This window comes from Eptesicus fuscus, chromosome 10 (assembly GCF_027574615.1).
Source record: "Eptesicus fuscus isolate TK198812 chromosome 10, DD_ASM_mEF_20220401, whole genome shotgun sequence".
NCBI classification, from domain to species: domain Eukaryota; kingdom Metazoa; phylum Chordata; class Mammalia; order Chiroptera; family Vespertilionidae; genus Eptesicus; species Eptesicus fuscus.
In genome coordinates, this window is record NC_072482.1 from 171,777 (window position 1) to 232,724 (window position 60,948).

Sequence of the window (60,948 nt, forward strand, 5' to 3'; positions counted from 1 at the left end):
TCAAAAAACTGAAAATGGAACTCCCATTTGACCCAGTAATCCCACTCCTGGGAATATATCCGAAGAAACTAGAAACACCAATCAGAAAGGATATATGCACCCCTATGTTCATAGCAGCACAATTCACCATAGCTAAGATTTGGAAACAGCCTAGGTGCCCGTCAGCAGATGACTGGATCAGAAAACTGTGGTACATCTACACAATGGAATACTATGCTGCCATAAAAAAGAAGGAATTCTCATCATTTGCAGCAACCTGGATGGAATTGGAGAACATTATGCTAAGTGAAATAAGCCAGTCAATGAAAGAAAAATACCACATGATCCCACTCATTTAGGGATAGTAAAGATCAGTATAAAGTGATGAACAAAAAGATAGATACAGAGACAGTAAAGCATCAAACAGACTTTCAAATTACAGGGGGAAAGTTAGGGAGAGGTGGGGGAGTTATGAAATCAAACGAAGGACTTGTATGCATGCATATAAGCATAAACAATGGATGCAAAACTCTGGGGGGAAGGGCATGTGTGGGTGTGGGGTGGGGGGGGTAATGGTAAGATATGTACACATATAATACCTCAATAAAAAATATTAAAAAAAAAAAAAAAAAAAAAAAAATGATAACATGTATATAATTTAATTTTGCATTGGCATTGTTTTAATATTAGAGCTTTGTTATTGATATTTAAATTTTACTTTTATTATTAGTAGCCTAAAAAACAGATATCAGTAAATTACATGGAGAGATTCAAGCTATTAATGATGCAGATTCTGCTCTGTTGCCTCCTAGAGAAGTGGCACAGAATATTTTTGATAAAATTCTAAGCCTTATGGATTGCAGTCATTTATCTGGTCTCTGTCAATTATTGTTATCCTTGCTCTCGTTATTCTCTGTTTAATTCCAGTCTACTTCCAAACCATTGGATCCAGCATCCGGTCCCTACAAATAGGACTACATGAACTTCTCTTAAAAGACAGAGAAGGGGGATCTGTGGGGAATGGGCTGTAAGCTGACACGGTCCTTGCACCTGTAGGGGCTAGCAAGGCTGGCACCTACCCGCACAGATTTCCCAGGCCTGTTTGGATGGCAACTAATCAGTATAACGAGAGCAGCCCCTGCCTACAGAGCTTTCCCAGGGTTTGTTTATATGACTGCTATCAGTAGGATAAGAGCTACTTTCATGGCTTACCAAGAAATATGTATCCAGCTAGTGAGATTTATTGTAACAAGAAACCTGTCCTTCAACTTATCCCTCCAGTAGTGATTTTAGAGAAACAAAGAATGTTTTCCTTGTGAGTGATTCCCTGCTTAGTGTCTTATATATAAAAAGCACTATATTACTAATAAAAGTTGCCAGAGCTCCCCGAGAGTTCTGGACCTCCCGAATCCCGCTGTCCTGTCTTTCTTTCTCTTCTCAAATCCCACCTCCCTACCTCAGCCCGGTTCAATCGTCAGGCTAGACCGGACACCTTTGGACTATGCATGGCTGCCGTTGGCCTCAGAGCTGCTACCAAGGGTTGGGTTTGCAGGTTCACCTTTTGTTGAAGGCGGGCCTCCTGATCCGATTCTGCCTGCTCCTCATGGGCATTAAAAACTTTAAATGCCATATTCACTAGATCCTGGACAGGAGTCTGAGGGCCATCCTCTGCCTTTTTTAACTTTTTTCGAATATCTGGGGCCGACTGTGAAATGAAGTGAGTGGCTAAAACTGTTGCTCCAGCCAGGGACCCTGGGTCCAGACGAGTATATAAGGTCAGAGCCTCAGTCAGCCTGTTAAGGAAGACCGCGGGGTTCTCATCTGGTCCCTGAGTAACTTCCCTCAGCTTGTCAAAATTAACTACCTTTTGGGAGACGGCCTGTAGGCTGGCTATCAGGCATTGGAGCATCTGGTTGCGACATCGGCGCCCATCCTGCCCTTTGGGGGTATCTAGTTGGTACTCCCAGCTTGGTTCCAGATGAGGAATGGCCTGGGCCCCCACCAGCATAGAGGCATCTGTAAGGTGGATCTGATCTGGGTGGTCTGTCGCCGCTCCTAAGACTCTTTCCCTTTCATTTGATGTTAGGGTAGAAGAAAGAATGACATGGATGTCATGCCAGGTGAGGTCATAGGCCTGAGAAAGGTATCGGAATTCCTTGACGAACGCGGTGGGGTTGGTGGAAAAGGACCCCAGCCGCTTCTCAATCTGGGAGAGATCCGACAGAGAGAAGGGAACATGGACCCTGACCACTCCCTCAGCCCCTGCAACTTCCCGGAGGGGGCAGAGGAGAGGAGGAGCCCAGGAGCGGGTGTGCCTGCTGACTGGGGAAGCAGGCGGGGGTGGGGGAAGAGGAAGGTCAGCAGGTAAGGGAGAAGGCTCTGGGGGAGGGGGCGGCAGAGGGAGGTCGGGGAGTGAGGATGGGGGAAGGGAGGGAACGGATGGCAGGGCAGAAGGAGCTATGGGAGGCGGGCGAGTCGGAGGGGAGGAAAGATTCTAAGGGGGTTTAGATAAGGCGGAAAGTGGAGGGGTGTCGGTAGGCAGAGGGGGTTTCTCACGAGCTAGGAGAACCTGGGCTGTGGAACAGAAGGAGCAGAGGGAGGGATGGGAGCGCAGATAGAAAAAGGCCTGGACATATGGGACCTCGGGCCACTTCCCAGCTCGTTGGCAGAAATTACTGAGGTCAGTTAGGATGTTGAAGTCGAAAGTCCCATTCTCAGGCCATTTTGATCCATGGTCCAATTCATAATGAGGCCATGCCATGTTACAGAAGTAAATGAGGCTTTTCTGGGACAGACCTAGCTTAGCCAGATTGGTGAGGAGACACCCTAGAGGTGTCTTAGGATCCGATTTGGATTTCTGGTGCCCATACTGAAACCTAGGGTCAGTAGCGGAGGCCCAAGGACCGGCGTCCCAATCGTTGAGCCAAGGCTACGAACAGGGAACCCGAGGGACAGCAGGGGACGTCTCCCCTACCCACTGGGGTCCGGAGTGAGGCCAAAAGGCCGGACAACCGAGGAGAGCAGGAATGTCTCCACTGCCTCCCCAGGTTCAGAACCCCTCCTGGAGGGGCCCGGAGGGCTATGCCTGAAAGGCAATCTCTGACTTGGGCCGCGGTTTATGGACAGAGACGCCAGAAGAACCACCGCCAGGAATCAATACGGGCTGGGACTTACCGCTGATGCTGCTGAGCTGCGGGGGGGAACATGAGGGTCCCAAGCCACGAGGAGACAAGAGGGGGGCACCCCGGACCGTGAACAGTCAAATGGGATGCTCTCACCCTCCCAGGTGTCGGCACCAGATGAGAGATTTGCAACACAGGAGAAGAAACACAGAGAGTCCAGCCAATTAAAAGGGGGAGGTTTTAATCTTGTGCTCCTGGGAAAAATTCACTGGTCCGAGGGTGGGCCAGGGAAATTCACGCCAAAAGGGGGCATAGGTACTTCTTTTACACAGCTGTTTAGTGGGGGGAGGGCAGAGGGCATGAGAGGTGTGGAATTTCCGCCTTGGGCCAGGGGTCTAGGAAGGCTCCAGTTATCTCTGTCACCATCTACCTTGCAGATGCATGCATTGGCTCTGGACTTCCCCCCTGCCTCAACCTAACTAAAGACCATGCATTTGATGGTCTTTCCAAGTTAAATTTCAAGGGTTTGACCAAGGGATAACTCTGAAGCATTTCACAGGCCCTGAAATGTTTTCAAAAAGTTGTTCTCTCTTCTTAAAGGAAATATTTTTAATTAAGCCAATCTAATATACTTGAGATCACATGGAAAGCTTTATCAAATAAAAATTAATAACTATATTGCCAAAACCGGTTTGGCTCAGTGGATAGAGGATCAGCCTGCAGACTGAAAGGTCCCAGGTTCAATTCCGGTCAAGGGCATGTACCTTGGTTGCGGGCACATCCCCAGTGGGAGGTGTGCAGGAGGCAGTTGATCGATGTTTCTCTCTCATTGATGCTTCTAACTCTCTATCAGTCTCCCTTCCTCTCTGTAAAGAATCAATGAAATATATGTTTTAAAAAATTAATAACTATATTTTACTTATATACATATATTTTAAATGTTATGAAGATTTTGACCTCTAAGAAGGGCAAAACAAAGTAACAATATATTTCTTAAATACAGCCAAATTTTTCAGCAACAGAAATTTAAAAGACAAAAAACCTCTAGCTGCCAGCATTTTATTTTATTTATTTATTTTTTTACCATGTAGGAGGTTTTATCAATGAGAAGACTGCTTTGTCTTCCCAGATGACAAACGCTCTGCTTTGCTTTATGAGGCAGATAGCAACCCCAAACCATGGACAGGTTGGGACCTGCGCAGACCTCAATGCCGCCTGCATTTTAAACAGGCTGGAGGTGTTAGCGTTTGTGCTTTGTGAATCACATGTACAAGTTTACTAAATTTGCTTGCTTTGCCTTTTTAATAAAGATGCCTAGTTAAATTACTTAATAAATTAGCTTTTTAAAAATAAAATCAAGGTCTCATAAAAATCAAGTTATATGAGAAGCAAATATTTTTATAAGAAATTGAATCTTAATAAAGTCTTCTAAGAAAATTACTGAAACCTCCCATAATCCCTCTGTATATGCAAATAAGCCAAAGGGGATACTCTTTAAAAATAATATTCAAAGCTTAATAAAAAGGAGAAATCTGAAAATTTTGAAATCTCTTCCACTAATATTTACAGGGTAAACTAAATATTGTTGTTAAAGTACTAATCTGACAATAAATAGTAGTCACCATAACTGTAAGGGGAGTTGTTTAATGGGACTACATGGCCTGGCAGTATTAGTAAGCATCCAAAAAGCAACCATGTTTGTTACATTAGTTGTTTGGTGTAAAAAAGGATAAAAACTTTTAAGAGAAACTCTAAAAGCTGGCCTGAAAATTATTCTTAAAGGAAATAAAAAGAGTTCTCTATCATATGTCTGAAGAAATACAATTAAAAGTCAATATGTTATGCCTCAAAAAGAGAAGTAAATAATTTGTATTTTTTTAGTGCACCAGCTTTTTATTTTATATTATTTTATTTATTTTAAAATAAATCTTTATTGTTCATATTATTACAGATGTTCCTCTTTCCCCCCCCCCATAGCTCCCCTCTAACCGATTCCCCCCCACTCCATGCCCTTACCCCCACCCCGCCACTGTCCTCATCCATAGGTGTAAGATTTTCCTCCAATCTCTTTCTGCACCCCTCACACCCTCTTCCACCCCACCGAGAACTGTCAGTCCACTCCCTTTCTATGCCCCTGATTCTATTATATTCACCACTTCATTCTGTTCATCAGATTTTTATTCACTTGATTTTTAGATTCACTTGTTGATAGATATGTATTTGTTGTTCATAATTTTTATCTTTACCTTTTTCTTCTTCTTCCTCTTCTTAAAGAATACCTTCCAGCATTTCATATAATACTGGTTTGGTGGTAATGAACTCCTTTAGCTTTTTCTTGTCTGTGAAGCTCTTTATCTGACCTTCAATTCTAAATGATAGCTTCGCTGGGTAGAGTAATCTTGGTTGTAGGTTCTTGTTATTCATCACTCTGAATATTTCTTGCCACTTCCTTCTGGTCTGCATAGTTTCTGTTGAGAAATCAGCTGACAGCCATATGGATACTCCCTTGTAGGTAACTAACTGTTTTTCTTTTGCTGCTTTTAATATTCTCTCTTTGTCTTTTGCCCTTGGCATTTTAATTATGATGTGTCTTGGTGTGATCCTCTTTGGATTCCTCTTGTTTGGGGTTCTCTGTGTGTCCTGGACTTATAAGTCTATTTCTTTCACCAGGTAGGGAAAGTTTTCTGTCATTATTTCTTCTAATAGGTTTTCAATATCGTGCTCTCTCTCTTCTTCTGGCACCCCCATAATTTGGATGTTGGTACACTTGAAGTTGTCCCAGAGGCTCCTTACACTATCTTCATATTTTTGGATTCTTTTTCCTTTTTGTTTTTCTGGTTGGGTGTTTTTTGTTTCCTCATATTTCAAATCTTTGGTTTCATTCTTGGGGTCCTTTGGTCTACTGTTGAGTTTCTGTATATTATTCTTTATTTCAGACAGTGTATGCTTAATTTCTGACTGGTCCTTTTCCATTTCTTTTTTTGGTTTTTGGTTTTTTTTTCATTCTCATGAAGATCTTTAAAGGTCTCACTAAGTTCTTTGGAGGTTTCTAGAAGATTCTTGAGTAACCTTATAACTGTGTTTTTTGTTTTTTTGTTTTGTTTTGTTTTGTTTTAAAATACATTTTATTGATTTTTTACAGAGAGGAAGAGAGAGGGATAGAGAGTTAGAAACATTGATGAGAGAGAAACATCGATCAGCTGCCTCTTGCACACCCCCTACTGGGGATGTGCCCACAACCAAGGTACATGCCCTTGACCGGAATCGAACCTGGGACCCTTGAGTTCGCAGGCTGACGCTCTATCCACTGAGCAAAACTGGTTTCGGCTATAACTGTGGTTTTGAACTCCACATCCAGTAGTTTGCTTTCCTCCATTTCTTTCATTCATGAAATGTTTCTTTGTCTCCACATTTTGGCTGCTTCCCTGTGTTGGTGGAGTGGCTTTGTGTGGTAGATGACCTATAGGGCCCAGTGGTTCATCCTCCCCAATCAGATGAGGTGGATGCTCTTGGTGCACCCCTTTGTGGGCTGAGTGCATAGTATTCTTGTAGTTAAGCCTTGATTGCTGTTGGTACACTGGGAGGAATTGACTTTCAGGCCAATTGGCTGTGAGGACCTGCTGTGCTGGAGACACCCTTATGGGGCAGGACTTGCTTCAGTGGGGCTTTGGTGCTCACTGAGTCAGCTCCTTGAGTGTGTCACTTATGGATGTGAGGAGTTGAAATCTGATGTCGTCTCACACTGATCACTAGGTACACTGGCTCCTTGATCTCCAATGAGGTGCAGGTCAGCTACTGTCTGAGGCCACCCAGTAGGAGCTACAGCAAGATCTGCAGATTTCTCCTCTTTGCTTGGAGGTTGGAAATTTTGAAGCTGACCTAGCTGCAGTTTGTTAGGTTAAGCTGCGATAGGGCAGGCCATTCATATGCAAAAGCTGCTGTGCACAGTTTGGGTGCGTTTGTAAATTGGGTGGGGCGGGGTCTCAGGGAATCACTAAGGCGTTGCAAACAGCGATGGCTGCCAGTCAGCCCTCTCTGTGTCTCTGCGTTTCCGCATCCCAGTGTCCCACACCCCAGCACAGTAAACAATGATTCCTGAGCGCACCTCTGCAAAAGAGCCATCCTCACTTTCTGACCGTATGGCAGACAGTCCTGCTTCTCCTCATAGGAGTCTGGGTTCCCAGAGTCTCGCCAGAAACTGGAGTTCAGAGCAGTCAGGAGCTTGTGTCTCCCTTCAGATTGAAAAAAATCAGTGCACCCAATGGCCAGCCCAATTTGCATGCCTCTGTACCTCTGCTTTTCTGCACCTGTGCACATCCTACCCGGTCTCAATGATCTTTTCTCTTTCCTTCTAGTTGTAGAACTTCTCCTCAGCCAGCTTTCCCGTGATCCTGGGTGATAGAAGTTTTGTCTTTTAGGTGAAGTTTTGGTGTGGTTGTGAGAGGCAGCACATACACATGTATACCTTATGCCGCCATCTTGGTTTTCCAATCATTTGTATTTTTGCCTCCCCGACAAAGCTTATGTAAAGTTACTGAACGACTAATAGCAGAAATTTAATTAATGTCATTTACTGTCCATAACCATGGACAAGTAAAGTTAAAAAATAAACCTTATTTCAGATTGACTTAAATTGGCTAATTGATATAAGTGAATATTCAAGAAAACTTAATTGTACTGGGCAGGAAACTGTTCATGGAACATTAACTAAATTTTACTAATAGTTCAAACATTGCTTAACATGCAATGAATCCAGAGCAGCCATATTTCTGTACAGAAAAATAAAAATTCATCAAGACTGCATTGTAAAATTTCCAAAAGCCTTCTAATATTTAAATAAAAAGGGGGGATAGTAGAATAATCCCCTGTAAGTAAATTACATCAAGAAATTTTTTTACTTTGAAAATTAATTTTCACTTGTAATGCTGATAGCAAGACACCCATGAAGACACACATGGTGTCAAAATAAGCCAAAGGAAAATCATTTGGGAAAAAATGAAAGGATGCCAAGTCTAATTTATAGAAAAAAATCCTTTATCAACCTTTGGTCGAGAATATGTTTGTGTATTTCCAGAAAATTGCTCCAATCCCCTGTGGATTTCTGCAACAATGAATCTGAGAGAGAAACTGACCAGATTGCTCCAGCCACAGAATAGCAGTGGCCTCCAAACAACATGCCCGAGGCAAGAGGAGAAACAGCCCAGAGATGGAGACAGCGAAGACACCTTGCCATACTAGCAGTCAGCAGCTGTGCATCACTGCAGGTTGCCCAGGACCAAACCAGAGAAAGTCAGACCTGCATTGCCACCATTTTTCCTCCATTCAGAACTAGCATATCATTGCTGGCATCTACCCATAAAAAACTGCTGGATATTGAAATTGTGACTCAAAGAACTGTTGGCCCAGAAAGAAACTGACTGCAGACTGATTCATTTAATGCTTGACAGCAATTTAAAGGGACTTGATAGAACTCTATCCTTTCTATTGAATTTAAAAATCTTAAAACATACATTCTTGTTAAATTTATAAAATCAAAAAGGGTGAGATGCCAGGAGCCAATTCCAGCATGTCAGTAGGGCTGAATCATCCGGAAATGGCTGAGGGCATTTCCCCAAACATGAAAAGGATGCATAAATTGACTGCTTGCTGCCAATCAGCTAAGGGCATCTTAATCTACATCAGGGGTCCTCAAACTTTTTAAACAGAGGCCAGTTCACTGTCCCTCAGACCGTTGGAGGGCCAGACTATAGTTTAAAAAAAAACTATGAACAAATTCCTATGCATACTGCACATATCTTATTTTGAAGTAAAATAACAAAACGGCAAAAACAACCACATGTGGCCCATGGGCCTTAGTTTGAGGATGCCTGATCTACATGTTACTGCCTCCTACTGGCCAAACACCTGAACAGCCGGAGGTAATTCACCAATCTGACAATGGATTCTGTGTGCCAAACCCTGGCCTTTGAAATCTATATCTATATCTATATCTATATCTATATCTATATCTATATCTATATCTATATCTGTATCTGTATCTGTATCTGTATCTGTATCTATATCTATATCTATATATCTATATATCTATATATCTATATACCTATATATCTATATATCTATATATCTATATATCTGTATATCTATATATCTATATATCTATCTATACACACACACACACACACACACACACACACACACACACACACACATATATATATACTAGAGGCCCAGTGCACGAAATTCGTGCACGAAGCGGGGGTGTCCCTCAGCCCAGCCTGCACCCTCTCCAATCTGGGACCCCTCGAGGGATGTCCGACTGCCCATTTAGGCCCGATCCCACCACCGGATTGGGCCTAAACGGGCAGTCGGACATCCCTCTCACAATCCAGAACTGCTGGCTTCCAACTGCTCACCTGCCTGCCTTCCTGATTGCCCCTAACCGCTTCTGCCTGCCAGCCTGATCACCCCCTAACCACTCTGCTGCCAGCCTGATTGATGCCTAACTGCTCCCCTGCCAGCCTGTTTGCCCCCAACTTCCCTCCTCTGCCAGCCTGGTCCCTCCCAACTGCCCTCCCCTCCAGGGTTGATCACCTCCAACTGCCCTTCCTTGCAGGCCTGGTGCCTCCCAACTGCCCTCTCCTGCTGGCCATCTTGTGGTGGCCATCTTGTGGCCACATGGGGGCAGGATATTTGACCACATGGGGGCAGCTATATTGTGTGTTGCAGTGATGGTCAATCTGAATATTATTCTTTTATTAGATAGAATAGAGGCCTGGTGCATGGGTGGGGGCCAGCTGGTTTGCCCTGAAGGGTGTCCCGGATCAGGGTGTTGTTTCCCTTGGGGCGTGGGGTGGCCTGAGTGAGGGGCCTGCGGTGGTTTGCAGGCCAGCCATGCCCCTGGCGACCCAAGCAGAGGCCCTGGTATCTGGAATTTATTTACCTTCTACAATTGAAACTTTGTAGCCTGGAGCGGAGCCAAGCCTCCTGCTCAATCCCTGGCCGAAGCCATTTCTCTTGGGATTTATGTATCTTCTATAATTGAAATTTTGTAGCCTGGAGCAGAGGCATAGGCCAGCCAGGGCTGCAGAAGCTTTGCTTCCTCCATTGCCAGGGAAAACCCAAGCCTCCCGCTCTTTCCAGCTCAGTGGCTGCTGCCATTTCTGTTTGGATTTGTTTACCTTCTATAATTGAAACTTTGTAGCCTTCAGTGGAGGCTTAGGCCTGCAACGGCAGGCGGAAAGCTTGGCTTCCTTTGTTACCAGGGAAACCCAAGCCTCCCTCCTGCTCTCTGTGGCTGTAGCCATCTTGGTTGGGTTTATTTGCATATTTGCTCCTGATTGGCTGGTGGGCATGGCTTGTGGGTGTAGTGGAGTTAGGGCCAATTTGCATATTACTCTTTTATTAGGTAGGATATATCTTGCCTTAGGACAATTTGTATTAATAAAAAGCAAGGGGTCCTGAGACAAGGAAGAACTTAGTTCCTTTAGCTAAGTCTTCTCTGGCTCCCCATAATGCCTTCCAAAATTATGTTTCGTCTCTGGACTCTTATTTAATTTACACACAGTGCTTCTCCAGATTCCTGAACCCTTCAAGATGCTGGATCAAGACCACCGGCATTAGCCTTTGGGGTAGGAGAATCTTCCCTAAGCCCTGCTTCTTAAACTTTAAATTCAGAGGTTATGTCTGTCACCTGAGAGGCTCTGACCCAGAGTTAAAACAAGGAAAAACTATAATTTTTTCTGAAATAAATTATGTCATGGAAAAGGAGAGTCGATACTGATAAGTTAGGGCTCAGGCTCATTTTCATTTATCATGACTCTTATCACTGATAGGAAAATAATAATGTTTTAACATTTTAAGAGATGACTATTTCAATCAGGTAAATCCAGATCTATTTTCTGTAGTTTTTCTACCCAAAGAATATTAAGAGGAACAAGGTAGAAAGAAAAGAGGCTAGCTTCTGTCGACATAGAAATGAGCAGAGATGAAAGCTGAGGAAAATTCTTCCATTTGCTACGCTTTATTCTTTAGTATTGAACAAAGATATTAAAGAGATTCCTTTTATTTACCAGCAATTAAACTCCACTGAGCTCACCTGAGTTTAACTTCATTCAGTGAAGTTAAGGCCAGCACTTGTGAAATACCAGTGCCAGCAATCCTTGCTCAGTTTAATCTTAAACTGTTACCAGTAACCTCTTGATAATTTGAAATAAAATATGTCTGGTATGTAGGAAGAAAAGAAAGCTAATCTCTTGTCTTTCCTGGCCACTGAAGACTGAAGCTGCCCAGGCCCTGACAGGGCCCCACAGACTTACTAGTACATCACCAGTTAGGTCTGATCAAAGAATTGAATCGATGCCCCTCCCCTGGGAACTGACCTTTAGGCCACCTCACAAGGACAGTCCCTTTGGCTTAGACCACATTCCACTCGCTAAGACCATTATCTTTCCCCTCAGGACCTTCCTAGGATCCGGACCCGCCCAGAGAATTCCCCGCCCAGAAAAAGCCGCCTGGAGTCCTTTAAAACCGCTGCTTCCCATCCCTGGGGGCTAGCACCATTTGGGGCTCAGCCCATTGGGTGTGCGGATGACATAATACATTTATAACCCCTCACCACTTTGGCTTCATACATTCCTCCTTCAGAGACCCTAACACTTCCAGCCTTTTCATTTGTTACTAAAATTACCACTTTGCTTTACTATTTATCTATGTGCCCCTTTTTCTTTCTTATTTTTGTGTTCCTGTTTCTATTTCCCTTCTTGAGTATTCCTCCTCCAGTGTCCTTTCTTCCTGTAATATGTATGTCCCTTTTTTTCATCCTTTTTCACTGCCTGAATTCTTCCTCTTTTTGTTCCTTCCCCCACTTGCATTCTTTGACCTGCATTTTTTCTGGGGCTTTCTTAGTCCCTTTCACTTTGTCTTTTTAACTCATTCAGAAATAGCCATCTTTAGAACAACCTGCTTTCTCCCTATTTTCTTCCATAATAATTTAAGTCTTTTAATACCAAAACCATATACTTTTCCCAAACTTAATTAGAAACCTTAATTTTTCTGACAACTAAAAGCAAATAATGAGCATTCTTTAGATTGGAAAATTTATGAACACATTTTATAACTTTCAGAAACAGGCTCTTTTTCATTGGCAAATACACTTACGTTTTTCAAGAGGCATCATAGAGATAACATGAATCGTTCCTTTAATGTGCTTAAAGGTGAGCTTTAGTGTCCTTGGCCAGGTGTAAGAGGCTGGAGAAGGGGGGGTGACCATTTGGCTTGACATTAAACTCCAGTGTCTTGAGTTTAAAAGTACCATTTCCCCCCTCACATTGATGTGGGTGGTCCTGTGGTTCCACCCACAGCCTGTAACGGGGTTTGGGGTGGCATCAATTCCCCTACTTTTCATGGGACTGCAGCAGCTCCTGGACTTCCAGGAGGAAGATTTAAAGTGTTTAAAAAAACTTATCTTTTAAAAAATAGGAGCAGAAGCATGGATAAACTGACAACCAATGAATATATGCATATGTGCATAGCCCATGGACACAGGCAATGGTGTGGTGAAGGCCTAGGAGAGACAGGGGCAGGGTGGAGGTGGGGCAAAGAGGTGGAAATGGGGAACATCTGTAATAGAGTCAACAATAAAGCCTGGCTGGTGTGCCCCGTGGTTGAGCATCGACCTATGAACCAGGAAGTCACAGTTTGATTCCTGGTCAGGGCACATGCCTGGGTTTCAGGCTCGATCCCCAGTCAGGGACGTGCAGGCAGCCAATCGATGATTCTCTCTCCTCATCGATGTTTCTCTCTCTCTCTCTCTCTCTCTCTCTCTCTCTCTCTCTCTCCCTCTCCCTCCTTCCCTCCTCCCTCTCTCTTTCCCTTCCCTCCCCCCTCTCTCTCTCCCCCTATTTCTTCCTCTCTGAAATAAATTAAAATATATTAAAGCAAACAAAAAACAATAAAAAAAATTTCTTCAATTACCTTTGCCTTGCTTACACTTCTAATTACAAGGCATGTTCTGACAAAGGATTTACGCCAATGCTGACAGGCAGGCTGCCCCACACTGATCATGAAAAGTGACAAGATGAATTTGAGAGAGAATAAAGAAGAGAAATCAATTCTCAGTCCCACGTTGGGTGCCAGAATGTTACCAATGGGGTCTGGGCCTGGATAGGTCTGCCTGTAGCCTGCCAGTAGTGTGTGGGTTCTTGACTTCATGCAGAGAAGATTTCACAAAACGAATCCAGGTGATTTTTGAGGATATGTTCATTAAAGCTGGGACTGTGAACAAGGAAGAGCATAAGGTAGGAGAAGCAACAGGAGAGAGAAAGTCAGAGAAAAGGGGACCTTGGAGTCAGGTGAGTCTAGATGAGCTGCTGCTGTCCATTGCTCCCCTGGTTGCAGGTCTCCTGGGGACCCAGAGAGTTTAGGAGGAAAATACAAGACACAGGCATGCTCCAGTGAAAGGGCACGGTGGGTCTTTTGTCTTAAGACTTTGTATTTGTTGTTGGCCGACAGGAAAGCTACTATTCATTAGCTTTTCAGATGTGTCCTTCAATATGCTGATCCATCAGAATGTGTATAACGGAGCCGGGTGTTTTCTGGTTAGTTTTATTTTTAAAGAACATTATTGAAGAGGGACTAGACCGAGGCCACTCTACCCCGTGACAATCTGGAATGTGTAAACTATTTGTTCCTAAGTGTCCTTGGTTAGTTTTGTTTTTAAAGAATGTTATTGGAAATAAACCTCATGGGTTTTTTTTGTTTGTTTTTGGTTTTTTTTTAAATATATTTTATTGATTTTTTACAGAGAGGAAGAGAGAGGGATAGAGAGTTAGAAACATTGATGAGAGAGAAACATCGATCAGCTGCCTCTTGCACACCCCCTACTGGGAATGTGCCTGCAACCAAGGTACATGCCCTTGACCGGAATTGAACCTGGGACCCTTGAGTCCACAGGCCGACGCTCTATTCACTGAGCCAAACCGGTTTTGGCAAACCTCATGTTTTATTAGCTGGATGCAAATTGCTCACATTGTCTGGCCTTGTCTAATTGTTTTGTTTCAGTTTCCCTTATTCCACTTGTCAAGGAATTTGCTGTCCTGCTTCACTGTGAGTTCATAATTTCCTGGATTCGTCATTAGGACAAATTGGAAACACCAGCCTGGTGGCAGGCATCACATAGCTGGTCAGATCTGCGACCTGAGCAGCATTTACCTTCCACAAAATGCTGGTGGTCCCCTGCTATGCAGAGTTAGTCCAGAGTGTGGTGTGGTGGGAATGTGCTGATCAAGTAAGGCAAGATTGGCTTCTGTCTCTCCATATCCAATCTCTAGGGAACTGGTAAGCTATGAAGAATTAGAGGTTCCTTTTATGATTTGGGGGGAGAGGTAAGCTAATAAAGAGGAAATATGCAAATTGACCATTATACCATCACAAGATGGCGGCCCTCACAGCAGAGGTGGGGTTTCTGTAACATAAGATGGCGGCGCCCACAGTGGAGACGGGGTTCCCATAATGAGCCTTAAGGAGCAATAAGCAGGGACCTGAGGCTGCATGGCACCAGGCCGGGGCAGGGGACCTTAGGCTGTGTCCCCCGCCCCAGTGCCATGTTGGGGACCACAGGCCATGCCCCCTGCCTGGTGGGGCTCGATGGGGGACCTCAAGGTGAGCCCCACCCGGCCCATGCCAGGGGACCTCAGGCTGCACCTCCCGCCCAGCAGGGCTTGATGGGGGACCTCAGGCTGTGACGCGTGCCCTGCACGGGGCCAGGGGACCTGAGGCTGTGCCCCCTGCCTGGTGGGGCTTGACAAGGGTGGGGCTGGCCAGGTCTGGATCTCGCCCAATAGGGGTAGGGCCGGCTGGGTCTGGGTCTCGCATGATTTCGTGGCACGCACGGGTGGGCGGGGACTTGACTCTGGGTCCTGCAGCACACCCCAGACTCTGACAGGAGGAAGATTTTCATATACATTTTACTAATTTTCTTTAATCTCTGACACTTCTATTATAGAGAAAGGGAAAATAGCAATATTAAAATATTTTCTCTAATTCCTTTTAATGTGCACAAATTTCATGCACCAGACCACTAGTTAGTTAATAAAATCATGTAGGTTTCAGGTATACAATTCTTTTTTTAAAATATATATATAATTTTATTGATTTTTTACAGAGAGAAAGAGAGAGGGATAGAGAGTTAGAAATATCGATGAGAGAGATTTTTATTTTTAACAGCTGCCTCCTGCACACCTCCTACTGGGTATGTGCCCTCAACCAAGGTACATACCCTTGACTGGAATTGAACCTGGGACCTTTCAGTCTCAGGCCAATGCTCTATCCACTGAGCCAAATCAGTTAGGGTTCAGGTATACAATTCTATACTACATCATCTGTATATTATATTGTGTGTTCACCATCCCAAGTCAAGTCTCCTTCCATCACCACTTATCCCCCCTTTACCCCTCTTCTATCTCCCCTATTGCCCTACCCTCTGGCAATCACTACACTTGTCTGTGTCCATGAGTCTTTCTCCCTGTCCCCTTTAATCCTTTAATCTTCTCACCCAGCCCACAAATCCCTCCCCTCTGACAGCTATCAATCTGTTCTCTGTATCCATGAGTCTATCTGCGTTTTGGTTGTTAGTTTATTTTGTTCATTAGATTCCACATATAAGTGGTTTTTAGGGGAAAGTTTCTAATATTTTAAAGAGCTGGCCTAGCCTGGTTCAAACTCACAGCCGTTGATTTCTCAGGCGTCTCCAGTGCTTTCTCTCCCTTGAAACAATTTTCAACTTAATAAATGCTGGAAAATAAAAATAGTACCAAAAATACCCATATACATTTTATCCAGATTGAGTTATTGTTAATGTTTCACCCCATTTGCTTTGTCATTTGCTTCTTCTCTCTCCCATTTGAGAGTAAGTTTCAAAATACATCATGTTCATTTACCTAAATACTTTACTACAAAATTTGAGTACATTTAACATTGATTTAATCTATGGTCTGCACTACAACATGAGCAATTTCCCCCTTGAGTACAGGGGTCATTTAGCTGGCATGTCTTTTTAGTTTCTTTGATCTGGAATACATCTACAGCCCTTCTTTGTCTTTTATAACATTGACATGCTATTTGAACAATACTGCGTTCTCTCTCTCTTTTTAATAGAATGTCATTCTCTTGGGTTTGATGTTTTCTCATTATTAGATTCAAGTTATACATTCCTCATAGGCAACTACAGGTGATGTGTGCTCCTCAAAGCATCATACCTGGAGATAGGGGAGGATGAACTGCTGTTGTTGGTGTGGTTCATTTGCATCACCTGGTTTGTGGGGCAACAATTTAAGACTGCAAATATCATGCTCCTCCTCAGATGTTCCCCAGGAATTAACATCGCTGCCTGGCCCAGTCTCATGACAGGTGCAAGACAAGTTGACACAAGCCGCCCCACAGCACAGCTAGTGCCCCCATGCTGTTGGCAGGAATTCCTGCTTTCCCACATCATTCTCTTTGTTTACCAATTTATTATTTGTATGGATTCCTACGTCTTCACTGGTTAATAATTGATTAAAATAATTAATAGTCCCAGATTCGGCCAGTGAAAACTTTTTCAAACTGGCTTGTATGTCTGTTTTCAACATTCCCATAATTTTTTACCTTCTCAGCTACTCTTTTGTTCCCAGTCTCCTAGGCTGAGTCTGTCCTCATGTCCAGTAATAAACACCCAGCCCAGGGGCTCTTGCCATCAGAATTGGATTAGGAAGCTGATGATCAGGATGAGAACTTGTGCTACGGAGTTTCTTCCCAAGTGGTTCCCCCTCCCCTCCATGCAAAACAAATAGGGTGAGGGGGAAATCACAAACATCTTTCATAACATCTAGTGAAAGAAACAAACATTCTGTATAATCATATTTGTATGAAATTTAAAAATTGTCCAAACTCATGTATGGTATAGTCAAGTGAGTGACCCTGGTGTGGGCAGAGGAGCATGGGACAGGAGCTGCTTGAGGCTCATCCTCTTTGTCCAGGTGTTGTTGGCATGGATGGATTCACTTTACGAAGAATCACAAGATGATTTGTAACCTTCTTTTGTGTGTTTTTTACACTTAAATATAAAGTTTTCAAAAACAAAAGCAATGTGCAGAGAGTTATTTTGTTTCCATCATGGAGGTTCTTCTTCCTGTTTCTGCTGAAGATTCGCCCTCAGAAGAGATTTCTCTTCCAAGTACAGTATTGGCCAATGATAGCATGATTAACCTTGAAATTAGAGAAAAAGTCATTATTTTTCTTAGACTAAGATATACTCTATAGTGTGTTGGAGACTGGGTGTAAGCTGACAGAGTCCTTGCACCCGAAGGGACTGATAAGAATCAGTCCCCTACCCACAGTGTTCCCTGACTTGTTTTGATGGCACTTTCCTATTGTCAGCAGAATGAGAATGAGAGCACTCTTTCATAGCTTATCAGAAGTCTGTAAATATTTACCGAGAATTTGGCTTCCTGCTTTATCTTAGAGATTAAGAGGAACAGAGAGTACATTCCTCTTAATTGTTGACCTCCCATTCAGTATTTGTGTATAAAAGGCATTATGCAGTTAATAAAGTTGCTGCAGTCGGTCAATGACCTGCAGTCCTCCCGACCCTGGTCTCCTGTCTTTCTTTCTTTTCTCAATTCCCACCTCCCTACCTCAGCCCGGTTCAACCATCAGGCTGGCCCTGGCAATAGTGGTTAACACAGTACTTCAAGTAGCACCATAAAGATTCAACAAGAATATATTTTTATTGATATATGTTACTTACTGGAATTTCTTATTCTTGGAAAATCTCTTTTCTGACCAGACTCAGCCTTAAGAGTAGAAGCTCTCAGAGAAGGTGACCCACGTCTCTTGGCAATTTGCTCCTGGCATTTTTCTTTGTTCTCCTTCATTTTTTGGCCAAAATTTTGTCATATTTTGTGGCTTCTTTTTTTTATTATTGCATAAAGTATTACTTATGCCTCCTTTTTTACAATTCACCCACTCCTCCACTTACACTCCCCAGGACAAGCCGCCATCGCCCAGTGTCTGCATTCATTGCTTTTGCTAATATGCATGCATACAAGTCCTTTGGTTGATCTCTAACCAAACCTACTCCCACCACTACGCCCCAGCCTTCTCTCTCAGGTTTGACTGTCTGTTTGATGCTTCTATGCCTCTGGACCTATTTTTGTTCATCAGTTTATGTTGTTCATTATATTCCACAAAAGAGTGAGATCATGTGATATTTATCTTTCTCTTACTGGCTTATTTCCCTTAGCATAATGCTCTCCAGGTATTCCATGCTGTTGCAAATGATAAGAATTCCTTCTTTTTTATAGCAGCGAAGTATTCCATTGTGTAGATGTACTACTATTTTTTAATCCACTCATCTGTTGATGGGCACTTAGGCTGTTTCCAAATCTTAGCTAGTGTAAATTGTGCTGCTATGAACATAGCGGTGCATATATACTTGCTGATTGGTATTTCTAGTTTCTTGGGATATAGTCCTAGAAGTGGGTTTACTGGGTCAAATGGGAGTCCTATTTTTAAATTTTGAGGAAACTCCATACTGTTCTCCACAGTGGCTGCATCAGTCTGCATTCCCACCAGCAGTGCACGAGGGTTAATTTTTCTCCACATCCTCACCAGCACTTGTCATTTGTTGATTTGCTAATGATAGCCATTCTGACAGGTGTGAGATGGTGATAGAGCCAAATTACCGTGCTGCCCCTCCCTGTAGACTGCAAGAATGTAACAGTTGCATGTACCTGCCAATAGGAATGTAGAGAGATGGACTCAGTCCACTTTAGGCAAGCTGCCCAGTGTGCCCCTGTGTAACTGGACCCCTCACCCTACCCCTGACCAATCATGGGGGTCATAAACACTCTCCCTGCCCACTGCTTGAGACCCCCTTTAAAGCCTTTGTTCTGGCGAGAGAGGTCCTCTTTTTCCCCGGTGATCGCTGGAGATGAGAGCTCGTGCTAGCACGAATAAAGGTTCTCTTGCAGTTACAGCGGGTCTTGGCTCCTTCCTGGGGGGGTTTTGGGGATTCTGAACACTGGGCATTACATTTGGGGGCTCGCCCGGGATCCCCAAGACCCCCAAACCCGGAGAACCTGACTGGCCACGGTAGGTGTCTGTTTTGTCTTTTGTCTCTTGTGTGAGCTCAAATCTGAATTTCTGGCAGTGCCTGAAGCCGTCTAGGCAGACGCGCTGGAGGACCATGGGCAGGAGGCATCGGGAGACGTCTCGATCCTCCTTCAGGAGGGACGTGTATTTCCTTCAGGAGGGATGTGTATCCCCCTCCAGTTTCTGGGACGAGGTGGGTCGCTCCCACCGGTCGGCGTGAGGCCGTCGTCCACGCTTTTGGTTCTGCTCCAACGGACTCGCATTGGAAGGCTTTTCTTAAGGATCCTCTGTTTGTGTGTGTTGATTTGTTTTTGTTTTGTTTTGTGGACTCTCTTGACGGACGCTATGGGACAGACTCAAACCACTCCTTTAAGCATTATGATTGATCATTTCAAGGAGGTTAAGGGAAGAGCTAGCAACCTCAGTGTGGAGGTCCGGAAGGACCGGTGGCAAACTTTTTGTTCTAGGGAGTGGCCGACTTTTAGTGTTGGGTGGCCGCCGGAGGGGACCTTCGACCTCCCCACCATCCACCGGGTGAGGGACATCGTCTCTCAGCCCAAGAAGGGACATCCTAATCAACTTCCTTATATTATTACTTGGCAGGACCTCGTGGAAGATCCGCCCTCCTGGCTTAAGCCCTTTCTGCCCCCACGCCCCCCAGAGCCAAAACCCATACTTGCCTTACAGGAAACGGAGAAGGTAAAGGAGAAGAAGGACCTCACCCTGCCTTCAGCACCCCTCTACCCCGTCTTGCAGGGGGGAACTGAAGAGGAATTAATCTTTCCTCCACCATACCAGCCCCCTAGGAACTCACAAAGGGGCAGTCCTCCACAGCCACGAGAGGCAGAAGGGGCTCTGAGAGCCGAGAGGGGAGGAGCTCCGGCAGCAGAGAGGGGAGGGGTTCCGGTTCCTGCGGGGAGCCCGCCCCTCACTAGACAAAGGGCTCAGAGGGAATTGCTTATCCCGGCCGCCGACTCCACAGTAAAGACTCTGCCTTTACGAGTGGCAGGGCCCCCAGATGCGGAGGGAAATCAGCCCTTTCACTATTGGCCCTTCGCCACTAGTGACCTGTACAACTGGAAGGCTCAGAATCCTAAGTTCTCTGAGAAGCCGGCAGGACTTACTGACTTGTTAGACTCTGTCCTTTTCACCCATCAGCCGACATGGGACGACTGTCAGCAGCTCTTGCAGGTCCTATTCACCACAGAGGAGAGGGAGAGGATCCTCAACGAAGCCTGGAAATTAGTTCCGGGCGTGGATGGAAATCCCACCACCAACGCAGCCCTAATAGATGCTTCCTTTCCCCTGACTAGGCCTGAATGGGATTTCAACACGGCAGAAGGTAAGGAGAGGCTCCGGGTCTACCGCCAGACTCTAATGGGGGGTCTCCGCATGGCTGCTAGGAAGCCGACTAATCTGGCCAAGGTAGGGAATGTTCAACAGGAAAGGGATGAGTCCCCGGCTGCCTTTCTGGAGCGGATCATGGAGGCATTCCGTACCTACACCCCCATGGATCCAGAAGCTCCCAATAACAGGGCGGCTGTGGTCATGGCCTTTGTAAACCAATCAGCCACAGATATTAGAAGGAAACTGCAGAAGGTAGATAGGTTAGGGGAGAAGAGTTTAAAGGACCTGCTGGAAGTAGCCGAGAAGGTGTACAATAACAGAGAGCCCCCGGAAGAAAGGCAGGCTCGCGCTGCGGCGGCTGCTAGCAGCAAACAAACCCGAGACCTAGCTAAGATCCTGCTCGCCACCACCGCGGACTCTCCCGAGGAATGGAACCGCCGTCTCCGCCGACTCGCCGGCAGCCAGGAAGACGGTAAGGGGACCACCCGGGGCGGGAGGCGGAAGCTGCAGAAAGATCAGTGTGCTTACTGTAGGGAGATAGGGCACTGGAAACAAGAGTGCCCGAAGAGGACCAGCAAAAAGGGTGGTGGAGCGGATCGAGTAAAGGTTCTGGAGCTGGATGAACTGAGTGATTAGGGGAGTCGGGGTTCGGACCCCCTCCCCGAACCCAGGGTAACCCTTAGAGTGGAGGGGACCCCCATTGACTTCCTTGTCGACACCAGAGCACAACACTCAGTCCTCCGTACGCCTCAAGGAAAATTAGCAAATAAGAAGTCTTGGGTGCAAGGGGCAACTGGTATGAGCCAGTATTCATGGACTACCCGAAGAACGGTGGATTTAGGGATGGGACAGGTATCCCACTCTTTTATGGTAATTCCGGAATGCCCCTACCCCCTGTTAGGACGAGACCTACTCACTAAGATCGGAGCCCAGATAACTTTCAGACAAGGGGGGCCTCAGGTTACTGATGGCAAGGGCCACCCTATTCAGGTCCTGACCGTGAGGCTGGAGGATGAGTACCGGCTTCACCAAAAAGCCTCTCCAGTAGAGGACAGCATGGACGAATGGCTGCAGGAGTTCCCCATGGCTTGGGCGGAGACAGGGGGAGTGGGGCTCGCCACCCACAGGGCCCCAGTCCTGGTAGAATTAAAACCAGGGCAAGGCCCGGTAAGAATCAAACAGTACCCCATGCCCCAGGAGGCCCGGAAGGGAATTCAGCCACACGTTCGGAGACTGAGGGGCCTAGGAGTGCTGGTCCCCTGCCAGTCTGCCTGGAACACCCCCCTCCTGCCAGTCAAGAAGCCTCACGCGAATGACTACCGGCCGGTACAGGACCTCCGGGAAGTAAATAAAAGAGTTATGGACATACACCCAACAGTCCCCAACCCATACACTCTCTTAAGCTCTCTGGCGCCCTCCCGTGTCTGGTATACTGTGTTAGATTTGAAGGATGCCTTTTTCAGTTTGCCGCTGGCACCCCGCAGTCAACCCCTGTTCGCCTTTGAGTGGCATGACCCGGAAGAGGGCTACAGTGGGCAACTGACGTGGACCCGGTTGCCTCAGGGATTCAAGAACTCGCCCACCATCTTCGACGAGGCCCTAAACGAGGACCTGGGTGAGTACCGGAGAACACACCCCTTCCTCACTCTCCTTCAGTATGTGGACGATATCCGGATTGCAGCAGACACGGCTGAAGACTGCAAGCAGGGGACAATGGACCTGCTGGCCTCCTTGGGGGCCCTTGGGTACCGGGCTTCTGCGAAGAAGGCCCAGATATGCAGAGAAAGGGTGAGTTACCTGGGATACATCCTGGAGGGTGGACAGCGGCGGCTGTCAGATGCCAGAAAAGAGACTGTTTTGAAAATCCCAACCCCCACCTCCCGAAGGGAAGTGAGGGAATTCCTAGGGTCGGCTGGCTACTGCCACCTCTGGATACTGGGTTTCGCGGAGATAGCCAGGCCCCTATATGAGGCAACCAAGGAGGGAAAGGCATTTGAATGGACTGAGAGAGAGAAGACAGCCTTTGAGCAGTTAAAGAAAGCCCTCCTAAGTGCTCCGGCCCTGGGCCTGCCAGATATCACGAAGCCATTCCACCTCTTCGTAGATGAACACAAAGGAATAGCGAAAGGGGTCCTGACTCAAACCCTAGGCCCCTGGAGCCGCCTGGTGGCTTATTTGTCCAAAAAGTTAGACCCTGTAGCTGCCGGATGGCCACCGTGCCTAAGGATTATTGCGGCAACGGCGCTTTTAGTCAAAGACGCTGACAAGCTGACTCTGGGGCAGGAAGTCTGGATCACCACCCCACATGCCATTGAGGGAGTCCTGAGGCAGCCTCCTGACAGATGGATGAGCAACGCACGTATAACACACTACCAGAGTCTCCTTCTCAACCCTCCCAGAGTACGGTTTCTTCCCAGTGCGGCTCTCAATCCTGCCACCTTGCTGCCCGACCCCGACCTAGATGCTCCCCTACATGACTGTGCAGGAATCCTGGAACAAGTGCATGGGATCCGGAAGGACCTGACCGACCAGCCCCTTCCAGATGCAGACGTCACCTGGTTCACGGACGGAAGCAGTTTCGTACGGGATGGAAGCAGGTATGCGGGTGCAGCTGTAGTCACTGAAACGGATACTGTATGGGCAGAGGCCCTGCCCTCCGGGACGTCAGCCCAGAGAGCAGAGCTTGTGGCCCTCACCAAGGCCCTGACACTGGGAGTTGGCAGGCGGCTCAACATCTACACAGACAGCCGTTATGCGTTCGCCACCGCTCATGTTCATGGGGCAATCTACCAAGAGAGAGGGTTACTGACAGCAGAGGGGCAGACTCTAAAAAATAAACAGGAGATACTTGACTTGCTCTCGGCCTTATGGCTCCCTGCCAAGTTGGCCATCATACACTGTCAAGGGCACCAGAAGGCTGACGACCCAGTGGCAAGAGGAAACCGCAGGGCTGACCAGGCGGCCAAGGCAGTAGCCCTTTCTCCGATCCCCACCATGGCCCTACAGCTCCCAGACCCAGGGGACCCAGTTCTGCCAGTTCAGCCAGGATATTCCCTGGAGGAGTTACAGTGCATTAGGAAGCTTCCCCAAGCACAGGAGGAGAAGGGGTGGTGGTATACACTGCAAGGGGAGCTCATACTGCCAGACCAGCTTGGAGTCTCCATGATAAAGCACATGCACCGGTCCACTCACCTGGGGGCACGCAAATTAAAGGACTTAATCCGACACGCCAGAATTAAGATCCACCAACAGGACATCAAAATAGAACAGGTCGTATCTGCCTGAAAGACCTGTCAACTCACAAATGCAAGAACCGGGCCGAGTGAAAAAGGAGCCCGGCTCAGAGGAACCAAGCCTGGAGCACAATGGGAGGTCGACTTCACTGAGGTTAAACCAGGAAAGTATGGCTATAAATATTTATTAGTATTTGTAGATACCTTCTCCGGATGGGTAGAAGCATACCCAACTAAGCATGAAACAGCTCAGACGGTGGCCAAGAAGCTGCTGGAAGACATCTTGCCCAGGTACAGTTTTCCCGCTGAGATAGGGTCGGACAATGGACCAGCCTTTATCTCGCAGGTAACGCAGGCAGTGGCCAAGGCCATTGGGGCAAATTGGAAATTGCATTGTGCTTATAGGCCCCAAAGCTCAGGGCAGGTAGAGAAGATGAATAGAACTCTAACAGAGACCCTTACCAAACTGACCATAGAGACTGGCGGGGACTGGGTGGCTCTCCTTCCATATGCCCTTTACCGGCTTAGGAACTGCCCCTACACCCTGGGTTTTACCCCTTATGAGATCATGTTCGGCCGGCCACCCCCTATTATCCCCAACCTTAAAGCTGACTCTCTTGCAGAATTTGAAAGTCAAGAACTGTTTCTTTCCTTGAGAGGGCTCCAGAAGGCGCACGAGGACATTTGGCCGCGCCTCCGCGCTATCTACGAGACGGCCCAGCCCCGACTCCTCATCAGCATAAGCCGGGGGACTGGGTCTACGTCAAGAGACACCGCCGGGAGACCCTTGAGCCACGTTGGAAGGGTCCTTACGTCGTGGTGCTGACGACCCCCACCGCTCTCAAAGTGGACGGCGTCACCACCTGGGTCCATCACACCCACGTTCGGCCAGCAGACCCCTCGGTGATCCGTGAAGACTTCATCGCCCAGTGGAGCGTTAGTCGAGACCAATGCAACCCGCTCAAGCTCAAGCTGAGGCGTTCTCAACCTGCCTGATGTTGGTAACCCTGCTCGCGGCCACTCCCACCACCGGGAGTCCCCACACCCCCTTCAACATCACCTGGCAGATCATAGACACCAGCTCGGGGACAGTAGTTAACCAGACTTCTCAAATCCACCCCAGAGACACTTGGTTCCCGGACCTCTATATAGACCTTCTTATCTTCTTTCCTGACATAACAACTGGAGAGCCTACTGGGGATTTCGATGGGCCAAACCTCTCGGGGTCCAGGGACCTCAGAACATTCTATTTCTATGTTTGCCCCAGGCACTCACGAGGACACACCCAGGATTCATGCGGGGGAATGGGGAGCTACTTCTGCGCCTCTTGGTCGTGTGTCTCGACTGGGCACATCTGGTGGGCTCCCCCGAAAACTGACGACCTGATAACCGTGACAAGGTCGGAGGCGCCGCCTTGCCCTGTGGGATTTGGGAGGTATCTCTGCAACCCCGTGCGAATGTCCTTCACGGAACAGGGGAAAAAGGCAACAGGATGGGACGCTGGAAAAACTTGGGGAATCAGACTTTACAATGGGATGGGAGACCCGGGGATGCTGTTTACCCTCCGAGTACAGGCGACGCCCCTTACCCAGCAAACCCGTGCAGGGGTGGGACCCAACCGAGTACTGGCCCTCTGGCCCACCACCCCCCGAGTGTCTGTGCCCAAGAGCACCCGGGCTCCAGCTTCACAGCCCTCTACATCCCCAGTCCCTATCAGGACATCGCCTGTATCCCCTGCCCCGGCCCGCGGGCTTCCGCCTGATGCAGACCCCTTGTGGAACACGGTTGTCGGAGCATTCCATGTTCTGAATGCTTCGAGGCCTGACCTGACTTAGTCCTGTTGGCTCTGTCTAGATATCCAGCCACCATACTATGAAGGCATTGCTCTTAGCGGCAAATACACCACAGCCATTAATTCCAGCTCCTGTAGGTGGCAGCAGTCTGCTGCAAGGCTAACCCTCCAGACAGTAACAGGACAGGGCACTTGTATAGGCCACGTGCCCCCAGAACAGTCACATCTCTGTAATGAGGTCCTTACTGTTCCCAATAAGACAGTGTATCTACTTCCCCCTGAGAATACCTGGTGGGCCTGTTCCAGTGGCCTCGCCCCCTGCATCCACACAAGAGTCCTCAACTCCCCGAGGGAAGGCTTTTGCATACTCGTCCAGTTGATCCCCAGACTCATATATCATACGGGGGACGAGATACTTAACAAGTTTGGCTCTGCCAATCCCAGAAGCAAGAGAGAGCCTATTACCGCCCTGACTATGGCTGTGCTCTTGGGGCTCGGGTTGGCAGGAGCAGGAACTGGGATATCATCACTCGTCATCCAGGATAAGAATTATGGGATTCTGAGGGCGGCCATAGATTTAGATATAGAAAGAATCGAGAAATCAATCTCTCATCTACAGGAGTCACTCACTTCCCTATCGGAGGTGGTACTACAAAATAGGAGGGGATTAGACTTATTGTTCATGCAGCAAGGGGGCCTTTGTGCGGCTTTGGGAGAGGAATGTTGCTTCTACGTCGACCACTCCGGGGTCGTAAGAGAGTCTATGGCCCTCCTGAGAGAAGGATTGCAGAAGCGCAGGTTAGAAAGAGGGAGATCACAGTCCTGGTATGAATCTCTATTCAACTGGTCCCCCTGGTTAACCACCCTCCTCTCTGCCCTAGTTGGGCCCCTTATAATCCTACTCCTGCTGCTGACCGTCGGCCCCTACATCATCAATAGATTAGTTCAGTTCATCAAGGAACGAGTAGGGGTCGTGCAGATGATGGTGCTACACACTCGGTATAAGCCTCTACCAACGGAAGAAGAGATGGGGGTGCCAACTGACCCATGATTGGGTCTGTAAGTCTCATGACAAAGGGGGGAATGATAGAGCCAAATTACTGTGCTGCCCCTCCCTGTAGACTGCAAGAATGTAACAGTTGCACGTACCTGCCAATAGGAATGTAGAGAGATGGACTCAGTCCACTTTAGGCAAGCTGCCCAGTGTGCCCCTGTGTAACTGGACCCCTCACCCTACCCCTGACCAATCATGGGGGTCATAAACACTCTCCCTGCCCACTACCTGAGACCCCCTTTAAAGCCTTTGTGTAACTGGACCCCTCACCCTACCCCTGACCAATCATGGGGGTCATAAGCACTCTCCCTGCCCACTGCTTGAGACCCCCTTTAAAGCCTTTGTTCTGGCGAGAGAGGTCCTCTTTCTCCCCGGTGATCGCTGGAGATGAGAGCTCGTGCTAGCACGAATAAAGGTTCTCTTGCAGTTACAGCGGGTCTTGGCTCCTTCCTGGGGGTTTTTTGGGGATTCTGAACACTGGGCATTACAATGGTACCGCATTGTTGTGCTGATCTGCATCTCTTGGATGATTAGTGACTTTGAGCATGTTTGCTCTTTATTTTCTGACCAAAAAAAAATAGCCTTTGTCTATATTTTCTAGTATATTACAATAATGTGGTGACCGCGTGGAGGCAGAGCTCCGTGGCTCATTACCCAGCACCTCCAGGACCATTCTTCTCTGGTGTCCAGCTGCTCCACACAGGCACTCCTGCAACGACAGAGTCTGCGCTCCTCCTTCCAGCTCCCAGCACTTCTTTTCCTGCTCTCCTATAATGTCAGCATGATTTCTGCGACAGCAAGGAGAAGAAACAAGAGAAAACAAAAAGAACAGGATTATTCATCGTCTCCAAAAGTCACCGACTTAACCAGCTTTTTCACCTGGACTACCATTTTACAATACAGCTTCCCTTCTCTAAAAAGGAAAATCCAAAGTAAGGGGGCAAAAAATAAAGAAAAAGAAACTCATGTACAATTCCTTTAGCCAGAACAGATGAGCCTGCGGACACGAGCCATGGGAAAAAGCAGGGCTTTGTGAACAAGACTCCACTGTCCCTGGGAAAACACTTTAAACTGCAAACGGAATGCCTTGAACCAGCAACTACTCATGAACCTTTATTAGGTACCGGAAATGGTACATGTGAATCTAAACAAGGATTTTTGTTTCTCCAGTATGAGCCTGAAAAAAATGAAGAAAAGGAAGCCCTACCACCAGCCTACTTTAATTTTGGAGGCAAAGTGATAGAGAACACATGAATTCTGATAGTGCAGAGGTCTTGGTTTCTAAGAAGTCAACCGGCTCCTTCTTCCCTTCCCTTCCTTTCCCCTCCTTTCGCTTTCCTCCCCTTCCCTTCCCTTCCCTTCCCTTCTCTTTCCTCCCCTCCCCTCCCCTCCCCTTCCCTTGTATCTCAAAAAGTTGAGAAAGAGATGCTCAGCACCAGATGTGTGTGGTGGAGTCAGAAGACATTCTTTCAGTAAACCAGCCCCTCTGGACAGTATTTCTGCTCAAAGTTGGTCTTGGAAGACTGGTGGGGTTGATGCTGTGTCCTTTACAGAAGTCTTAAGACATCTTCAGTTTCTGGTTTTGTTCCTTTTGGAATATACCATCTGGAAGCTGCCATGTGAGAAGTCTGACTACTATAGAATGAATCACCACGCTGTGAGAAGGCCCAAGCTAGAACCATGGAGAGGACGGTCAACAGAAAGCCACAGCAGGGTCCACCAGAAGGAAGTCTTCTTGCACCTTTGAGCCCACTACCAGCTAAAGGCAGAGCAGCCAATAATCCCAGCAGGTGCTGAGGAGCAGAGAACAATGTGTCCTAGCATGTGGAGTATCTGGAAAGTGTTCCCTGGGCACTTGAAAAGAATACATATTTTTCTGCTTGAGGTTGAAATGCCCTGAAGTCCCCATTAAAGCCCTCTGTTCTAGTGTGTCATTTATGACTACTGTTTCCTTGTTGACTTTCTGTCTGGAAGATTATCCATTGATGCCAATTGCATGTTAAAGATCCCTACTATGACTGTATTACCTTTGATCTCTCCCTTTATGGCCATCAATATTTGCTTTATATATTTAGGTTTTCCTATGTTGAGGGTATAAATGTTTCCAAGGGTTATATCCTCTTGTTGGATTCATCCCTCTATTATGGTATAACATCCTTCTCTCTTAGGATGGCCTTTATTTTAAAGTCTATTTTGTCAGATATGAGTATTACTACCCCAGTTTTTTTTGTTGATGTTGCATTTGCCAAAAATATCTTTTTCCATCCCTTTGCTTTTTTAAAAACATATTCTTTATTGTTTAAAGTATTACATATAGCATTACATATGCCTTCTTTTACCCCCATTGAGCTCTCCCAGCCACCCCCAGCCCCCAGCACATGCCCTCACCACCCTGGTGTCTGTGTACATTGGTTATGCTTATATGCATGCATACAAGTCCTTTGGTTGATCTCTTACCTCCTGCCCCCGCCCCATCCCCTGCCTTCCCTCTGAAGTTTGACCATCAGTTCGATGCTTCTCTGTCTCTGGATCTATTTTTGTTCATCGATTTATGTTGTTCATTATATTCCACAAATGAGTGAGATCATGTGATATTTATCTTTCTCTGATGGGCTTATTTCGCTTAGCATAATGCTCTCCAGCTCCATCCATGCTGTTGCAAATGATAAGAGTCCTTTTTTTTTTTTACAGCAGTGTAGTATTCCATTGTGTACACGTACCACTGTTTTTTAATCCACTAATCTGTGGATGGGCATTTAGGCTGTTTCCAAATCTTAGCTATGGTGAATTATGCTGCTATGAACATAGGGGTACATATATCCTTTCTGACTTGTATTTCTGGTTTCTTGGGATATATTCCTAGAAGTGGGTTTATTGGGTCAAATGGGAGTTCCATTTTTAACTTTTGAGGAAACTCCATACTGTTCTCCACAGTGGCTGCAACAATCTGCATTCCCACCAGCAGTGCATGAGGGTTCCTTTTTCTCCACACCCTTGCTAGCACTTGTCATTTGTTGATTTGTTGATGGGAATCATTCTGACAGGTGTGAGATGGTATCTCATTGTCGTTTTGATTTGCAACTCTTGGATAATTAGTGACTTTGAGCATGTTTTCATATGTGTCTTGTTCTCCTGTATGTCTACTTTCAAAAAGTGTCTATTTAACTCCTTTGCCCTTTTTTTTATTGGATCGTTTATCTTCCTTTTGTTAAGTTATATGAGTTCCCTGTAAATTTTGGAGATTAAACCCTTATCAGAGATAACATTGGCAAATATGTTCTCCCATGCAGTGGGCTTTCTTGTTGTTTTGTTGATGATTTCTTTTGCTGTGCAGAAGCTTTTCATTTTGATGTAGTCCCATTTGTTTATTTTCTCCTTAGTTTCCATTGCCCTAGGAGCTGTATCCATAAAGATATTGTTAAGACATATATTTAATATTTTACTGCCTATGAATTCTTCTAAGATTTTTATAGTTACCCATCTTGAGTTTGTTTTTGTGTATGGTGTAAGTTGGTGGTCTAGTTTCATATTTTTTTGCATGCATCTGTCCAATTTTCCCAACACCATTTAATGAAAAGTCTGTCTTGACTCCATTTTTCTTGACTCCATTGTATGCTCTTGCCTCCTTTGTCAAATATTAATTGAGCATAATGGCTTGGGGTGATTTCTGGGTTTTCTGTTCTGTTACGTTGGTCTATATGTCTGTTCTTGTGCCAGTACCAGGCAGTTTTGACAAGAGTAGCTTTGTAATATAGCTTGAAATCTGATATTATGATCCCTCCAATTTTGTTCTTCTTTTCTCAAGATTACTGCGGCTATTCTGGGTCTTCTTTTATTCCAGATGAATTTTTGGAGAGTTTGTTCTAGGTCTGTGAAATATGAGACTGGTTTTTTTAAATGGGGATTGCACTGAATCTATAGATTGTTTTGGGTATTATGGACATTTTAATGATATTGATTCTACCAATCCATGAACATGGTATATTCTTCTATATGTTTATGTCTTCCTCTATCTCTTTTTTCAATGTCCTATAGTTTTCCAATTACAGATCTTTCACATCCTTAGTTAAGTTTATTCCTAGGTATCTTAATATTTTTGTTGCAATTGTAAATGGGATTGTTTTTGGTTGTTTGTTTCTCTTTCTGTGAGTTCATTATTGGTGTATAAAAAGGCCATAAATTGCTGGGTGTTGCCCTGGCCAGTTTAGCTCAGTGTATGGAGCGTCAGCCTGCGGACTCAAGGATCCCGGGTTCGATTCTGGTCAGGGGCACTTCCCCGGGTTGCAGGTTCGGTCCCCAGCAGGAGGGCATGCGGGAGGCAGCTGATCAATGATTCCCTCTCATCATTTATGTTTGTCTCTCTCTCTTCCCTCTCCCTTCCTCTCTGAAATTAATAAAAATATATATTTAAAAATTGCTGGGTGTTAATTCCATCCCTCTACTTTTAATCTATGTGGTTCTTTGGTTCTAAGGTGGGTCTTTTGTAGACAGTATATATGGGTCATATTTTCTTTCTTTCTTTCTTTTTTAATCCTCACTCCAGGATATTTTTCCATTGATTTTTAGAGAGACTGAAGGGAGAGGGAAAAACAGAGAAATATTGATGTGAGAGAAACACATCCATTGGTTGCTTCCCCTGACAGGGGAGGAGCCTGCAACCTAGGGTATGTGCCGTTGACTGGAATCAAACCCAGTCAACAGGCTGACGCTCTATCCACTGAGCCAAACTGGCTAGGGCCTGGGTCATATTTTCTTATCCATTTATTTATGTCTTTTTATCAGAGCATTTAATCTATTTGAAGTTATTATTGATAGGTATGTATTCACTTCCATTTTATTATTTAATTATGTTCTTCTTTTTAAAGTCCCTTGAACATACCTTTTAATAGTGATTTGGTGTAATAAACTTCATAAGCTGGTTCTTGTCTGTGAAGTTCATTATTTCTCCTTCAATGTCAAATGTTAGCCTTGCTGGGTAGACTAGTCTTTGTTATAGGTCCTTGCTTTTCATCACCTTGAATATTTCATGCCAGTATTTTCTAAGCTAAGGCCTCTTCACTTTAAAAAGTATGTCTTTTGAAGAAGGAACAGATGAATTGAACAACATCCACCTGGAACTGGTGAATTAAGCACAGCTGGTTTGGCAATCCGCAGATGGAAAGGTCAGATATCGCCTAGAGCAATGGTCGGCAAACTGCAGCTTGTGAGCCACATGCGGCTCTTTGGCCCCTAGAGTTTTTAGCAAAGGCCAGCTTAGGAGTACCCTAATTAAGTTAATAACAATGTACCTACCTTTTAATTTAAGTTTAAAAAATTTGGCTCTCGGATGGTAAAAAAGATGGCAGAATAGACGGACATGTCCTGAGCCTTGTCCCGGAGCGGGTGGAGGGAGCAGCTGAAACGAGTGGAATTCAGCCCGAATTTGACAAGGAGAAGCAGCTGGTGAGATAGTTTGCACCCGGGAAGGGCAGAAGTCCCTGGAAAAAAGGTTCTGGGCTGGAGAATCTGCCGAGCCTCTATGGCCAGAGGGGCGGGGGGAGTCTACAGGGTACCAGGCCGTGTCCCTGAGGACAGGAAAAGCATCAGTCTGTAAAAAAAATAAGCGGGGGGGGGGGGGGGGGGAACCACGGGACTGCAGGAGGTAGGGGATTTTGGACCTTGGAGTCTGGATTTTGGATCTGAGCTGAGGCAGCTCTGAAGGGCTAGCCAGATCGTGCAGTGCTGGCAAGAGGGGAGCTCGTGGGGACGCGGTCCCTCCTCACGCTGGGGCCTGTGCCTTCTCCCACTGAACCTGGTTCGTGGGACCTCTCGGATACAGACACTTACCCGTGGCTGAGGTGCGGGAGAAGGTATGGGCTTGTGGAGTCTGGGGAGAGTAGGCTGGCGGTCCAGGGGAGGTGGTGGCAGGTCTAGTGCTGAGTCACCTAAACCCAGGTCACCATTTTCTCCTGAGAGATAGCCCCTCCCTCCAGTCTCCAGGCAACCAATATAGCCACACCCAGATCACATCTTGAGTAATACAAGGAATCTGAATACTCCCTGAGGACATAGGACGGGCCTGAAGAGTAATCTTTAGCCCCAGAAACCGGAAACTGACAAACAGAACAGTACAGACAAATGGAATCATAAGCCAGCCAAAGGAAGACACCCCACTTTTTTTCACTTTTACTCTTATTATCCCTTTTTTCTTTCTTTTCTTTTTCTTTTTCTCTTTCTTTCTTTTTCTTCTTTTCTTCTTTGTTTTCCTGTTTTGGTTTGTTGCTTTTTTATTTCTGTTCACATTATTTTTCATCACTATTTTTTATTTGCTATTTTTAATTTTTTATACCATTTTTTAAATCATTTTTTTTTAATTCATTATTTTTCCTTCTCATTCGCTTTCGTCTCATCCACTTATTCCCTTTCTACTTCCTCAATACTAAATTGAGGTTCTCCTCATATTCATCCAATTCTTAATCTTATTTTCACTATACAAGCTCAGCCTCTACAGATTCTGCCCCAATCCTCTTATTCCTTTGTCTTTTCTCCCATATCTTTTTCACTCTCCACCATAGCATTTGTGCTCTCTTTTCTCTGCCCTATCTCTCTTTTCTCAGGTGGTCACTTATATTGGGGTTATTGGTATCATGAATACGTTTGTGCTTAGTTCCCTCGGTGTTGTGTCTTGTTGAGGTGAATTTTATCCGGTCAGGCCAAAGGGCTTGAGAGCAAGCCACATAACCAGACACCTGGAGAGGAAACTCCATCCACGAAAGGGTCAACAACACCACAGACCTAACTACAGAAGCAGGAGGAATGCGGCAGTGAGGGAAAGAGCATGAGTGAGTGAGGGAGTAAAAGAGGAGCGTGTGGTCAGGTGGGGTATCTGTGTGTAAGTGAGTGAGTGAGGCACAGTTAGATCCCACAGGACCTTCAGAGGCAGGCTAATCAGGCTCGCCTAAGTAGGCAGCTTCTGCTACCACTGCAAACAGTACCGGAAGGCCAGCTTGTCCTAAGGGGCCTAGCCTTTTTGAAGGGGAGAGCTGCTGTAACCGGAACCTCAACTCCAACCAGAGTGCCCTTAGATAACACCTGGGACTCTACAGCCACCCCTGCAGGGACACGCTACCTAGGCTGTGATCCCATGGTCAACAAGGCTCCAGCTGCCCAGGGCGCAGGCTCCTGTGAGTTCGGAAGCAGGTTCCCCTCTGACCGGCCCAACGCTTTAGCTCAGGGCATGGCAACCACATGAACAGCAGACACGCAAGTAGCCTGCTCCTGTCCAAGGAGCAGCAGACCCGCAAACAACCTGCCACAGGCCTAAGAGCAGCAGCTTCATGTGGCCTGCCCCTGTCCAAGGAGCAGCAGCTGTGGGAGCAGCCACCTCCGCAGCAACCTCATAATCAGCCCACCCCCATCCAAGGAACAGCAGCTATATGAGCAGCCTCCCCCACCAGCCAGAGGAGGCACCACTGCTGCGAACAGCACCCACCAGAGGAACCACTGCCAACTGAGAAGAAGCTGTTACCATAACTGCCCAAGGAGCAACTGCAGCCAGAGAAGCTACTGCCACCCAAGGAGTAGCCCCTGCACAGCTCGACATCTAGATCAGTCGGTGAGACCAAAAATGGGTAAACAAAGATACCCCCAAAGGAAAGAAAAGGGGGAAAAGCCAGAAAAGCAGCTAAGTGAAACAGAGGCATGCAATATGTCAGAAAAAGAATTCAGAATAAGGATCATAGAGTTCATAAATTGGATGGAAGAAAAAATTAACACCTTATGCAAGAGTCAAGAAGAAATGGATGAAAAAACCAACAACTTATGTAAGAATCAAGAAGAAATGAAGAGTGATATAGCTGCAATAAAAAACACCATGGAAAGTTTCAACAGTAGACTAGGAGAAGCAGAGGAGCAAATTAGTGAACTAGAAGACAGGGAAGCAAAACACACCCAAACTGAATTGCAATTGGAGAAAAAAATTAAAAGACAGGAGGAGAGCCTAAGGGAGATATGGGACAACATGAAACGAAACAACATATGAATAATAGGGGTGCGAGAACAACAGGAAGAAGAACAAAGGTTAGAAGAACTATTTGAAGAAATAATATCAGAAAACTTCCTGGATGTGGCAAAGAAAAAAGTCACACAAGCTCAGAGAGTCCCAAACAGGATGAACCCAAAAAGACCCACACCAAGACACATCATAATTACAATGGCAAATATTCAGGACAAAGAGAGAATCTTAAAGGCTGCAAGAGCGAGATAGAAAGTTACATACAAGGGAACGCCCATTAGATTATCAAATGATTTCTCAACAGAAACACATCAGGCCAGACAAGAATGGAAGGAAATCTACAAAGTGATGCAAACCAAGGGACTGAATCCAAGAATACTCTATCCAGCAAGGTTATCATTCAAAATTGAAGAACTAAAACCTATCCTCCTCAGACTATTCCAGAAAATTCAAGAGGAAGGAACACTTCCAAGCTCCTTCTATGAAGCCAGCATCACCCTAACACCAAAACCAGATAAAGATAATACAATGAAGGAGAATTACAGGCCAATATCCCTCATGAACATAGATGCCAAAATCCTCAACAAAATTCTAGCAAATTGGATCCAGCAGTACATCAGAAAGATCATACACCAGGACCAAGTAGGATTTATCCCGGGGGTGCAAGGATGGTACAATATTTGCAAATCAATAAACATGATACATAACATAAACAAATTGAGACATAAAAATCGCATAGTCATATCAATTGATGCAGAAAAAGCATTTGACAAAATCCAACACCCTTTGTTGATAAAAACTCTCAGCAAGGTGGGAAGAGAAGGATCATACCTCAACAAAATAAAAGCCATATATGACAAACCCACAGCCAATATCATACTCAATGGGCACAAACTAAAACCATTTCCCCTAAGAATAGGAACAAGACAGGGATGCCCACTCTCACCACTCCTGTTCAACATAGTGCTGGAAATACTAGCCATTGCAATCAGACAAGAAGACGAAATAAAAGGCATCCAAATTGGAAAAGAAGAAGTAAAGCTGTCCTTATTTGCTGATGACATGATACTGTACATAGAAAACCCTAAAGACTCCATCAAAAAACTAACAGACTTAATAAATGAATTCGGCAGAGTAGCAGGATACAAAATTAATGCCAAGAAATATATGGCATTTCTATACACCAATAATGAACTTACAGAAAGAGAGACTATAAAAGCAATCCCTTTTACCATCACACCAAAAATATTAAGATACCTCGGAATAAACTTAACTAAGGAGTTAAAAGACATATACACGGAAAACTCACAACACTGAAAAAAGAGATAGAGGAAGACATAAACAGATGGAAGAGCATACCATGTTCATGGATTGGTAGAATCAATAGCATCAAAATGTCCATACTACCCAAAGCAATCTATAAATTCCATGCACTTCCCATTAAAATACCAATGGCATATTTCACAGACATAGAACGAACTTTCCAAAAATTCATCTGGAATTAAAAAAGACTCCAAATAGCTACAGCTATCCTGAGAAAAAAGAACGAAGTAGGAGGGATCTCAATACCAGATATCAAGCTATATTACAAAGCCACTGTTCTCAAAACTGCCTGGTATTGGCACAAAAACAGACATATAGATCAATGGAATAGAATAGAGAACCCAGAAATCGATCCAAATAGCTATGCTCAATTAATATTTGACAAAGGAGGCATGAACCTACAATGGAGTCAAGACAGTCTCTTCAATAAATGGTGTTGGGAAAATTGGACAGATACATGCAAAAAAATGAAACTAGACCACCAACTTACACCATACACAAAAATAAACTCAAAATGGATCAAGGAATTAAACATAAGATGGGAAACCATAAAAATACTAGAGGAATCAATAGGCAGAAAAATCTCTGACATATGTCAAAAGAACTTCTTCACTGATACTGCTCCTAGGGCAGTGATGGACAACCTTTTGAGCTTGGTGTCTCAAACTTCGACAAAAAAACTGAACATAACTTGGGTAGTGTGTCACTTTGAGGAAAAAACATTATTTCACGATATTTATAGTTTAAATAACATAAATGTATAATTGTTATATATAATTGTATTTAATAAACCAAAAACTAAATATTTAACTTACCTGCTTAGTGACTTCTTTGTTCATTCATCAGTAGGTTTCTTTTGTTGGTATTGATATTATTTCGCTTGTGTGGGGTGCCGTGAACTAAGATAAGTGAGGGGGAGGGGGAATTCTTTAACTAACCTGCCTATTAGTGCCTTTTTTTTGCTGAATTTCATTGGCTAAATCTTCAATTGAAGGTTGGTATTTTGTACACTTCAGGCCCAAGCAAGCACTACTAACTTCATCTGTCAATCTGTTTCTTTTATTGGTTTTGATATTATTTAATGCTGAGAATAAGGCTCACAAAAGTATGTAGAGGGAAAAATTGTGAGTAAAGCCATTGCTATATTTTTCAGGGTGATAAAAGTGTCTGGTAATCAGTTCCAGGCACTCCAAATTTCCTGTTCGTAGTGGCACTCCTCTTGATTCTCCAAGCGGCACCTTTCCAGATCCTCAAGCTTTGACCTCAAGTCAACAAACACCTGAGCCCAGATACTGTCTTGAAATTCTGCAAGTTGCATCTCCAAATCATCAATTTGCATCCATTGGAAACCATTTAATTCCAAACTACTGTAGACTACTACATCAGGATACTTAATTATTTTCATGGTCTGTTCTAGACTTCTAAATTGACTAAATCTATCACTAAACTGGTCAAGTAATGAGTCTAAAACATGCTGGTACTTCATATGCAAGAGTTCCATTTCATTTTGTACAGCTGCACTGGCCTTCTCAAAATACTTTGTTACTCGAGGAAAATACTTGTAAGTTTTAGTTTCTACATCTCACTTGAAAATTTTAACTTTACTTTCAAAAGCTTTTATGTATCCAAACATAACGTCAATACTTTTGCCAAAACCTTGTAACTTTAAGTTCAGTTCATTAATATGAACAGAGAGATCTGTAAAAAACATCAGGGTGTTGACCCACTTATCATCATTAAGCTGAGGAAAGTTTCCCAGATCTTTATCGTCAAGAAATACCTTAATTTCTTCAAAGCACTTCACAAAGCGCTCAAGAACTTTGCCTCAGCTCAGCCATCTTACATTATTGTACATCAGCAGTCCACTGTAGGTGGAATCAACCTCCAGTAAAAGTGCCGAAAATTCTCGCTTGTGAAGGGGGCGAGCAGCTATTAAATTAACTATTTTTGTAACAACTGACATTACGTCATTTAAGTCGGTGAATCCTGCCTTGGCACATAAAGCCTCCTGATGGATAATACAATGAAAAGGCACAATCGGATGTCCAATAGCTTCTGTAAACAATTTGATAAATCCGACTTTTTTCCCCACTATATTTGGTGCCCCATCTGTCGTCACTGACACAACTTTAGAGATATCAATGCTTAGGTCACGAAATGTTTGTATAACAACCTTACATATTTCGCTTCCTGATTTACTTGTTGACACTGATACTAACTTTATCAACTCTTCTCTCATTGTGAGACCATCAGAATATCGACCAATAATGGCCAACTGAGAATGTGATGTGACATCAGTAGTTTCATCAAGAGAGATCGAAAAATATTTACACTGCCTTATGTCTCTCTTTAATTGATGTTGTACGTTTGTGTTCAGTCTCATTATTCAGTCTTTTATGATATTTCTACTGAGTGGTAACTCAGATATTCTCTTAATAATTGCATCTTTATTCTGCATATCGTGAAATAGAACTGGTGCACATCTTAGGAGAGTTTCTTTAATAAATTCTCCCTCACTGAGCACTTTTCCATGCTGAGCTATAGAGTGAGCAATGCTCAAACTTGCAGATGTTAAATTTGTAGAGCCTTTCATAAATTTAAGGATGGAATTAGATTGGCTCTAATAAAGGTGTAGCTGCCTGGAAATGTATTCCTTCCTTTCATCCTCACTTTTTTCCAAGAGCTGGGAGTGATTAGTTTCAAAATGTCTATTTATATTCCACATTCTGCTTACTACCGTTTCAGTACATAGAACGCAAAATGATCTGCCATTTTTTCCTATAAAGCCATACATCTAGGTCCATGTCTCTTGAAAGGGTCGGCCACTGCTACTACCACTTCCTTTACTTAACCTTAGTTTTTTTATTTTTGGGTTCTCCATCAGGGGGGCAGTGACAGAAGATAGAATTATAGATAGCTTGTTAGGCCTGAAGGCAATTAGGGGTTAACTAGCCTAACTAACCACAAAATGGTGCATATAACTGTCTTTTAGGAAAGGGCAAGGTTAATAAGCAGAAATAGGGGTTAATAAGGATGCACAACAGTAATAGTGGTGAAATGGAGTCTGCACTATGGAGCAAGATGGTGTCCCTTATGTGAATTAAAATGGCTGCCGCTATTTCTAATGGTGGGAAACGGCACCCATAGCACGCCACAAACCCTCGCCTCTCCCAGCCTCCCCCTCACTTATCTCAGTAATGATGGATTAGAAATCCATGACACCCCAGAACAGTAGATAATGGTTGCTGTGGTTAACTGTTATTTGGTTACTGGTAATGGCAGGGCCCCCAGAGATGCGTCTCCCACTGCGTTCCACTGCTCCCTGCTCTGCCGGCGGAAGTGAGGGCAAAGATCCCAGCTTAACTGGAAGTCCCAGAACTAGACACTCTGTGCCGGACTTCTGTTATTTTGGCCTACAGACCTCTGGCACAGAGTGTCTAATAGGGGAGGATGAAACATTTGCGACTAGAGTCTTGGAGTTGACCTATGACACGCGTATCAGTTAACTCCAAGACTCTAGTCGCAAATGTTTCATCCTCGGCATGCGGCCGCGTGTCATCAGAAATGGCTACATGTGTCAGTGCTAACACGTGTGTCATAGGTTCGCCATCACTGTCCTAGGGCAATGGAAGCTAAAGAGAAAATAAACAAATGGGACTACATTAAAATAAAGAGCTTTTGTTCAGCAAAGGAAACCATCAATAAAACAACAAGAAAGCCCACTGCATGAAAGAACATATTTGCCAATGATATCAACGATAAGGGTTTAATCTCCAACATTTACAGGGAACTCATGCAGCTTAAAAAAAAAGAAGATAAACAACCAAATCAAAAAATGGGCAACTGATCTAAATAGACACTTTTCGAAAGAAGACAGAAGGAAGGCCAAGAGACATATGAAAACCTGATCAAAGTCACTAGTCATCAGAGAGATGCAAATCAAAACAATAATGCAGTACCATCTCACACCTGTCAGAATGGCTATTATCAACAAGTCAACAAATGACAAGTGCTGGCGAGGATGCAGAGAAAAAGGAACCCTCTTGCACTGCTGGTGGGAATGCAGACTGGTGCAGCCACTGTGGAGAACAGTATGCAGTTTCCTTAAAAAACTAAAAATAGAACTCCCATTTGACCCAGTGATCCCACTTCTAGGAATATATCCCAAGAAACTAGAAACATTAATCAGAAAGAATATATGCACTCCTATGTTCATAGCAGCACAATTCACCATAGCTAAGATCTAGAAACAACCTAAATGCCCATCAGCAGATGAGTGGATTAAAAAACTGTAGTACATCTACATAATGGAATACTACACTGAAGTAAAAAAGAAGGATCTCTTACCATTTGCAACAACATGGATGGAGATGGAGAACATTATGCTTAGTGAAATAAGCCAGGCAGAGAAAGACAAATATCACATGATCTCACTCATTTGTGGAATATAGTGAACAGCATAAACTGATAGAAAAAAAATAGATCCAGAGACAGAGAAACATCAATCAGAACGTCAAAACTCAGGGAAGAAATAGTGCGGTAACCAGAAACCCAAGAATGCCTGAGAATGCCTTTCTAACCATGCTAGCAATCATCAGATGTACGGTAATATTACCTGGGAAAAATGGAGAAGTATTTTGGACTTATGCTCCTGACCCTTCATGGGTAAGACCCTTTATGTGGGCTGATCCCCTGACTGATGTAGTCACCTATAATACCAAACACCTTGGTCATCCAGGAGGACCATGGGTGGGGCAAGAAAATATAATTACACAGGGTTCTCCACCCAGCTTCCCTTTTGTATCACACAAAATCAAAACACTGCCCCTTTGTGTGTAAAATTAAAGAGAGGTTTCTGGCTTGTGTGGACACCAAAGAAAGGGTGTCACTACTTGCCCCCGGTAGAGGTGCAGAAAATGTAACTAAGACCTTGTCAATAGAAAAAGAAATGGACAGCCAGTTTGAAAGGGAATTCCCATGGCCTAGAGCAAAGAATATCCTTACATGATATTATTCTACAATGTCATTAAAATTCTTCCCAGATATAGATTACCCCCATTACTTATAATAGTACCTCGCACCCTTGGGGATCAATAAAAAAATCATCTTTTTGGTGCTTGGAGACAAAGGTAACACATCTCTTGATATTTTAGAATTACAACAGCATAATACACAATTATCCCAAGCAAACTTACAAACTAATTCTTTGAATGTCTGACAGCAATTTAAAAAGGACATGTAAGGATTTAATCCCTTCCATTGTGTAGAGGGCCTCCTGGGAAGGCACCTGAGCATTCTATATTGGTCCCTCTTGCCCCTTAGGCCAACAGGGACCCTCTTCTCACAATCCAATTGCTCACAGCTGTTGCCTGAGCTTTCTGTTCATGTCGAGGTTGAAGCCTCGTGATGACTGGTACCATGGATCTGTCTCTCGCCCAGTGGGGCAAGCTGGGCCCTCCCTGGAGAAGAAACCTGGGTTCCCCAAGATATGTGATCAGTGCTGGGGCCCCGCCAGCAGGCGAAGGGATCCCGAGGCAAGTGCTGGGCGTGGAGGCCACAGGGGCATAGGCTACCAAGGAGACAAAACTGAACCTCACATCACCCTGCTTGGCCCTGGAGGATGGATGGTTAGCCAGAGATGGGTAAGATTCCTCAGGGAAGGAACAACCTAAGACAGGCACAGTCACAGAGGGGCCATCAAGAGAGAACTTGGGGGTCAACAGAGATGGGGCACAGACCCTCACCCCCCTAACTTTGCAGGGGCCTGAAACCTCACCCCTTCAGAAGGAAGTCTCCTGCCCCCATGACTGCTTAACTTCCCATGCCCAGCTCAAATTGGGACCCGGGTAACAAACAGAGACTTGGCCAACAGCAGCTGCCCTCTCACTGCAACAAGAATTGTTTGAGTTGTCTTAAACCTATGGTGTGAGGAAGTGGGTTTTTGATATCTAAATCCAGCCTACACCCATGAATGCTCAGGGCCTACTCAAGAAGGCAAATAATCCTTTCTACTAATATTAACAGGGTAAAATAAGATTGTTGTTAGAGTAATAAATTTGACAGTAAAATAGTAGTCAAGTTTTCAGGCTAATTTAAATTGGCTAATTGAAACAAGCAAATATTCTAGAAAATTTAATAGTACTGGACAAAAAGCAGTTCCTAAAGTGTTAACTAAAATTTTTATTGGTAGTTCATCTCATGATAAAATTGTGTAACATGTAATGAACCTAAAGCAGTCATATTATAGTGCAAAAAATTTAAATTTAAAAGCTATCAAGACTACATTATAAAATTTTCAAAAGCCTCCTAATATTTAAATAAAAAAGGGGGGATAATAGAAGAATATCATGTAAGGAAAAATATCCTGTAAGTAAATTACATCTAGAAAATGTTTACTTTAGAAAATTAATTGTAATGCTAAAAGCAAGACACCCATGAAAAACACACATGGTGTCAAAACAAGCCAGAGGAAAATTGTTTGGGCGAAAAATGAAAAAGTATCCCAAGTCAAATTTATAGAAAATATTCCTTTATTAACTTTTGGTGGAGAATATGTTTGTATATTTTCAGAAAACAACTCGGAGACCATGTGGATTCCAGCAACAGAGAGGAATCAACAGGACTACTCCAGCCATGAAGACAGAAGAGAAGCAGTCCACAGATGGAAGACGCTGATGTCGCCTTGCCATACTAGCAGTCAGCAGCTGTGCATCACTGCAGGTTGCCCAGGACCAAACCAGAGAGGGTCGGACCTGCATTACCACCATTTGTCCACCATCCAGAACCGAAATATCATTGCTGACATGTGCACATAAGGAACTGTTGCACATTGAAATTGGGTCTCAAAAGAACTGTTGGCCCAAAAAGAAACTCACTACAGACTGATTCATTTGCCTTTCAGCATAACCATTATTGCTTGTCTCATTTTTGGTTCTTATAAGTGTATTTCTAGTAGCACATGATCTCACTCATCTAGGGGAAATAATGAACAACATAGACTGATGAACAAGAACAGACCCAGAAACAAGGAGGCATGGATCAGACTCTCGGGCCTCAGAGGGGGGGTAGGGGAGGGGAGGGATATAGGGGAAAGATCAACCAAAGGACTTGTGTGAATGCATATGAGCCTAACCAGTGGTTAAGGACAACGGGGGGTGGGGGCATGGGTGGGGAGGGGTGTGGGATGGGTATGGAGGGATGAGGACAAATATGTGATACCTTAATCAATAAAGAAATTTTAAAAAATTGGCTCTGAAAAGAAATTTTAATCGTTTTACTTTTGATATTTGGCTCTGTTGATTAATAAGTTTGCTGACCACTGGCCTAGAGAAAGTCAATGCAGGAGAGAGAGAGAGAGCTACATAACCAGATACCCTGAGAGAAACAATCATGGGGACACAAAGAAACAGCCTGAATACGAAAGAAAAGGAGGAATCACCAGAAAAGGAAGTAAATGAAATGGAGGCAAACAATATGACAGAGGAAGAATTCAGAGCAATGGTCATAAGGTCACTGAAAAGGATGAAAGACAAATTCAACAATATGTGTAACAACCAAGAGAAAATGAATAAGAACCAAAAAGAAATGAAAAAAATGACATTGCTGCAATAAAAAAAACTCAATAGAAAGCATCAATAGTAGACTAGAAGAAGCAGAGGACTGCATCAGTGAACTAGAAGACAAGGTAGGAAAAAATACCCAAGCAGAGCAGCATCTAGAAAAAATACTTAAAAACAGAAGGAGAGCCTATGGGAACTATGGGAAAACAGGAAACAAAACAATATCCACATAATAGGGGTGCCAGAAGGAAAGGAAACTGAACAAGGAATAGAAAACCTGTTTGAAGAAATAATGACAGAAAACTTCCCTGATATAGGGAAGAAAAAACTCACACAAGTCCAAGAAGCTCACAGAGTCCCAAACAAGATGAACCCCAAAAGATCAACACCAAGACACATTATAATTAAATTGGCAAACACCAATGACAAAGAATCTTAAAGGATGCCACAGAGAGACAGAAAATTACCTACAAAGGATCTCCCAACAGATTATCAACTAATTTCTCAACAGAAATACATCAGGCCAGAAAGGAATGGAATGAAATATACAAAGTCATGCAAAGGAAGGGTCTGAATCCAAGAATACTGTACCCAGCAAGGCTATCATTCAAAATTTAAGGTGGAATCAGGAGCTTCACAGGGAAAAAAAGGACTAAGGGAATTTATTACCACCAAACCAGCCATGCAAGAAATACTAAAGGGTCGGCTGTAAAAAGAAGAAGTAGTAAGGGAAGAAGGAACACAGGCATAAAGAATAAAAATGGCAACAAACAAGTACCTATCAATAATAACTTTATTTTTTTATCTTTTTTTTATTAAGGTATTATATGTGTACATATCTTACCATTGCCCCACTCCCACCCCACTTTAAACGTAAATAGATTAAATGTCCCAATCAAAAGACATAGGGTAGCTGAGTGGATAAGAAACCATGACCCATATATCTCATGTCTACAGGAAACCTACCTCAGGAAAAAGGATTCACACAGACTGATGATGAAGATATGTAAAAAGGTTTTTCAGGCAAATGGAAATTAAAAAAAAAAGCTGAGGTAGCAATACTTATATCTGATTAATTAGACCTCAAAGTGAAGGCCATAAGAAGAGATAAGGAAGGCCACTACATAATACTAAAGGAAGCAATTCAACAAGAAGTTATAAGTCTGGTAAACATATATGTACCCAATACAGGAGCACCCAAATACATTTAAAAAAAAAAACTTCTGGAGGATATAAAGGGAGAGAATGACAGCAATACAGTCATAGTAGAGGACTTTAAAACACCACTAACACCACTGGACAAATCCTCTAAACAAAAAATCAGCAAAAAAACATCAATCCTAAATCAGATGGAATTAATTGACATGTTCAGAACATTTCACCCCAAAGCTACAGAATGTACATTCTTCTCAAGTTCAAATGGCTCATTTACAGAGATAGACCACATATTGGGACACAGGAAAAGACTCTTCAAATTCAAGAAGATAGAAGTCATATCGAGCATCTTCTCAGATTACAATAGCACAAAACTAGAAATCAACTACAATAAAAACAAAACAAAAAATCAAACACTTGGAGGCTAAATAGCATGCTATTAAACAATGACTGGGTTACCAAAGAGATCAAAGAAGAAATAAAAAGAATCATGGCAACAAATGACAATGAAAATGCAGCAATCCACTGGACACAGTGAAAGCAGTCTGGAGAGGAAAGTTCATAGCTCTATAAGCATACTGCAAAATTTAAAAAAAAAACACCAACAAGAAACAATGGTAATAAATTACCTAACTCTACAACTCAAAGAGTTAGAAAGAGAGCAACAAGAAAAGCCCAGTGTAAGCAGAAGGAAGGAAATAATAAAGATCAGAGTGGAGATAAACAACATAGAGACAAAAAAAAAAAATACAAAAGATCAACAAAATCAAGAGCTCATTCTTTGAAAGGATAAACAAGATTGATGAATCTCTAGCCAGGCTCACCAAGAAGCAAAGAGAGAGGACCCAAATAAACAAAATCAGAAATGAAAGAGGTGAAGTAACAACCAATCCCACAGAAATACAAACAATTATGAAAAAATACTATGAACAACTTTATTCCAAATGGACAACTTAGATGAAATGGACATATTCTTAGAAAAATACAAGCTCCCAATACTCAATCAATAAGAATTTAAAAACCTGAATAGGCGGATAACTTCCAAAGAAATTGAAACAGCAATCAAAAAATCTTCCAGCAAACAAAATCCCAGGTCCGGATGGCTTTACAGGGGAGTTCTACCAAGCATTCAAAGAACTAAAACCTATCCTCCTCAGACTATTCCAAAAAATTCCAGAGGAAAGAACACCTCCAAGCTCTTTCTATGAAGCCACCATTACCCTAATCCCAAAACCAGATAAAGACACCACAAAAAAAAGAGAACTACAGACCAATATTTTGATGGACATAGATGCTAAAATCCAAAACAAAATTCTAGCAAATCAGATCCAGCAGTACTTTATAAAGATCATACACCATGACCAAGTGGGATTTATTCCAGTGATACAAGGATGGTACAATATCCGTAAATCAATAAATGTGATACATCACATGAACAAACTGAGAGACAAAAATCACATAGTCATATCAATTGATGCAGAAAAAGCATTTGACAAAATCCAACACCCTTCCTTGATAAACACTCTCAGCAAAGTAGGAATAGAGGGATCATACCTCAACATAATAAAAACCTTATTTTACAAACCTACAGCCAGCATCATACTCAATGGCAAAATGAAACTCATTTCCCCTGAGAACAGGAACAAGACAGGGATGCCCACTTTCACCACTCCTGCTCAACATAGTACTGGAAATACTAGCCATAGCAATCAGACAATATGAAGAAACAAAAGGCATTCAAATTACAAAAGAAGAAGTAAAACTGTCCTTATTCACAGATGACATGATACTATGCATAGAAAACCCAAAAGACTCCATCAAAAATCTACTAGACCTAATAAATGAATTTAGCAATGTAGCAGAATACAAAATTAACACAGAGAAATCTATGGCCTTTATATTTTTATTTTTATGATTTTTTATTTTTTAAATAAATCTTTATTGTTTAGATTATTACAATTGTTCCTCCTTGTTCCCCCCATAGCTCCCCTCTACCCGGTTCCCACCCCACCCTCTGACCTTACCCACTCCCCCAAATGTCCTCATCCATAGGTGTAGGATTTTTTCCAGTCTCTTCCCACACCCCCCACACCCCTTTCCCCGAGAATTGTCAGTCCACTTCCTTTCTATGCCCCTGATTCTATTATATTAACCATTTTATTCTGTTCATCAGATTTGTTATTCACTTGATTTTTAGATTCACTTGTTGATAGATATGTATTTGTTGTTCATAATTTTTATCTTTACCTTTTTCTTCTTCTTCCTCTTCTTAAAGAATACCTTTCAGCATTTCATATAAAACTGGTTTGGCGGTGATGAACTCCTTTAGCTTTTTCTTGTCCGTGAAGCTCTTTATCTAACCTTCAATTCTGAATGATAGAGCTTTGCTGGGTAGAGTAATCTTAGTTGTAGGTTCTTGCTATTCATCACTTTGAATATTTCCTGGTACTCCCTTCTGTCCTGCATAGTTTCTGTTGAGAAATCAGCTGATAATCGTATGGGAGCTCCCTTGTAGGTAACTGTTTTTCTCTTGCTGCTTTTAATATTCTCTCTTTGTCTTTTGCCCTTGGCATTTTCATTTATGATGTGTCTTTGTGTGGTCCTCTTTGGATTCCTTTTGTTTGGGGTTCTGTGAGCTTCCTGGACTTGTAAGTCTATTTCTTTCACCAGGTGGGGGAAGTTTTCTGTCATTATTTCTTCAAATAGGTTTTCAGTATCTTGCTCTCTCTCTTCTTCTGGCACCCCCATAATTCGGATGTTGGTACGCTTGAAGTTGTCCCAGAGGCTCCTTACACTATCTTCATATTTTTGGATTCTTTTTTGTGTTTTTCTGGTTGGGTGTTTCTTGCCTCTTTGTATTTCAAATCTTTGACTTGATTCTTGCGATCCTCTAGTCTGCTGTTGGATCTCTGTATATTACTTTTTATTTCAGTCAGTGTATGCTTAATTTCTAGTTGGTACTTTTTCATATCCTTGAGGGTCTCACTAAATTTATCGGCCTTTTCTAGAAAATTCTTGAAATGCCTTATAACTGTGGTTTTGAATTCTATACCCAGTCATTTGCTTTCCTCCATTTCTTTCATTTGGTGACCTGTTTCTTTGTCTCTGCATTTTGGTTGCTTCCCTGAGTTGATAGAGTGGCTTTGTGTGCTAGGTGTCTTATACAGCCCAGTGGCTCAGCCTCCCCAGTTACCTGAGATGGACACTCTTGGTGCACCCCTTTTCAGGCTGTGTACACAGTCTTGTTGTAGTTAAGCCTTGATTGTTGTTCGTATCACTGGGAGGAATTGACATCCAGGCCAATTGGCTGTGAGGATCAGCTGTGTCTACAATGGGAGAACTTCTGTGCTGGAGACACCCTTATGAGGCAAGACTTGCTTCAGTGGGGCTTTGATTCTGCCCCCTGAGTGTGTTCCTTAAGGATCTGAGGAGGTTTAATCTGAATGGTCCCACTCTGACCCCTGGGTACACTGGCTCTTAGATCTCTAAGAAAGTGCTTATTTAACCTCTGCCTGAGGCCATCCAGCTGGAGCTATGGAGAGATCTGCATATTCCTCTTCTTTGTTTGGGGTTTGGACGTGCCCAGATGAGGCCCAGCTGTGAAGCAATGCAAGTTGCTATAGGGCCTTGGGTCTTCGTTTGATGTTCTGGGTCTCTCTGATCCAGCTGCAGTTTGTTAGGTAATTTTAGATTGCAAAGGGCCAGGCCATTCATATGCAAAAGCCTCTGCACACTGCTTGGGTGGGGCAGGGTCTCAAGGAAACTGGGCGGAGCAAACAGCGATGGCTTTCCATCAGCCCTGCCCTAAGAGGCCCCCAGTTCTCAGTGTCCCTCAGTAATCACTGCAAGCACCTCTGTGAGAAAGCTGCCCACGAGTTCCACCAATGCCAGACAGTCCAGTTTCTCTCCGTATGAGTCTGGGTCCCCAGAGTCTTGCTTGGAACTGGAGTTCAGAACAGTCAGGTGCTTGTTTCTCCCTCCCAATTGAAAAAGACTACTGTGTCCTCGGTTGCCAGCCCTTTCCACGTGCGCGTGCTTCAGTACCTCTGCACTTTACTTCTGCAGCTCCTCTGAGTCTCAGTGTGCTTTTCTCTTTCCTTCTAGTTGTAGAATATCACTCAGCCAGCCTTCCTGTGCTTCTGGATGATGTCCATTTTGTCTATTAGTTGTAGTTTTGAAGTGGTTTTTCGAGGCATCAGTTTCAGGTGTTTACCTATGCCTCCATCTTGGTTTCTTCTCTATGGCCTTTTTATACACCAATAATGAACTCACAGAAAGCGAAGTGAAAAGAAAACAATCACATCTACCATTGCACCAAAAAAACTAAGATACCTAGGAATAAACTTAACTAAGGACGTAAAAGACCTGTACTGGGAAAAATGACAGGACATTGAAAAAAAAAAGATGGAGGAAGACATAAACAAATGGAAAAACATACCATGTTCATGGGTTGCTAGAATAAACATCATTAAAATGTCCATACTACCCAAAGCAATCTACAGATTCAATGCAATCCCCATTAAAATACCAACCACATGCCTAGCCAGTTTGGCTCAGTGGAGATAGAGCATCGACCTGCAGACTAAAGCATCCCAGGTTTGATTTTGGTCAAGGGCACATGCTCAAGTTGTCAACTCAATCCCTAAGGGAAGCATGCATGGGACAGCCGATCAATGATTCTCTCTCATCATTGATGTTTCTATTTCTCTCTCCCTCTTCCTTCCTCTCTGAAATTTTATAAATATATATATATTAAATACCAACAGCATATTTCAAAGATTTAGAACAAACTCTCCAAAAATTCATTTGGAATAAAAAAGGGCCCCGAATAGCCACAGCAATCCTGAGAAAGAACAAAGTTGGACAATGGAGTCTAGACAGTCTCTTCAATAAATGGTGTTTGGTGTTGGGGAAATTGGACAGATACATGTAAAAAAAAATGAAACTAGACCACCAACTTACACCATACACAAAAACAAACTCAAAATGGCTAAAGGACTTAAATGTAAGATGGGAAACCATAAAAATCCTACAAGACTCCATAGGCAGCAAAATAGCAGACATATGTCATAGCAATATCTTTATAGACACAGCTCCTAGGGCATTGGAGACTAAGGAGAAAATAAATAAATGGGACTACATCAAAATAAAATGCTTCTGCACAGCAAAAGAAACCATCAACAAAACAACAAGAAAGCCCACTGCATGGGAGAACATATTTGCCAATGATATTTCTGAAAAGGGTTTAGTCTCCAAAATTTATAGGGAATTCATACAACTTAACAAAAGGAAGATAAACAACCCAATCAAAAAATAGGCAAAGGACCTAAATAGACACTTCTCCAAAGCAGACATACAGAAGGCTGAGAGACATATGAAAACATGCTCAAAGTCACTAATCATCCAAGAGATGCAAATCAAAACAATGAGATACCATCTCATAACTGTCAGAATGGCTGGCTATCATCAACAAATCAACAAATGCCAATGCTGGCGAGGATGTGGAGAAAAAGGAACCCTCCTGCACTGTTGGTGGGAATGTAGACTGGTGCAGCCACTGTGGAGAACAATATGGAGTTTCCTCAGAAAGTTAAAAATGGAACTCCCATTTGACCCAGTAATCCCACTTCTAGGACTATATCCCATGAAACCAGAAACACCAATCAGAAAGGATACCAGTATATGCAGCCCTATGCTCATAGAAGCACAATTTACAATAGCTAAGATTTGGAAACAGCCTAAGTGCCCATCAGTAAATGAGTGGATTAAAAAAACTTGGGTAGACCTAATCAGTTTGGCTCAGTGGATAGAGCGTAGGCCTGTGGACTGAAGGGTCCAAAGTTCAATTCCAGTCAAGGGCATGTACTTGGTTGAGGGAAAATCCCCCAGTAGAGGGTGTGCAGGAGGCAGCTGATTGATGTTTCTCTCTCGTCGATGTTTCTAACTCTCTATCCCTCTCCCTTCTTCTTTGTAAAAAATCAATAAAATATATATTAAAAATAAAATAAAAATTTTTTTTTAAACTGGGGTATATCTACACAATGGAATGCTATGCTGCTATAAAAAAAGAAAGAACTTTTACCATTTGCAACAGCATGGATGGAACTGGAGAGCATTATGCTAAGCGAAATAAACCAGTCGGAGAAAGATAAGTATCACATGATCTCACTTATATGTGGGATATAATGATCAACATAATTTGATGAACAAGAATACATACAAATGGTAGGGGAGGGGGCAGTTAGAGAGCAACCAAAGGACTTGTATGCATGCATATTAGCATAACCAATGGACACAGACACTGGGGAAGTGGAGGCTTGCATTGGGTGGGAATGGCTGGGGGTTTGGGAGCAATTGGGGGAAAAGAAGACATATGCAAAACTTCACACAATAAAAATAAAAAATAAAAAAATATGTCTTTTGAAACTTAATTTCTCTTTTAAAAATTACCAGAGAAACCAAGATGGTGGCATAGGTAACCACCTAAACTGCTGCCTCGCACAACAATTTCAAAAATACAACTAAAAGACAAAATGGAGAAACCAAGATGGCGTCATAAGGTGAACACCTAATTGGGTTGCCTATCACAACAATTTTGGAACTACAACTGGAAAACAGAGCGGACATCGTCCAGAACCACCAGAAAGCTGGCTGAGCGGAAGTTCTACAACTAGGGAAAAAAGAGAGGGAGACGCTGAGCCTCAGGAGCTGTGGAGGTGCGGGGATCCGTGAGCGCAGAAAGGGCGAGGGGCTGAATATGCAGCTGGCTTGCTCGCGGTGCGCGGAGAGGGTGGGCAGCAGGCGCGTGGCTGGCTTTCTCGTTAGGGAGGAAAACAAAACCTCCCAACTGCACTGATATCCAGCTCCAGTCGGGGAGAGTCTAGATTGTCTGGCAGCGGGCACGCAGCCATTGTTGCGGGACATAGAGAACAGGGCCCTCTTAGGGCAGAGCTGATGGGAAATCAAAGCTTGTCTGCGCCACCCTGAGACTCCGCCCCATCCAAGCTGAGCACAGAAGCCCTCCCAGTGGAGACACTGCTGATCCTCACAGCCAACTGGCTTGGAGATCAACTCCCCCCAGTGATGCCAACAACAAGCAAGGCTTAACTACAACAACACTGCACATACAGCCCACAAAGGGGTGCACCAAGAGGGTCCACCACAGGTAACTGGGGAGGCTGAGCTACTGGGCCCTGCTAGGACACCTAACACACAAAGCAACTCCATCAACTCAGGGAAGCAGCTAAAATGTGGAGACAAAGAGGCAGGCCACAATTGAAAGAAATGGAGGAAAGCAAAAGAATGGATATAGAGTTCAAAACCACAGTTATGAGGTTTTTCAAGAACTTTCTAGAAAAGGCCGATAAATTAAACAAGACCTTCGAGGATATAAAAAGAGATCAACTAGATATTAAGCATACATTGACTGAAATAAAAAATATTATACAGAGACCGAAAAGCAGACTAGAGGATCGCAAGAATCAAGTCAAAGATTTGGAATACCAAGAAGCAAAAAACACAACTCTGAAAAAGCAAAAAGCAAAAAGAATCCAAAAAGTTGAAGATAGTGTAAGAAGCCTCTGGGACAACTTCAAGCATACCAACATCAGAATTATGGGAATCCCAGAATAAGAGAGAGAGTAAGATACTGAAACCTATTTGAAGAAATAGTGACAGAAAACTTCCCCCACCTGGTGAAAGAAATAGACTTACAAGTCCAGGAAGCACAGAGAACCCCAAACAAAAGGAACCCAAAGAGGACCACACAAAGACACATCATAATTAAAATGCCAAGGGCAAAAGACAAAGAGAGAATATTAAAAGCAGCAAGAGAAAAACAGTTAGTTACCTATAAGGGAGCACCCATACGATGGTCAGCTGATTTCTCAACAGAAACTATGCAGGCCAGACGGGAATGGCAAGAAATATTCAAAGTGATGAACAGCAAGAAACTACAACCAAGATTACTCTACCCAGCAAAGCTATCATTCAGAATTGAAGGCCAGATAAAGAGCTTCACAGATAAGAAAAAGCTAAAGGAGTTCATCACCGCCAAACCAGAATTATATGAAATGCTGAAAAGTATTCTTTAAGAAGATGAAGAAGAAGAAAAAGATAAAAATTATGAACAACAAATACGTAACTATCAACAAGTGAATCTAAAAACCAAGGGAATAAAAAATCTCATTAACAGTATTAACTGGTGAATATAATGGAATCAGGGGCATAGAAAGGGAGTGGACTGACAATTTTCGGGGGGAAAGGAGAGTGGGGGAGTGCGGGAAGAGACTGAACAAAAATCATACACCTATGGAGGAGGACAGTGGGGAGAGGAGGGTAAGGGCAGAGAGCAGGGTAGGAACCTGGTGGAGGGGAGCTATGGGAGGAAAAAAGAGGAACAATTGTAATAATCTGAACAATAAAGATTTATTAAATTTAAAAAAAGACAAAATGGACATCATCCAGAACCTCAAGAAGGCTGGCTGAGTGGAAATTCTACAACTAGAGGGAAAGAGAAAAGCACACTGAGACTCAGAGGAACTGCAGAAGGCAGAGGTACAGAGGGGCGCGCTCAGAGAGGGACAACAATTGAGTACGCAGCTGTCTTTCTCAAGCACGAGAGAGACAAAAGCTCCCGACTGCTCTGAACTCCAGTTCCAGGTGAGACTCTGGGGACTCAGACTCATTCGGGGAGAAACTGGACTGTCTGGCAGTGGGCGAAATTCGAGGGTGGCTTTCTCTCAGAGGTGCTTGCAGTGATTACCACGGGACACTGAGACCCAGGGGCCTCATAGGGCAGGGCTGATGGGAAACCAATGCTGTATGCTCTGCCCTGAGACTCCGCCCCATCCAAGCTGAGCACAGAGGCTTTTGCAAGTCTCCCATAAAGGTGTCTCCAGCACAGAAGTTCTCCCAGCGTAGACACAGCTGATCCTCACAGCCAATTGGCCTGGATGTCAATTCCTCCCAGTGATACGAACAACAATCAAGGGTTAACTACAACAAGGCTGTGCACACAGCCCACAAAGGGGTGCACCAAGAGTGTCCACCTTAGGTAACTGGAGAGGCTGAGCCACTGGGCTGTATAAGACACCTAGCACACAAAGCCACTATCAACTCAGGGAAGCAACCAAAATGCAGAGACAAAGAAACAGGTCACAAAACAAAGAAATGGAGGAAAGCAAATGACTGGATATAGAATTCAAAACCATGGTTATAAGGTATTTCAAGAATTTTCTAGAAAAGGCCGATAAATTTAGTGAGACCCTCAAGGATATGAAAAAGTGCCAACTAGAAATTAAGCATACACTGACTGAAATAAAAAGTAATATACAGAGATCCAACAGCAGACTAGAGGATCGCAAGAATCAAGTCAAAGATTTGAAATACAAAGAAGCAAAAAACACCCAACCAGAAAAGAAAAAACAATCCAAAAATATGAAGATAGTGTAAGGTTCCTCTGGGACAACTTCAAGCATACCAACATCCGAATTATGGGGGTGCCAGAAGAAGAGAGAGAGCAAGATACTGAAAACCTATTTGAAGAAATAATGACAGAAAGCTTCCCCCACCTGGTGAAAGAAATAGACTTACAAGTCCAGGAAGCGCACAGAACCCCAAACAAAAGGAATCCAAAGAGGACCACACAAAGACACATCATAATGAAAATGCCAAGAGCAAAAGACAAAGAGAGAATATTAAAAGCAGCAAGAGAAATACAGTGAGTTACCTACAAGGGAGCACCCATACGATTATCAGCTGATTTCTCAACAGAAACTATGCAGGACAGAAGGGAGTACCAGGAAATATTCAAAGTGATGAATAGCAAGAACCTACAACTAAGATTACTCTACCCAGCAACGCTCTATCAGTCATAATTGAATGTCAGATAAAGAGCTTCACAGACAAGAAAAAGCTAAAGGAGTTCATCACCACCAAACCAGTATTATATGAAATGCTGAAAGGTATTCTTTAAGAAGAGGAAGAAGAAGAAAAAGGTAAAGATAAAAATTGTGAACAATAAATACATGTCTATCAACAAGTGAATCTAAAAATCAAGTGAATAAAAAATCTGTTGAACAGAGTAAACTGGTGAATATAATAGAATCAAAAGGGAGTCGACTGACAATTCTCATCGAAAGGGAGTCGACTGACAATTCTCAAGGGGACAGGGGTGTGGGGGTGTGGGAAGAGACTGGACAAAAATCCGACACCTATGGATGAGGACAAATGGGGGTTGGGGAGTAAGGGCAAAGGGTGCGGTGAGAACTTCGTGGAGGGGAGCTATGGGGGGAAAAAGGAGGAACAATTGTAATAATCTGAACAATAAAGATTTATTTTAAAAAAATTACCCAATCACTTCACATGGAAAGACGTGATCTTTTTCTGTATCCAGGAAGCTTTGGATTTGCCAACCCCTGTCCAATTCTTCAGCCTACACTTTGCAGTAGGAAAAGGCTTTGAACTTTCAAAATCTATTACACAGCTTAGTACACAAATGGAAAGTTAGCACAAAAGTTGCTGAGGATTTGGTGAAGAATAGACAACTCTGAGTTTCCAAATGATTACAAGATCTTATTCCAATTAAAATGCTGTCAAGCCCTTGACTGGTTTGGCTCAGTGGATAGAGCGTCCGCCTATGGACTGAAGGGCCCCAGGTTGGATTCCAGTCAAAGGCATGTACCTTGCTTGTGGGCACATCCCCAGTGGGGGGTGTGCAGGAGGCAGCTGATCCATGTTTCTCTCTCAGCGATGTTTCTGACTCTCTATCCCTCTCCCTTCCTCTCTGTAAAAAATCAATAAAACATATTTTTTTTTAAATGCTGGCAAGCAGAAACATATTGGAAGTTAGCACAATCTTGATTGCAAATGTTTTATTAAAAAGAAAAGGAAACTTTAGGTCAAATTCAATTATGTACATTGATACAAAAATATTAATAAATGTCATATTACCATTGAGGAGAGAACAGAGTCAATGATTAGAACACACTCATGGTTCAAAAATAGAAATAGATTTTTGCTAATTTTTTCTACATCGGAATAAGAAATTGGAATAAAATTAAAATGCAGTGATATTTTTATAACTGTATATATATATATACACACACACACACACACACACACACACACACACACACACACACTAGAAGCCCGTTGCACGAAGTTTCGTGCAATAGACTTTCCTTCACCTGGCTGCCAGCACCAGTTTTAGTCTGGCCACCCGCCAATCAAGTGCCTACGGAAGGCTGAGGGCGGGACTTGGGAGGCGCTCCTATCGGGGGTGGCCAGAGGAAAACTGGTGCTGGTGGAAAACTGGTGCCAGCAGCCACGCAATCGGCCACCCCGAGTTCCGAGTTCCGCCAGTGTCTTCCGCCAGCCCCATGGGTCCTCCTGCAGCCCCGGCCGTTTAGGCGGGGGGAGGGGGGGGAGGACTCGCGAGTTCCCCCCCGCTCCCCTCCTCCTACCGCTAGCCAATCGGCCACCCTGAGTCCCGCCCCCCGTGCCTCCAGCCGGCCCAATCGTGGGCGTAGCGGAGTGATGCAATTTGCATATTGCCTTTTTATTATGTAGGATATCTTCTGATTCAGTTCACAGCATTCAGACCAATGTTTCTCAAACATTAATATGCAGAGAAATCACTTTGCGATCCTGCTGAAATGCTGCCTCTAGTTTAGTAGGTCTGGAGTGGAGCTGACATTCTGCATTACTCACAAATTCTCCTGTGCGACCCACGCTGGGTCCCAGGGCCACACTAACCAGCGGTGTGGGAAATTCCACTCTGACAGATAGTATATCTGTCCTGGGTAAAATTATTTCTGTTTACGTCGTCTAGTTAAACCAATTCTCTAGTTAGAGTCAAAACAACACCAGAAATTAATCTTAGAGATCTTCAGCAGAATATACTTCTCAATTTCAGTTCAAGTGTGGCTTCTGCACATTCATTAATGAAAGTAAATTTCTGTTTCCCAATTTAGAAGGTTCAGCTTTTCTTCTTGTTCAACCTGCTGTGATCACGATCAACGGTGCTCGACAACAACAAGCAACTGAGGCACACTGAGAATCTATGCGCTTTCTTATTGAATTTATTGGCTTAACTTTGGTTAATAAGATTATGTAGGTTTTAAGTGTACAGTTCTATGATACATCCCCTGTACTGTATGCCTGTAAAAACGAGTTAATTGAGGCAGACTCAGGAAAGAATGCGTTTTTCAAAAGTAGAACTAATTTAAAAATCTGGATTTTGAAAAGTTTTTATTTTGTTAAATCTTTCCATTCTTATCTTTTCTTTCCTGATTTTTTAAAATAACGGAAAATGGGACCAAAAGTCAGTTTGATGATGAGCTTGTGGCCAAGCCCGAGGGTTTCTTTTTTGAGCAAGAAAAACTATTATTTATTTTAAAAGGACAACAACATCTGACGTGGAGGTGCCGGGGATTGAACCCGGGGCCTCGTGCATGCTAAGCACGCGCTCTACCACTGAGCTACACCCCCTCGCAGTGAAACTGGCCGCTCCCGAGAATATACTCAGGCCTGAAACAGCCATTTAAGACCAGGAACCGCGCCCAAGTACACTTGGAGTCCGCTGTCTGCGATCCGAACCCACCAAAAGTCCTGCCTCCGGCCCTGCGGCCCCCACAGGGGTCCTGCGGGCGCTCCCCGCCGCCCCTCGAGGGGCCGAGATGAATTTTCTCTCGAGTCTCTCCCTTTCTCTCCCGGCGGCTCGCAGGGCCTGCGAGGAAGTCACGCATTGTGATGCGGGGTACCGAAGCAGGGCTGTGGCTGCGGGTCGCGGAGAATAGGGGGCGCGCCCCTCGCGGGAGACACCCCGCGGGCCCCCGGCGAGGTCCGGGCGGGGTCCGCCCGGCGCGGCTCACCGACCGTCTTCTCCGAAGCTGTGAGCCTCTCCCTTCCAGCCCAACAAGCAGAGCCGCAGCTCCCATTGGGGGAGTCGCTTACATAAGAAAGAACAAAAGCCGTAATAAAGCAATGTGAATAAGACCTCCAATCAGAAGTTAATAGGTTAATGTAACAGTGAAAAATAAATGAATCCAATTCTTAGCTCAAGATGTTGCAAAATAAGCCAAAAGAATGTAAAAATAAGGTTTGATTGAGGCAAACTCAGGAAATAATGCGTTTTTAAAAGAAGAACTAATTTTAAAAATCTGGATTTTGAAAAGTCAACAAAGTAGACAAACTTCTAGCCAACCTAATCTAAAAAAGGGGTGGGGGGGTGCAAATACACCAGTTAGAGCTGACTAGGAAGAAGAAACCATCTAAACATACCCTTTTAGGCTGGTGCCGTCTGAAGGCTCAGCCCATCCGGTATCCAGATGACTTAATAAATTTATAAATTTATAATCCCCTACAGACTTTTCAAAGTCAAGAGCAAGGGCCCCGCCTAGAACTCCTGGTCTGGTGCCCAGGTCACAAGCATGGAGCCGACCCTGAGCTTGGTTCAAGGGGCCGTGCCGCCAGGGCCCAGGGCAGACTCCCAGGCTGAGCGTCAGTGACGTGTCTAGTCAGTGTGAGGTCTCCTGGATTTGACGACACTGCCGTTAGGCAAGAAACACGCTTTGTTCTTAGGAGGCACACACTAAGTGTTAGGGTAAAGGGGCATAATGGCTGGGACTTGTTCTTGAATGGTTCCAAAGAAACACTGTTGTTGTTGTTTTTAAAGAAAGAAAGAAACCAAATTTGGCCAAATATTAACAATTGGTGGCCCTAGCTGGTTTGGCTCAAATAAACTCACAAAAAATTATTTGCAAGTTTGAATGTTTTTTACATTAACAGAGCCAAACTGTCGACTATTGCCGGGAAGCAGAATCTCAACGCGTTGAGACAATATCCCGGAGCAGGTGGTTTTCCACCTGGTTTTACACTTTACCATCAAGGAGGAGGTGTGACAGGATTTCTCTGTTGCTAGGTGAGGGAGGCCGGAGGAGGCAAAGGGGGGAAGCTCTGGGATGGGATAAGGAGTGAAATGGCAGACAGTGCTGCTTTTACACAGGCGGGTGCAGGACAATTTACAGTCAACAGAACAGGCAACAGCACCAGAGGGAGTCTGGCCTGCACCCTGGCACCGTGCGTTGTGGCTGAGGGGCCGGGGAAAAAAAGCTACAAGCTACCCTGACGGCTCACAGGTGTGATCTTAGATGCCAAAAGAGAAAGGGCTCAGGAAAGATCGAAGCTGACCTTTGTCAGGGAAGATGCTGGCCCAGGACATGACTACCCACTAAAAACTGCTTTTTTAATTAAAAGTTTTTAATTTCAGACCATCCTTTCTGGTTACTTTAGGTCTCTGAGTGTGCAAAGCCTCCACGCAGGCCCTCCCTTGAGCTCATTAGGTCAGCATGTGGCCCCTTTTGTCCACACATCCCCCTTTTGGTTATAAATCAATCCAAAGGATGCATTGGTGACCAACCTTTTGGTTGAATAATGGAGTCCCATGATGCTAGGAAGGCTCATTCCTAGGATGTCTCAGTGTCAGCATGTCTTGCTGAACAGGTGGACCACTGGGGATGGGGCAAGACCATAACCTTAGATGGCATTTAAGGTTGAATTATTATTATTCAAAATAAAAGGCAGGTAAATGGGAAGCAGTCAGATCCTATATATGTCCTTGTTAAAACGTATTCTGGATCATTTCTAAATTTTGAGCCACCATGATCCGAGTCTTTTTGCTGTTTGTCCAGTTTTGTTTTTCTGTATCTAGTATAAAATTTACATACCAGGAACAAAAGTAACAATAAACCATTAACACTGATTAGAAACAGAAAATGTCTAATACTAGACAAGGAAGGGTCTGAGGGGAACAAGCATCCCAGCCAACTGAAAAACCCTTTACGTGTATTATCATAATCTTTTATTAAGCTAATTACATGTTTTCCTCCTTCACCCACTGTCAGCTGTACCTTATGATATGTTTGGCCAGATAAATTAAGACTTTCTACTATTTTATTATGCAGAACCTCTAATTTTCCTTCTGGGCAGTTAGTTTCATCCATCCCTATAGTTAGACAATACTCATCTGAAACACTCAATTAGATTAGAGCTGTATATAATTCTACCAGGGGAATTATTGGGGAGTGTCTTGGAGGAGTTTGCCCAAGATGGGTCCTTTATAATAGATACAGCCTGAAAAAATGTACCAAAGCTTATAATGACAGTAGAAGACCAGTGTGTGGGCAATAAAACATTAAACTTCAATATCAGAGCTGATAATCAGAATATCATTGTCTAGTAGGTGGGAAAGATTAGCAGGCCCAAGTTATATGTTTTTCATCTCTAATAAGGGGGGGAGGTACAGGAAAGCAAATGTTGTTCCACTAGGAAACCACAGGAGGATAATGGCAGTGAAACTCATCTCACTCACATTCAATCAGTAACACTGGTGACTTAGAACAAGGCTGGAGCAGCATCAGTTTGTGAGCACACAGGCCTCGTGGCGTCTTGCCTCCTCCCTGGTTGGCGGCTGCTCATCCGTGAGCTGAAGGTGAGTATCAGAGACCTAACCATTCGCGTTGGGTGCCTGAGACGGTGAGGTTCCTTTAACACTGTTGGAGAGAGTGTTTAATTAATGCATTTCCCAACGGACAAAAATCTGCAGGTTGTAAGTCATGGTCTTTGAATCTTTGTCTCTTGAGAATACTATGAAATGAATGTTACTAATTTATTAGTTTCTATAATACAGAATGTCTGCTTTTTAGTTTTCCTTATATTTAGGAAACAAAAGATTAAAAAATCAACAATATTTTAAACAGAGTCATAAGAATAATAATTATTCTCAGTTAATTTGGTCCCATAACCATTTTTGTTTATCCTGATTATTTGTCAGTATTTTTTTTATGAATTCAGTTATTCCTTGAAGTTCTATAAATCCTCATGCAGTTCAAAGATCTGACCTGTTTAGAAGCCTTCAACTTAGAGTAAGTCAGAGTCCTTTTCATGGATTTTTCTTAAAATATAACACACCTGCAAATGCATCAAAATAAAACAATGACTATCTATAAATGACAAAGCTTAAAGTGTCCTGGTTATAGATTTGATCATAATTTAATTGATTAAAAAAACCTTAGTTTTTCTATAAGATATAACATTCCAACACAATAATTTCTTGGTAATTAATAATTACTGTAAAATGATATAGAGAATAATATAAAGTCTATATATATTTAGTTTCAATATATAATTTCAGCATATAAAGAACAAATAACATGTAAGGCTTTAAACGTTGCACATGGCTGATCAGAAGTGTGCGTTAAG

General features: G+C 43.8%; 1 protein-coding gene, 1 long non-coding RNA gene and 1 other non-coding gene across 3 annotated transcripts; 1 reads left to right on the forward strand and 2 right to left on the reverse strand.

Annotated features, from left to right (window-relative positions):
- The first annotated feature begins 19,574 nt into the window (after nucleotides 1-19,574).
- Nucleotides 19,575-24,805, forward strand: LOC129150529 (uncharacterized). The gene is given in 3 exon segments (XM_054722304.1): nucleotides 19,575-23,546; nucleotides 23,637-24,519; nucleotides 24,522-24,805. Coding segments are annotated over 3 exon segments (5,139 nt in total).
- Nucleotides 24,806-26,298: 1,493 nt separating this feature from the next.
- LOC129150464 (uncharacterized) lies at nucleotides 26,299-60,650 on the reverse strand. Its single transcript, XR_008557221.1, has 4 exons — nucleotides 60,588-60,650; nucleotides 60,059-60,239; nucleotides 27,310-27,443; nucleotides 26,299-26,373 (listed from the first exon to the last, which is right to left on the reverse strand). It is a non-coding gene; the product is annotated as an uncharacterized LOC129150464 (long non-coding RNA).
- TRNAA-AGC (transfer RNA alanine (anticodon AGC)) lies at nucleotides 57,106-57,177 on the reverse strand. Its single transcript has one exon. It is a non-coding gene; the product is annotated as a tRNA-Ala (tRNA).
- Nucleotides 60,651-60,948: the final 298 nt, after the last annotated feature.